This window comes from Bombina bombina, chromosome 3 (assembly GCF_027579735.1).
Source record: "Bombina bombina isolate aBomBom1 chromosome 3, aBomBom1.pri, whole genome shotgun sequence".
NCBI lineage: Eukaryota > Metazoa > Chordata > Amphibia > Anura > Bombinatoridae > Bombina > Bombina bombina.
Genome location: NC_069501.1, coordinates 1,594,246 through 1,666,334, shown reverse-complemented (window position 1 = coordinate 1,666,334; position 72,089 = coordinate 1,594,246). Strand labels below are relative to the sequence as shown.

The 72,089-nt window shown below is 41.0% G+C and overlaps 5 non-coding genes and 1 pseudogene across 5 annotated transcripts; all 6 read left to right on the top strand.

Moving 5' to 3' along the window:
• The first annotated feature begins 1,762 nt into the window (after nucleotides 1-1,762).
• Nucleotides 1,763-1,950, top strand: LOC128654987 (U2 spliceosomal RNA). The gene has a single exon (XR_008401606.1). It is a non-coding gene; the product is annotated as a U2 spliceosomal RNA (small nuclear RNA).
• A 24,005-nt stretch (nucleotides 1,951-25,955) lies between these two features.
• On the top strand, nucleotides 25,956-26,139 carry LOC128655041 (U2 spliceosomal RNA). Its single transcript, XR_008401631.1, has one exon. It is a non-coding gene; the product is annotated as a U2 spliceosomal RNA (small nuclear RNA).
• A 3,699-nt stretch (nucleotides 26,140-29,838) lies between these two features.
• On the top strand, nucleotides 29,839-30,026 carry LOC128654961 (U2 spliceosomal RNA). The gene has a single exon (XR_008401590.1). It is a non-coding gene; the product is annotated as a U2 spliceosomal RNA (small nuclear RNA).
• A 1,090-nt stretch (nucleotides 30,027-31,116) lies between these two features.
• On the top strand, nucleotides 31,117-31,307 carry LOC128654915 (U2 spliceosomal RNA). The gene has a single exon (XR_008401555.1). It is a non-coding gene; the product is annotated as a U2 spliceosomal RNA (small nuclear RNA).
• Nucleotides 31,308-46,301: 14,994 nt separating this feature from the next.
• LOC128655002 (uncharacterized) lies at nucleotides 46,302-46,525 on the top strand (annotated as a pseudogene).
• An 8,815-nt stretch (nucleotides 46,526-55,340) lies between these two features.
• On the top strand, nucleotides 55,341-55,525 carry LOC128654964 (U2 spliceosomal RNA). Its single transcript, XR_008401592.1, has one exon. It is a non-coding gene; the product is annotated as a U2 spliceosomal RNA (small nuclear RNA).
• The last annotated feature ends 16,564 nt before the right edge of the window (nucleotides 55,526-72,089 follow it).

Sequence of the window (72,089 nt, the reverse complement as noted above, 5' to 3'; positions counted from 1 at the left end):
GACACGCAGGCAACTGCAATTAGATTACACAAGCAGACTGATGTTTCACAGTCAAAAAAGTTTTTTTTTTTTAAATTTACACTACTGTTACACAGGATATGAGTGGTGGCACTGGGCAAGTGGGCCTGGCACACACGCTGGCAGGCAGGCAACTGCAATTAGATTACACTAGCAGACTGATGTTTCACAGTCAAAAATGTTTTGTTTTTTTTTAAATTTACACTACTGTTACACCAGATATGAGTGGTGGCACTGGGCAAGTGGGCCTGGCACACACGCTGGCAGGCAGGCAACTGCAATTAGATTACACTAGCAGACTGATGTTTCACAGTCAAAAAAGTTTTTTTTTAAAATTTTCACTATGAGAGGTGGCACTGGGCAAGTGGGCCTGGCAGGCAGGCAACTGCAATTAGATTACACAGTGAAACAGACTGATGTTCTAGCCCTAAAAAGGGCTTTTTGGGGTGCTGTCCTTACAGCAGAGATCAGATGAGTCCTTCAGGACTGTAGTGGACACTGAATACACTAGCCTAGCTATCAATTTCCCTATTAAATCAGCAGCAGCTACACTGTCCCTCCTCTCACTAAGAAAGCAGCTTCCGAATGAATCTAAAATGGCTGCTGTCCAGGAGCTGGTAGGGTCTGCTGCTGATTGGCTGGAATGTGTCTGCAGACTGTGAGATACAGGGTCAAAGTTTACTCAATGATGATGAATAGGGGGTGGATCGAACATCGCATATGTTCGCCCGCCGTTGCGAACGCGAATAAGCTATGTTCGCCGGGAACTATTCACCGGTAAACAATTTGAGACATCACTATTCAGGAATGGGAAAAAAATGCAACAGCATAGCCCTCTGACATAGAAAAAGGCAAGAGGCATGTAGGAATGGGGTTTTTAAATAATGAAATTATTTGGCGCCAAGTATGACGTACAATACAATTGAAAAAATGTTCCCGCTAACAACATCCGGAAATGACACACTCGCGTCATTGTAGACGCAACCTTGTGCAAGGATCTCGGTGTCATCTAAGACGCCGGAAATGACTAATTTGCCTCATTGGATGTACCTTCGCACCAAAAAATTCTCGCGCCAAAAATGACACAATAAACTTTGGCATTTTGCGCCCTCGTGAGCTTAATTTTGCCCGCGAAATTTTAATGAAAAAAAGCAGTCAATTTGAAAAAAAGACTAAACCCCAGGTAAGAAAAATATTTTCCTAAATATATTTTTTCCCAAATATGAAACTGATAATCTGCAAAAGGAAATATACATAAACCTGACTCATGGCAAATATAAGTACAATACATATATTTAGTACTTTACATTAATACATAAAGTGCCAAACCATAGCTGAGAGTGTTTTAAGTAATGAAAACATACTTACCGAAAGACACCCATCCACATATAGCAGATAGCCAAACCAGTACTGAAACTGTTATCAGTAGAGGTAATGGAATATGAGAGTATATTGATCGATCTGAAAAGGGAGGTAGGAGATGAATCTCTACGACCGATAACAGAAAACCTATGAAATAGATCCCTGTGAGGAAAACTATTGCATTCAACAGGTGATACTCCTTTCACATCCCTCTGACATTCACTGTACTCTGAGAGGAATCGGGCTTCAAAATGCTGAGAAGCGCATGTCAACGTAGAAATCTTAGCACAAACTTACTTCACCACCTCCATAGGAGACATTTTGAGGTTTGGGAAACTTTGTCCCTCCTGGTAGGATTGTTTATCACATAGGTCACTAGCTCATGGACTCTTGCCAATAACATGAAAGGAAAAGAAATCTGTTCTTATCAGTTTAATATCTGATACGCGCCCTATCTGGGTGCCATATATTAAATGGATTTTTGGAACAGGGAGATGGAAGAAGAGCTTGCTCTGTCCACTCCATGCATTGACCTGGTATTGCAGTACCTCCAGGACCGGTGCACCCCTCTCTTTTGCTGTGTGATAAAAACAGAATAAAAGTAGTAGCTGATCAATTTGGGAAAGCCTCAGCAAGCAGCCTCCTGCCTGCCTTTTTTCATGCCTTTTTTTTGTTTCTATTTTGGCGGTGCGAGCCACTTGCTTTCAGACCCTGTTAACCCCTTGTGTGCTGGATGAAATAATAGAAAACATCTGTTGGAGAGGAGACGTCTTCAGTATTATTTCATTCTTAATTTGATCATTTCTTTCATAATTGATTTATTTATGTATTTATTAATTTTGTGACATTATATATATCTATCTATCTAACCTTCTTATCAGGCAATAAAATTCCTTTGAGCTGCTGCTTGTGCCAATGTTGTCCATGTGCTTCTTTCTCCACCTGGTGTCTGGACAGGGACTAAGCAATGAGTTGAGCGTGCTAGCTAGCTAGGTAGGCAGCTAGGCCCTGATGATCCAGTTGGTATGTGTCAGCAGCCAGGTGCTTTTACGTCTCTCTCTCTCTCTCTGGCACTGAGTGCAGCGGTGTGTGTGGGGGGATAGAGGGGGGGGGCATTTTTTGGAGGAGCCATGCAAATTGGAGAGCAGCTATCTGTCCAATCAGGTGGCAGGTCCAAGCTGCAGCAGCAAGCAGGGGGTCTTCCCTGGCCAGTAAGGTGGGTTTAGCTGGCAGTTTACTTGTTTGGGGCCTAGCCTAGCAGGCAGGGGCCTCAATGAGCGCTGCTGCCTTGAAATGTAAAAAAGTTATTTTGCCGGCTGGCTGCATCTCCCCGAGGCAGAGGGAGTCCTTTTGACATGAGGTGTTCTAGACAGGAGCGTTGCAGTTATCACTTCTTGGCCCTTTGTCTAAGATCAAGTGTAATTTTGGTCTTGGACAGGGGTGTGCTGCCTGGAGACCAATCCTTTTTGCCTTGGGTTCCTTCTTATTGTGGGTTGGGCCCCTGCTGCTATTGGGGGGTTGATTTCTTCTTAGGCATAGGGCTTTTGGTGAGTAGGAGAGTTCCCTTGGTCTTGTGGCATCGCCCCTTGGTACTTAAGCCCCATGTTACTTTTGGGGGGTGCTCTGAAAGCCACCTAAAGAAGTGTTAGGGCGTAATGGCATTTCCTGCACTTGAGGTTCGCAATACAGTTCAGATGTTTATTACAGAGGCCAGGAGAGAGGTTGTGGGTCTGAGGCATCTTCAGACTGTTGTGCTGGAAAAGATTTTGAGGATGGAGATAGCCAGTCTTTTTTGCATTCAGCCTTTCCAGCAACAAGGCTTTTATGATGTGGCATTTACTAAGGCTGAGGATGCAGATGATTGCTATCTGCGTATTCTGGAGCATGTGGAGAGTCCTGAACTTGTGGGAATGAAGTTTGTTAAGTACTGTATTACCTAATAACATGTATACCTTAATACATATGCTAAAAGCAATAAATTAACTCCTTGCTATTCTTAATAAGTATAATAGTTTATTCACAAAAGAAAAGAACAATCTTAAATAATAATGTATAATAAGAACTTGTTTATATAAAAATAAAATAAATCACTACATCACCAGATAATGCATCATATATGTTCCACTTTGGCTGGGGATTCCCGTCAACTTCAACCTGAACGATATAGAAGATCTGGGAGTTTTAACTTAATATCCAAATGACACGTTTGCTCTTGAATTGAGAGGTCCAATGAAAGAAGGTCCCAGATCCTCTATATACACTCTAATAATAGTTCTTACATTAGTTTTTGCAAAATTGACTCTTATTCCTGTCCAGATGTATCCGGTCCAACAAATGTCCAATCTGGTCAAACAATAATCACACTCTATATGGCCTGCCATATCACATTTGTATCACAAGTACCAGCAGAAGGAAAGGCCTAGACAGGTTCCAGTTATTGTACAAATGTACTATCAGCCGTAAAGGGTCAGCCCAGGATTCAACCCAACTGCTAGCGTGAAAAAATAAAACACACGCTAGCACACTGAGAAATATCCAGGACGTGACCCACTCAGGAAAGATAAAAACAAATGTCCCTTTAAGTAGGTTAGAAAGCAAACAGATAAGTATTCCTTCTTGTAGGATAGGATTAAGCAAATGTCCCTTTAAGCAGGTTAACAAACAAACAGAGAAGTAATCCTTTCAGCAGGTTTGGAATAAGCAAATGTCCCTTTAAGCAGGTTAGCAAACAAACAGAGAGGTATTCCTTTTAGCAGGTCTGATAAAGCAAATGTCCCTTTAAGCAGGTTAGCAAACAAACAGAGAGATAATCCTTTTAGCAGATTTGATAAAGCAAATGTCCCTTTAAGCAGGTTAGAAAATAAACTGAAATATTCCTTTTAGCAGGTTTGATAAAGCAAATGTCCCTTTAAGCAGGTTAGCAAATAAATAGAGAGGTAATCCTTTTGTAGGTTTTATAAAGCAAATGTCCCTTTAAGCAGGTTTAGCAAACAAACAGAAATATTCCTTTAGGCAGGTTTGATAAAGTAAATGTCCCTTTAAGCAGGATATCAAACAAACAGAGATATTCCTTTAGGCAGCAAATGTCCCTTTAAGCAGGTTACCAAACAAACAGAAATATTCCTTTAGGCAGGTTTGATAAAGCAATAAATCCAGAAGGCAATTCGTGGGATAGGTAAAACATGACAGGCAGGCAAAAAGTAAAAATTAACAGAAGCCAGAGTACTCACAAGTTCAGATATTAGGGAAGACAAACGGGCCCCGCGAAGATCTCCCGCCGGTCTTTTGAAGGGAGAGAGAGAGAGACGTAGACGTCAGGAGGAGGTACAGAGAATCGCGTCACGTTGCTAGGCAACGTGACGTGACACAGAAGAGATCCGTGAGCCGCGGTGACACGGCGATGAGCGGATCGGATGTGACAGCACCCCCCCCTCAAGGACCCCTCTGGGGGACAGGACCAGGCCTAGCAGGATAAATTTTGTGGAAAACCTTAATCAAAGCAGGAGCATGTACCTGTTGGGCCGGTTCCCAAGTCCGCTCCGTGACTGAATAGCCCTTCCAATGGATGAGATAGTATAATTTCTTGGAATCCAGAATGTAATCAACCTCAAACTCAGGTTGTCCCTGTACCAAGAGAGGTTGAGGCTTGGGAAGAGACTTAGAATATCTATTAGATATCACAGGTTTCAGAAGAGAAACATGGAAGACAGGGTGAGCCTTGAGAGTTTTGGGAAGAGCATCTCGGTATGCAGTGGAACAAACTTGACCCAGTATTCGGAAAGGACCCACATATCGAGGACCCAATTTAGTAGAAGGTTGTTTGAGATGAAGATAACGCGTAGAAATCCAAACCTTGTCCCCAGGACGATATTTGGGAGCTTTCTTCCGTCGGCGATCCGCAAAGAGTTTATATCGATTAGAGGCTTTGGAAAGAAGACGACGAATCATCCGCCAATGGCGAGTTAATCTCTGAGCAGTTTGATCAGAAGCAGGATTTTCAGTGGAAGTAGTATGCAAAGGAAATGTTCTAGGTTGAAATCCATAAGCTGCATAAAAGGGAGAAGATTGAAGAGACGAATTCTATCGGGCATTATGAGCCAACTCTGCCAAAGGAAGATAGCGAGTCCAATTAGAGTGATGATGGTCCACATAATGTCTAAGATAAGTCTCCAGACACTGGTTAACTCTTTCCGTCTGGCCATTAGACTGCGGATGATGTGAAGTAGACAAAGAGACAGTAGTACCAAAATGTTTGCAGAGCCATTTCCAGAACCGAGAAACAAATTGTACTCCTCTATCGGAGACGATATCCAGAGGAAACCCATGTAATTTCACAATATGCAAAAGAAAAAGCTCAGAAAGTCTTTTGGCAGAGGGTAGGCCAGGCAAAGGAATGAAATGAGCTGTCTTAGTGAACCTGTCGACAACCACCCAAATAGTGTTGTTTCCAGCAGAAAGAGGAAGGTCAGTAATAAAGTCCATAGACAAATGGGTCCAAGGTTGGTGAGGAATGGGCAAAGGCTGAAGCAAACCAGAAGGAATTTGACGAGGAGTCTTATTGGTAGCACTTTGTGTGCAAACAGATACATAGTCTTTAACATCTTGAGTGAGAGTAGGCCACCAGACATACTGTTTGAGATTCCGAGCAGTGTTACTGATGCCAGGATGTTCGGAGAGAGGACTATCATGGGCCCAATGTAGGATCTTGGAGCGAAGGTTTTCTGGGACAAACAGCAAACCATCAGGAGGTTTGCAGGAAGAAGGAAGGTCCTTTTGAGCAGTCTGTAAATTCAGTAAGCAAGAAGTTGATAACTGTGCTATGACTTTATGTGGTTGAATGATGGTACCAGATTCAGGAGTAGATGTAGATTGAAATTGTCTGGAAAGAGCATCTGCTTTTATATTTTTAGAACCAGGTATATAAGAAAGATTGTAATGAAAACGTGAGAAAAATAGAGACCAACGAGCCTGTCTGGAATTCAATCGTTTGGCAGTTTGGAGATAAAGAAGATTTTTATGATCTGTGAGTATGGAAAATGGTAAAGTAGTACCCTCCAGCCAATGCCTCCATTTCGTACAGAGCCATCTTGATGGCAAGTAACTCTTTATTGCCTACGTCGTAGTTTAATTCGGAAGTGGTAAATTTCCTGGAAAAGAAACCTACAGGATGAATCTTTCCTGTGTCCGGTATTCGTTGAGAGAGAACAGCCCCAGCAGCCACAGAAGAAGCATCCACTTCTAATATGAATTGAAAATCCGGATTTGGGTGGCGGAGTATGGGCGCAGAAGAAAAAGCTTCTTTGAGAGACTCAAAAGCCTTAATAGCCTCTGGAGGCCAATCTTTAAAGTTTTGCCCCTTTTTAGTGAGAGAAGTAAGAGGAGTAGTTATAGTTGCAAATCCTTTGATAAATTTCCTGTAATAACTGGCGAAGCCGAGAAAACGTTGTAGAGATTTAAGAGAATCAGGTCTAGGCAAATCCAAAATGGAAGAAAGTTTAGTTGGATCCATTTCAAATCCAGATTCAGATATTACATAACCCAAGAAGGGTATGGATTTTTGATGAAAAGAACATTTCTCCTATTTGGCAAACAAATGATTATCTCTTAGCCGTTGCAAAACTTTCCTGACATGGTGCACATGATCTTGATAATTTTTAGAAAAAATTAGAATATCGTCAAGATATATGATGACAAAAGTGTTCAAAAAATCACAAAGTGTTGAAACACAGCAGGGGCATTACATAGCCCAAAAGGCATGACCAAATACTCATAATGGCCAAAAGGCCTTTTTCCATTCATCACCCTTGCGCATACGGACAAGATTGTACGCTCCACGAAGATCCAGTTTGGTAAATATTGTAGCTCCTTGAAGATAGGTGAACAATTCAGGAATAAGGGGTAAGGGGTAACTATTCTTGACTGTGATTTGATTCAAACCCTGGTAATCAATACAAGGTCGTAAACCTCCATCCTTTTTTCCCACAAAAAAGAAACCCGCCCCTAGAGGAGAAGAGGAAGGCCAAATAAAACCTCTAGCCAAACTATCTTGGATATATTCCTCCAAGGCTTTATTCTCAGGCCTTGAGAGCGGATACGTCTTACCACGAGGGTAGGTGGCACCAGGAAGAAGATCAATGGGACAATCAAAAAGACGGTGAGGAGGAAGACTTTCTGCTTCTTTCTTGGAAAAAACATCAACAAAATCTTGATAAGGTGCGGGTAACGACCCAGAAGTGTCAGTAGTGAGAGCAATAGTGAGAGGCACTTTAGTGGGTATTTGAAGATAACTATTTTGACATGCAGATCCCCAGGAAGTGAGTTCGCCTTGAGTCCAAGAGAAAACAGGATTATGTAACTGGAGCCAGGGAAGACCCAAAATTATGGGAAATTGAGGAGTCGAGATAACGTCAAAACATATTGTTTCCGAATGAAGGATTCCTACAGAAAAGAGAATGGGTCTAGTAGCAAACTGGATAAGTCCGGGACCCAAGGGATCTCCACTAACAGTGGAGACAGGAATAGGATACTCCTTTCTATTTAAGGGAATAGAGTGAGAAGTTACAAATGTGGAATCGATGAAGACTCCTCCAGCACCTGAGTCAATAAGGGCTTGAGCATGAATCTTGTCCTCTCCAATTTGAAGAGAAACCGGAACAAAAAGTTTATTATTGAGGGAATTAAATCCTATTTGGCTTAACTCAGCTCCCTGGACAGAAGTTAAGCCCTGGCTTTTAGTGGTCTGGTAGGACAATCCTTTAATAAATGTCCTTTAAGGCCACAGTACAAACACAGTCCAAGAGAGCGTCTCCTCAGACGTTCAGTTTCGGTTAATCTAATGGTGCCTATTTCCATTGGTTCAGCCTGGTCGTAAGGTGGAGAAGCGGGAGTTACAGGGTTAGAGAGGCGAGGAAACAGCCGAACAGGTCGATTAGAAGATTTCTGACTTCTTTCTCTTTCTTGTTGGCGTTCGCGGAATCTGGAATCGAGGCAAATACAAAGATTTATCAAAGCTTCTAGAGATTCTGGAAGTTCACGATAGACCAACTCATCTTTGAGACGTTCAGAGAGTCCTTTACGAAAAGCTGCTCTAAGAGCTCCCTGATTCCAAGTAGTCTCAGAAGCTAGGGTGCGAAATTCAATGGCATATTGAGATACAGATTGACCACCCTGTCGTAAATCTAGGAGGGAAGCTTCAGCAGCGGTGGACCTCCCTGGTTTATCGAAGACATTAGAAAAGACAGAGAGGAAAGTATCCACATCCTGGAGTATTGGATCATTCTTTTCTAGCAAAGGTGATACCCAGGCTAAGGCTCTACCTTTCATTAAGGATATAAGGAAAGTGATTCTAGAAGAGGGGGTTGCAAAAAGAAGAGGACTATTCCGAAAATGAAGGCGACACTGATTCAGAAAACCTCTACAATCCTCAGGATTCCCATCATATCTGTCCGGAAGGGGTATCCTCAGACTGAGTTGACCTTGTGATGGATTGGTAGGATTTGTAGGAGGAGAGGGCTCCAAAGGAATAGGATTTGGAGGAATAGGAGCAGCCATATTCTGAAGCAAAGTAGTTATCTGATCCAACATTGCGTCCAAGGATTGCAAGTGGGTAGCATGAGATCCCAATAACTGTACCTGGTGGGTCACGGCCATGGATAATTCAGTGGGGTCCATTTTTGGCCCCGTTTGTACTATCAGCCGTAAAGGGTCAGCCCAGGATTCAACCCAACTGCTAGCGTGAAAAAATAAAACACACGCTAGCACACTGAGAAATATCCAGGACGTGACCCACTCAGGAAAGATAAAAACAAATGTCCCTTTAAGTAGGTTAGAAAGCAAACAGATAAGTATTCCTTCTTGTAGGATAGGATTAAGCAAATGTCCCTTTAAGCAGGTTAACAAACAAACAGAGAAGTAATCCTTTCAGCAGGTTTGGAATAAGCAAATGTCCCTTTAAGCAGGTTAGCAAACAAACAGAGAGGTATTCCTTTTAGCAGGTCTGATAAAGCAAATGTCCCTTTAAGCAGGTTAGCAAACAAACAGAGAGATAATCCTTTTAGCAGATTTGATAAAGCAAATGTCCCTTTAAGCAGGTTAGAAAATAAACTGAAATATTCCTTTTAGCAGGTTTGATAAAGCAAATGTCCCTTTAAGCAGGTTAGCAAACAAATAGAGAGGTAATCCTTTTGTAGGTTTTATAAAGCAAATGTCCCTTTAAGCAGGTTTAGCAAACAAACAGAAATATTCCTTTAGGCAGGTTTGATAAAGTAAATGTCCCTTTAAGCAGGATATCAAACAAACAGAGATATTCCTTTAGGCAGCAAATGTCCCTTTAAGCAGGTTACCAAACAAACAGAAATATTCCTTTAGGCAGGTTTGATAAAGCAATAAATCCAGAAGGCAATTCGTGGGATAGGTAAAACATGACAGGCAGGCAAAAAGTAAAAATTAACAGAAGCCAGAGTACTCACAAGTTCAGATATTAGGGAAGACAAACGGGCCCCGCGAAGATCTCCCGCCGGTCTTTTGAAGGGAGAGAGAGAGAGACGTAGACATCAGGAGGAGGTACAGAGAATCGCGTCATGTTGCTAGGCAACGTGACGTGACACAGAAGAGATCCATGAGCCGCGGTGACACGGCGATGAGCGGATCGGATGTGACATGTACAACACGTTTTTCCTAGATGCGTAGATAATTATTTGGCTGGATAAGTTCTGTTCTTCTGTGTCACAAGCAGAATGTCTTTGAAATTCCTATAAGGTCTGGGAAAAGGAGATTCTGGGTGGAGGTTAAAATGATTGGTTATGAGATCTGCCATCCTCCCCAGACCTTTTCCATTGCTGGAAGTAAAGGTTTCCTGTTTTATCCCTTTATGCCTTTATTTTGTTGCAAATGTCAGCGTTTTGGGCATCGAAAGGAAGATTGACCTGATGAGCTGGTGTGCCGCAATTGTGGTAAAGTTGGTCACAGGTCAGCTGATTGTCGAATGGCCCGTTGTTGTGATCTTTGCGGGTCTGGTGATCATATACCAAGACAGTGTCCTAAACTTAAGAAGAAGGTTACATTTTCTGATGTGCTTGCTGGTCATGCTATTGGGGATTCTGGTGTCAGTGGTGTGGTGGAGGTGGTGGAGCAGCTGTATGTGGCTGGACAATCTGATTGTGTTCCTCCAGTTATGTCACCTATTGGAGATATTTTGCCTGGTGGTGTAGAGCACTCTCTTGGAAATGTTTTTCCTAGTAGTGAAGAGCACTCTCTCTCCTTTTCTGTCGAGGTGCCAGAGGTTGAAATTGAAGAATTAGAGGTTGGTGAAAAAACATCTTTACTTGATCCTGGGACTTTAGAAGGAGAATTTATTGATTTAGTTCCTGAAGCCCATAAGAGAAAGTTAGAGAGTGATAGCGAGTTATCCTCTCAGAGGATTGAGGAGCTCCAGAGTCCAGAGAGTCCTGAGGTAGATATTCAGTCTGACTCTACTTCATCTGTGGGCGATTCATCTTTTCTTTATTTGGATGCTGTTTCTAATCTAGCCGCAGTTGCTGGTATTGCTCATCCTGATGTCAGGAAGAAGAAACATGTGAAACCTTTGGTGAAATCAGTACCTGGTCCTTCAACTGGGACTAGAACTAAGGACATAATGGCGGGGTTAAAGATAAACCTAAGCCCCATTTAAAACGTCCTTGTAGAGGTCCTCATGGTCAATCATTTAAGTGACCTTGTTATATATGTTGATTTTTTTTGTGCATGTTTGTTTTCTTTTCTTTCATCTAGATGGCTTTTCGTCTTGCCTCCTTGAATGTCTGGAGTATTAAGAAAAATATAAGGAGAGAAAGTATTTTTAAAATGTTAAGTTCTGTACAGTGACATCTATTGTATACAAGAGTGCAATTTGTCAGAGCCTTTTAAAGAAGCCATTTGGAGTCATGGCCCATTATATTCAACAACTTGGTTGCTTTTCACGGATCATGCGTGTGTAAAATGTACCCCCTACCATATCCCCAAAGCAGTCCGAGAAGGAATGCGGAAGGAGATACAGGAAATGGCTCGGCTGGGAGTCATCGAGCACTCTGATAGCCCTTGGGCTTCGCCTGTAATCCTGGTACCTAAGAAAGATGGGACCACCTGGTTCTGTGTGGACTACAGGCGGCTCAACAAAAGGACTACCACTGACGCCTACCCGATGCCCCGGGTAGACAAATTACTAGACCATATTGCTAGGGGACGCTATCTGACCACCATAGACCTGTGTAAGGGCTATTGGCAGATTTCCCTGGCCGAGGATGCTATCCCCAAGTCAGCATTCATCACCCCATTTGGCCTGTACCAGTTTAAGGTCATGCCCTTTGGGATGAAGAATGCTCCGGCTACCTTCCAGCGCATGGTGGATAGACTCCTCAATGGCTTCTAGGAATTTGCTTGTGCATACCTGGACGACATTGCGGTCTACAGTGAGTCCTGGGAGGAACACCTAATCCATATAGGGGTGGTTCTGGACAAGATTCGGGCCGCTGGCCTGACCTTGAAACCAGACAAGTGCCATCTAGGTATGGCTGAAATACAGTACTTGGGTCACCGAGTGGGGTGTGGGAGCCAGAGACTTCCCAGCCAAGGTAAAGGCTGTGGCTAACTGGCCCACACCTATCACTAAGACCCAAGTGCTATCCTTCCTGGGGACGGCCGGTTATTACCGACGTTTTGTCCCGGACTACAGTACTATCGCCAAGCCCCTGACTGACCTGACTAAAAAGAACATTCCTAAACAGGTCCTGTGGTCTCCAGCTTGTGAAGCCGCATTTCAGGCACTGAAGCAGGCTCTTGTGAATGCCCCTGTCTTGGCTGCCCCAGTCCCTAACAAACATTTTCTCATTCATACAGATGCTTCCATGTATGGACTGGGGGCTGTGCTGAGCCAAGTCGGGGAGGATGGAGGAGAGCACCCTGTCGCATTCATAAGCAGAAAGTTGTTACCTCGAGAAGTAAGTTATGCAGCAGTAGAGAAGGAATGTTTAGCCCTGGTCTGGGCACTGAAGAAGTTGAAACATTATTTATACGGACAGAAATTCTCTCTTATAACGGACCACAATCCCTTAGTCTGGCTTAATCGGGTCTCAGGAGACAATGGTAGATTGCTGCGATGGAGTTTAGCCCTCCAACCCTATAACTTCACCATCAGCTACCGGCCTGGTAAGCAGAACGGGAATGCAGATGGATTGTCCCGGCAAACTGACATTCCTACCACCTCCTAGTCCGGTCATCCCCAAGTTGACCCGCCAAAGGGTCAAGCCGGGTCTGCCGGAGTGTCCCACAAGGAGGGGGCCATGTGACAGACCCCTCTGTCAACCTCCCTACGGATTATGGATTCAGGCATTATGTTAAGTCACCCTGTGCCCATTATAGGTACAGGGTGCAAATCCAACAGTACTGGAGGGGTTAACTTCAGTTTTGAGTAACTGTTAGTTTTGAGTAACTGTATTGTCTTAGACAGTTGTTGTTAGCAGTTGTTGTTGTTGCACCAGTTTTAAGCAGTGGCTAGAAGCAAAATAAATAGCTGATTTAGACTTAAACTTTGACTGAATTATTTAGACAACATTTTTAAGATGAGGATGTCTCTACCTAACTAAAAGATATTGCGGAGCCTACTGCCTCTCCGCTACAGAAGCCATTTGGAGTTATGGCCCATTATATTCAACAACTTGGTTGCCTTTCACCGATCATGTGTGTGTAAAATGTAGTGTGTATAAATACAGAAGTGGTGTTTGGAAGTTAAATATTAGTTTATTAAGTGATGTTGGTGTAAGGATGCAGTATGAGAGAAAGTATAGGTGGATGTGTAGTAAAAAGATGGAGTTTGAGTGTTTGTTGGATTGGTGTGAATGGGTGAAAATAGAGTCAAAAAGGTTTTTTATTAGGAGAGGTTGTGAGAAGGTGAAGAATGACAGAGAAGAGTATGATAGGTGGCAGAAGCGTTTGGAATATTTGAAGGAGCTTAAAAGGTTGGGATTGGATGTTGTATGATAAGGGTAGAAAGATTTTGATGCAGGCATGTATGGATGAAAGGGAGAAAGGTGAGAAATGTACTAGGTATTTCTTTAACCCCTTCATGACCAGACCACTTATCCATGTGTTGACTTTCTGGGACCAGGGCTATTTTTGCATTTCTGCTGTGTTTGTGTTTAGCTGTAATTTTCCTCTTACTCATCTACTGTACCCAGACATATTATATACCATTATTTTCATCATAGCTTATAATTTACTATAAAAAAAATATATAAAATATGATGAAAAAATGGAAAAAAACACCCTTTTTCTAACTTAGACCCCTAAAATTTGTTACACATCTACAACCACAAAAAAACACCCATTCCAAATAGTTTCAAAATTTTGTCCTGAGTTTAGAAATACCCAATGTTTACATGTTCTTTGCTTTTTTTGCAAGTTACAGGGCAATAAATACAAGTAGCACTTTGCTATTTCCAAAGCATTTTTTTTTCTCAAAATTAGCACTAGTTACATTGGAACACTGATATCTGTCAGGAATCCCTAAATAACCCTTCATATGTATATATTTTCGTTAAGTAGACAACCCAAAGTATTAATCTAGGCTCATTTTGGTATATTTCATGCCACCATTTCACTGCTAAATGCGATCAAATAAAAAAAAAAAGTTCACTTTTTCACAAACTTTAGGTTTCTCACTGAAATTATTTACAAACAGCTTGTGCAATTATGGCACAAATGGTTGTAAATACTTCTCTGGGATCCCCTTTGTTCAGAAATAGCAGACATATATGACTTTGGCATTGCTTTATGGTAATTAGAAGCAGGGCCGGCGTTTTGTAATAGGCAGCATAGGCTCCCGCCTTAGGGCGCATTAGCAGGGGGGCGCTCAGCTGAGCAGTCGGACTGCTTCTACCCTATTAATTTGATCCATTCATCCGAGTCCCACCCCCACCCCGACCCCCGCCGTGAGTTGCGACATAAATAATGACATTGGCAATGCATATACATATAATTGATCATAATAACAGACTGTCTGTGAGTAGCTCTCAGCTCAGTGGAGGGAGGACTGCTGGTACCGTGTGATGAGCCTAAGTTGCGCAGCACCTGCCACTGAGTGGCTGACTCTAGTCTGACTGACTGGCTGCCGGTCCAATCTGGTGATGACATGTCCCATCACGTCACTCTCTGACTGAGTGAGAGGGAACGTGACACAGGCAGCCAGCCACGTGAGGAGGTGTGACTGAGGAGCCCGCTGCCCGCCCGCGCTGCGCAGGTCATCACCAGAACAGAAGAACCTGATGACCAGGTCCAGCCCAGGCAGAAGACGAGTCGAGAGAGAGGAGTAGGCAGAAGTCTGTGGGCAGTCAGTGTCTGTGTCTGAGGATGCCAGTGAGTGACTGTGTCGTTCTATGGTTTGACTTAGATCGGTCACATGTGATGATCTCCATTTGAGGGTGGCCGCTGCAGCCAGGGCAGTGTCTGCTGACTGCTAAGCCTGAACTAAACCTGCTGATTTTGTGCAGAGTTTAGTCAGGGACAGGTCAGGAGATCTGTGTGCACGCTGTTAGCACAGAATAGCAGCTGAGCTACACTGCAAACAAAACAAAAAACAACTAAAACGCAGCCAGCTTTAAAACTCCTGTGTCCAGTCCAGCACGCAGTAACTGCTCTTAGTGTTTCAAGTTGAAACACAGAGAGCAGTTGCTGCATGCTGCTGGACACAGGAATTTTAAAGCTGCAGTTCAATGTCTGTGATCACTGAAGCAGGTCTGTTCAGTCCAGACACAGATCGTCAATCAGGGACCTGTCTGTTTAAACTACGGCATCGGAACATGATTGCTTGCAGCCTGGCAGCAGAAAGTAAATTGTACCATAACAATCTAAAGTAACATGGTCCTAGTGCCTAGGTGCCCTTATCTAAATGTGTTTATTAATGTGCATTTGTGTGTGTGTGTGTGTCTAAATGTGTGTGTAAATGTGTGTGTAAATATGTGTGTAAATGTCAAAATGTGTGTGTATGTGTGTAAATATGTGTTTGTGTAAATATATGTGCGTGTGTGTGTGTGTAAATATGTGTGTGTAAATGTGTGTGTTTGTGTAAATGTGTGTGTTTGTGTAAATGTGTAAATGTGTGTGTTTGTGTAAATGTGTAAATGTTTGTGTAAATGTGTAAATGTGTGTGTTTGTGTAAATGTGTAAATGTGTGTGTTTGTGTAAATGTGTAAATGTGTGTGTAAATATGTGTGGCTGAGAATTTTCACCCACAACAGTAATCCATAACTTTCCTTCTTTTGTGGGGACATTAATTTTTTCAATGTAAAATTTCTCTACTTCCCTAGTGCTACAAATCACACACACACACACACACACACACACACACACACATATATATATATATATATATATATATATATATATATATATATATATATATATATATATATATATATATACACACACACACACAGTGTGTGTGTGTGTGTGTGTGTGTGTATATATATATATATATATATATATATATACACAGTGTGTGTATATGTGTATATATATATATACACATATACACATAAACACACACACTGTGTGTATATATATATATATGTGTGTGTGTATGTGTGTATACACAGTGTGTGTGTGTGTGTGTGTATAAATATATATATATACACACACTGTATGTAATAAGCAAGTGCTACCCAGGTGCTGAAACAAAAATGGGCCAGCTCCTTAGCTTGCATTCCAGCTGTTTAAATACAGATACCAGGAGAATGAAGAAAAAATAATAACAGGATTTACTTTTAAAGTTCCTTAAAATGTCATGCTCTAAAAAACTTGGATTCAATATCCCTTTAACTAGCAATAGGATGGTATGTTATCGGGGAGGGGGGGGGCAACATGTATCCTCGCCTGTGTGGCCAAAAATCCTAGCACCGGCCCTGATTAGAAGGCCGCTAAATGTCGCTGTGCACCACACGTGTATTATGGCTAGCAGTAAAGGGGTTAATTAGGGAGCTTGTAAGGAGCATGTAGGATTAATTTTATGATAAAGTAATTTTTTTATTATTTTGTAGTAAAGGCATGGTAACAGAAAAAAAAGAAAATGGAACAATCCATAATTCCAAAAGTTATAAGGTAAGTAGAGTAGGAAAGATTACAAAGTACAAAATCAACAAATACCGCTAATTGTGAGTCCTCTTCAACATAGGAAGCCGGTATACATCAACCATTACAATAAAGGAATCAATGTAATAAAAAACAGGTCTGAGTGTAAATATTTAGTATTGCTAATCACTATAGATCACACTGTGACCCAGCAAAACAACATATTACCAAGAAGAGGAACACCATAGTAAAAGACTAGCAGGAAAAAAAAGACATAAAAGTAAAGTAAAGAGGGGAAAACGAAATACAGAAAAGGAGTTATCTCCAGACCGCATCACTCCGTCCATATTGTTTATTGTAATTGCATTTTACTATTTTTCTATTATTCTATTTTTCTCCTGTCACATTGGGGGGCCAAGAGCACATGAGGGAAGGGTACCCTGGGGAAAGGACTCTGAAAACATTGGCTGGTGTGCTAAGCCATATTATGTAAGACCCAATAATACCAAACCTTCTGGAAGGTTTCTTGGGTGTCTAGAATAAATGCTGCCTGTGCTGACATATTGTAGTAATATTTGATCTTGAGTACGATTTCCTCCCAGGAAGGGGCTCCCTCCCTCCAATGACAAGCTATACATACCCTTGTGGCTGTGCATGTTATCTTAATGAACAAGTTGATATGTTTATTAAATTCTATGAGTCTAATGTGAAGTAAGGCTTGTTCCATAGACAAATTAATTGGGCTATCTAAAAGAAAACTTAGAAATCTGGATAGTTGGTTCCAGACTCTGTGTGAGTGGGAACAGTCCCACCACATGTGTTTATAATTACCTTCCTCTCCGCAACCTCTATAGCAAAGTCTGGATCTATTTCTAGTAGAGAGGTTATCTGTGGTGTAAGATACCAACGAAAGTTGGTTTTAATGCAATTTTCCAGCATGTCTGCACTCAATAATCCTTTCCCCGCATTATATAGAATTATGTGCCATTCCTGAATCTCTATTTCCTTGTTAATGTCATTTTCCCATTTATATGCAAGGCGGTTTTAGAGTTTCCTATGGTGGATTGGATTGCGTGGTAAAGCCTTGAAATAGTGCTCTTGGGTATTGATGTGACACTACATATATTCCCTAATATGGAGGAGGGGTTCTTAGCAATTGTTGGCAAAAGGGGTTAAATGATAGAGGTGAGCTGTAGGTACAAGAACCATTCTAGTTTAATCAGCTGTAATCTATCTTGTAGCTGGGAGTAGCTCATCACTTTACCCCTTTCTAATAGGTCTGCTATTCTATAGAAAACTCTATTTTCCCATTTCTTTAGAATCAAGACAATTTCCGGTCTGACTATGCATGTGAGTGGGGTTTTAATGGAGGTTTGGGGAAGTAGAGCCAAAGAGGTGGTCAACTTGGACCATTGTTTAATCATAAACTCTATAACAGGGAATTTGTGGAATCTTCTATTAAAGCACTTCCTTGGGTCCCAAAGAATCAGTTTGCGTGGTACAAACCCAGCAATATCCGATTCAAGTTGCGTCCATATAATGTCCTCGTCAGGGTCGTTGAGAAGGGCAGTCTGTGCCAGTCTAGCTGCTTGGTAGTAATGTTTGAAGTTTGGTGCCCCCACCCCACCCAATCTTCTATTCCTATTGAGGATTGCTGAGGGAATTCTAGCTTTTTTGTTTCCCCTTATAAAACTATTTATACGTTTTTGGAGGTCGTCTAGGTCTGGGGTTGGTATTGCTATCAGTAAGGTGCGGAACAGGTATAAGATCCTTGGTAACACCATCATTTTGACTGCCGAAAGTCTACCTAACCAAGAGAATCTAAGTTTACTCCAATTATTTAAGTCTTGTTTTATAGATTTGTAAATGGGTGGGTAGTTGGCACGATATAATTCTGTTGAGTGTTTTGTGAGATTTATCCCTAAGTATCTAAGATGGTGTCTAGCCCATTTGAATTCAAAATGGATCTCTATCAACTTTTTAGTGTGATCTGGTAGCTCAATAGGTAACGCTTCACATTTCTCTAGATTAACTTTATATCCTGATATTAATGAAAATGAGTAAAGAGTGTGGTAAAGGTTCGGCAGTGTTATTAGCGGTTTTGACAGGGAAAGGAGGATATCATCCGCGAAAAGTTTAAGCTTGTATTCCCTCTGCTTTATTTTAATTCCTGCAATATCTGGGGATTTTCTAATATGTTGGGCCAGTGGTTCTATGCATATTGCAAACAGCAAAGGGGACAATGGGCATCCCTGATGGGTACCATTAAGAACGGCAAATCTTTCAGACTGGTAACCCATGGCTCTAACATTTGCTGAAGGGGTGGAATATATGTTTTGAATTGCGCCCATGAACTCCCCAGTAATACCTATCCTATTTAAAACTGTCTGCATGTACGTCCAGTCGACTCTGTCAAACGCATTCTCCGCGTCCAGAGAAAGGAGCAGAGAAGGCAATTTCGTCTCATGTAGATAATCCAGCAGGGTCACTATTCTCCTGATGTTGTCTAGAGCTTCTCTATTTTGAATGAAACCAACTTGATCCGGATGCATCAATTTGGGGAGTAAATGCTTAAGGCGGTTAGCTAGAATTTTTGCAAATATTTTTAGGTCCTGATTTATTAAAGATATTGGTCTATAATTTTGACATAACGTCCTATCTTTGCCTGGTTTGGGGAGGACTATAATTTTTGCGTCTAAAAGTTCAGGTGGAATATTTTGACCCCGCAGGATGGAATTGCAGAATTGGACTAGATGTGTAGTGAGAGTTGGTTTAAATAGTTTGTAGTAGTCACCCGGGAAGCCGTCAGGGCCCGCCACTTTACCTGGTTTTAAATCTCTGGGGACCCCTATTACCTCCCTTTCCGTAATGTCAGCATTTAGTGAGTCTAGCTCTTGTTGGCTAATCTTGGGTAAATCAGCCTCCTCTAGAAATGTATCCAAGGAGTTCTGCATTTGTATTGTTCTATTCACTTTCTGTCCGTCATATAAAGATCCATAATAAGTTGCAAATGTATTAACAATGTCTTTAGGGTTTGAGGGCAGATCCCCCTTTGTATTATAGAGGGTAGGGATAGACATGTCTCTAGTTCCGTTTCTAATTTTATGTGCCATAAATTTGTCCAGCTTGTTTGCGTATATGAAATATTTAGATTGAAGTCTTAGCCCTGCTCTGATCGATTGGTCATTGAGTAGATTGTCCAGAATTTGTCGCTTGTCCTGTAGTGTTCTATATAAACTAGTGGAACCAGTAATTTTATGGCGTTTTTCCAAGTTTGCTATTTCCAACTGAAGAGAGTTAAAAAGTAATTTTGCTTTGCATTTAGTATGTGATTTAGTTTGGATTAATAACCCTCTCATGACTGACTTGTGTGCCGCCCACACCTGTATAGGGTTGTCTACTGTATTTGTGTTGAGGTTCCAATATTCCACCATGTGTTTAAGTATCGTCTCCTTATTAGTTGGGTTTTTCAATATTGTAGGGTCAAACGTCCAACTCCTCGTATTATTAGGTGGGAGGAGCCCTTTCATCTTTATTAAGACCAAGGAGTGATCAGACCACAAACATGGATGAATAGAGGAAGACACAATGTTTGCTACCAAAATTTGGCTCAGAAAGATGTAATCTAGTCTAAAATATCTGCGATGTGCTGTAGAAAAAAATGTGTGGTCTGATGTTATGCCATATAAAGCCTTCCAGGAGTCCAATAAGTTGTGTCCCTCCATAATCTTTAGAATTGAGTTAACCTTTCTGTTATTTCTATGTTGTGCCTCAGTGAGGTGAATGTTCAGCAATTTGTTCTGTGGATATAGGGAGACATTAAAGTCCCCAGCCAGGAAAATCCTGGCTGTGTTCCAACTAGTGAGGAGGTATGATAAATTAGTAAAGAACTGCTCCTGGTGCTCATTTGGAGCGTATACATTACAGAAAACTAATTCTACTTCATTAATAGTGCCTTTGATGATAAGGTATCTACCCTCCTTATCAATGATAGAGTCGGTATGGTGGAAATTTAGGGAGGAATGTAAGAGGATAGATATCCCTCTTTTTTTCTGATTAACAGTCGAGTGATAGTGTAGAGGAAACTGTCTTTCCCAATACTTAGGCACCTGTGAGGACATCAGGTAAGTCTCTTGTAAAAATATCACGTTAGCCCCTAGGAGTTTGTATTGTGACATTGCCTTCCTTCTTTTCATATCAGAATTAAGGCCTCTCACATTATGTGAGATGAGAGTAATGTTAGAACAAGCCATCTAAGCATTTAGTGTGTACCCTGGATTCCCCATGTGTTAGCACAGCCCTGATTACCTGATACCTTGTATAGGGCCCATCTTGCCTTGTTGTCTCTAGGGCTCCTGTAAGAATTTCTGTCCAACTCCCATGTGACAGGTGCATTTGTGGTCTGTTCGGAGATGAGGGTAAGGAAGGAAGTAGAGAAGTAGGGGAGGAGATAGTCTTACAGAGAAGGAAGGGAAAGGAAAAAAAGTTAAAAAAAAAAATAATACAGGTTACCCATAACTTTAAACCTGAAATAAAGAACAAAAGATTATTTTCCTGACATGGCATATGTGAATCTAGAGGGACTTTCAGGGTCTGGGGAGACGCCACCTATCCTCAGTGCTCAGTGCTAAAAAAAAGTTATTGAAGGAGAGGGTCATCATTCTAACTGCCATATGTCCAAGCCTATCTGCTCAGGAATCATTGAAAGAACAAATAACAATTATATGAATCAACTATTAATTACTATATATTCTATTAAACTAACGGAGAGAATAACCATTTCCTAGAAAAATAACTGTTATAATTGACAGTAGATATACTCAGTCTTAGGTTTAAAGGCTCTAGGTGTTAATCCTCACACCTCGACGGCCATGCCCAGCTATGGGGGGGAAAGAAAAAGTCAACTTGAAGATTAAGGCTGAGCTGTTCAAGTATTCTTGGATTTCTTCTTAGGGATCTTAGCCCACTGTGATTTCTGTGATTTCAGAGGTACCCTTTGTGGTTTGGGTGTCTCCATTGGTGATGAGGGACCCGGTAGTGATGGTGTTTCCAGGTCTAAGGCTGTGCAAATGTCTGGAATCCCGTCTGCATCTCTAATTGTCAATAATTTATTGTCCTTAGTTATATGTAGAGCAAATGTGTACCCCACCTGTATTGAATTTGATTTTTCCTTAAAAGAGTAGTAAGGGGTCTCAGGGACCCCCTTCTTTGTAAAGTTCTGGTGCTTAGGTCTTGAAAAAAGTGAACCACATTCCCTCACAATTTAAAGGTTGGTTGTTTAGCTGCATCTTTAAGGATCTTATCTTTTTCAGGGAATCTCAGAAATGCTACAATAACATCCCTCGGCGGAAGGTCAGCTCTAGGTTTAGGTTTCAGAGCTCTGTGCGCCCTTTCAATTTAGATTTCTGTGGACGTGTCCACTCCTGTTATCGCACAAAATAGCTGGTGAAGATAGGATAGGAGATCTTCAGACTTTACTGACTCTGGAATGCCTTTGAGATGAATATTACATCTCCTACTCCTATTCTCCATGTCTTCTATCTTATCTAGCAGTTCATTAACTATTTGATGTTGCTGTGAGACCTGCTGGACCGCCATCTCTACATCTTCTACAATGTTGTCATTGTTATCTTGCAGGGTTTCTACTCTTGTGCCTAAATCAGATATATCTTTTTTGATGTAATTTAGGCTTTCATTCATAGAGGTATGCATGGCATCTATTTTAGCACATAACTTGTCAAAGCTATTGGTGATGTCCTGTTTGGAGACAAGCAGGTGTAAATCAGCTCTGGTTAAGGGAGTATTATCATCTACAGAGTTAGGCACTGTCGGTGTAGCTTCATCCATTGCCATTACTTCTGTAGTATGCTCTACAGGATTATCTCCCTGGGTTTGCTTGAAGTAAGATGTAACTGGAGTGTTTTTTCCCAATTTCTCTAGCTTATTTAGTCTCTTTGAGGCCATTCTACCACTTTTGTGGGCGTTTTCTGTAAGGGGTTACCCGTTAATAATAATAGGAGGGTTAATAATAATATCCAGTAATTTCTTTCACCTTCTATTCTGAACACTTAATATTTGCTTAATTCACCTGGTTGCAATAACACATATATCCACAAGATGGCAGACTTGTATTAGAAATGGAAAATTGCTGAATAAAAACAAATCTGGTAGAAGAGAGAAAAAAGGAAAAACAAAAAGGGAATAATGGTGGTTTAGGTTCCCCTTAAAGTTTCAATACTTCAGTGCTTCCTTGGGATCAAGAAGTGTGCTTTGGTTCATATATGGTGTAAAGTTCTCTCAAATAACCCCAATACAGTGCCCTGAGGGATCAGTAGGGAGTCATTTATATAAATTAGAGCTCCTATAGCAGTTGCCAGTCTTGCAGTCTGCAGTTTATTGTGGGAATTTATAAATGAAGCTTCTGTTACACACCACTGTAGTATCTCCATTCATGGCCTTAATAAATCTGGTGTTGTGATATATATAAGTGCCCTTAGATTGTGCACCCGCTAATGGCGCGCAACGTATGCGACACGTACCCAGTAATCCCAAGTGTATTGAGAATAAGGAGCAGAGTGCGACCACGAGTCACATACTCACGATATGTAGGCAGATGTCTCCTCCTGATCTTGTGACCGTTTAGGTGTACTGGCGATTTGTGGCTGGGTAAGGTTGCGCTGCGCTGCTGATTCTTCCCGGGTGCAATAGGAAGATGGCGGCCGTGATGGGTCTCCTGCACCCTCTAGATTAAGCCTTAGCCGTAAGTCTGGTGCTTAAAAAGGCGATCCTCCTCCGATCCGCATGTTCATAGTGCTGAACATCCACTTTACAGCCCTCTGGATATAAAATTAAAAGGGTGACAGCTCATCTCCCCGACCTGAATCACGGAGCCTCAGGGAAAAACCTCCATCATGGCTGTAGGCAAACTCCGCCCCCCGTAGGATTAATTTTAGCTTTAGTGTAGTGTAGTAGACAACCTAAAGTATTGATATAGGCCATTTTGGTATATTTCATGCCAACATTTTACCGCCAAATGCGATCAAATTAAAAAAATCATTCACTTTTTCACAAACTTTAGGTTTCTCACTGAAATTATTTACAAATAGCTTGTGCAATTATGGCACAAATGGTTGTAAATGCTTCTCTGGGATCCCCTTTGTTCAGATATAGCAGACATATACTGTATGGCTTTGGCATTGTCTTTTGATAATAAGAAGGCCACAAAATGCCGCTGCGCACCACACTTGTATTATGCCCAGTAGTGAAGGGGTTAATTAGGTAGCTTGTAGGGAGCTTGTAGGGTTAATTTTAGCTTTAGTGTAGAGATCAGCCTCCCACCTGACACATCCCACCCCTGATCCCACCCAAACAGCTATCTTCCCTCCCCCACCTCACAATTGTCCCCACCATCTTAAGTACTGGCAGAAAGTCTGTCAGTACTAAAATAAAAGGCTTTTTTTAATTTCTTAAATATCTATTCAGCAGTGATGGGCACTCCCCCCTTAGTCCCCAACCTCCCTGATCCCCCACAAACAGCTCTCTAACCCTCCCCCCGCTACCTATTTGCCACCATCTTGGGTACTGGCAGCTGTCTGCCAGTACCCAGTTTGCCCCCCCCAAAAGTTTTTTTAGTGTAGCTAAATACCTCTCTCCCCCTCCCAGATCCTTTGATCTTTATTTTTTCCCCCTCCCTCCTTCCCATTTAAATACATTGGTGGCAGTGATCACTGCGCGCGTGCCCCCACAGACGTCCTACACGCTCCCAGCACCTGTCATGCACATTGCACATATAGGAACCGGATGCCAGATAGCGATGGGCCAACCACGCACCTCCCTGCTAAGGCTCCCACTCACCAACGATCGCCACGATCGCTACCGGTGCAGAGAGGGGCACAGAGTGGCTCTCTCTGCATCAGTGTGTAAACAAATGGTATTGCAGGATGCCTCAATTTTGAGGAATTACTGCAATACCATAAAAGCGGCTGAAAGTGATCAGGATCGCTTCCACCTCTTGAAACCCGAGAGGACGTACCAGGAACGTCCTTGGTCACAAAGGGTATTTTTTTGTAGGGCGTTCCTGGCATGTCCTTGGTCGTGAAGGGGTTAAGAGAGTGTTTGCTGGTAAGGTGTATTGGATAAGGAAGGAATTGAGGTGAAAGGTAAAGATTGTGTTTTGGAGGTGGTGTGTAACTTTTATCGTGAGTTATATAAGTTGAAGCCTAGGAATGAAAGTGTAGAAAAGGATTTAATGGATTCTGTGGGTGTGAAAGTAGAGAATAGAGATTGTGTAGAATTGGAGAAAGATGTGAGTAATGGTGAGATTGAGGCTGTTGTGAAAGGGATGAAAAAAGGGAAAATGCCTGGGAGTGATGTTGTAGTGTTGTGGTATTGTAAGGATGTGGCGGTGGCAGCAATTGATTTTGAAAACGCGTATGATAGAGTGATGCATGAATTTATGTTTTGTGTTTTAGAACGTTTGGGTTTTCCATGTAAGATGTTGGGGTGGTTAAAGAGTCTTTATAAGGATATTGTGAGTAAGGTGGTTGCGAATGTTATTTTGTCGGAGGAATTTAGGGTTGTAGTGTTATAGTTATATATGCATTGTGTGAAGGAGTCTTGTGGGATGCTAGGAATGTATAGGTGTTTAAGAAGCATAACATGGAGGTGAGAGATTGTTTAGGTTTGATCCGTGGAAGGTTATTTATGTATTTTTTGTTTTGACAGGAGAAAACATGGCAAGATAGACTCTGAAGGTGTCTGGAAGACAAAGAAATGCAAAAAGTGGTGTATATAGTTTTTTACGTTTCTTATGATTAATTTTTATTTGGATGGGTTTTGATAGTGTAAGGGAGAGTGCTGAGGGACATTGTAAGGGGTGTGTTAGGTTTAGTCGGTTTGGTGTTAGGGTTTAGCATGAGGGACAGATCTAGGGAAAGTTTGGAGGGAAAGTTAAAGGCTCTGATGTGTTTTATTTTTGATTGTTTTGTTTTGTAAAGTTTTAAATTGATGATTAATTATGTAATTTTCTTTTTTGCAGATCTGTTTTGGATTGGAATGAATGAATAGCAGGAGGGACAGCACGAGGGACATGTTTAGGAGATTGTTGGGGTTTCATTTCGATAGGTGATGCTGATGGAGAGATATAGTTTTTTTGAGGGTTATTTTAGTGATGTGTGTTTTTTTTTTAAATAAAGATTTTTGTTTGTTTTAGTAATAAAGTATAATTTATTTTATTTATTATGATAAGATGATGAGTTATGAATTGCATGATGGGTATATTTTATGTTATTTTTGTAATGTAATGACGTCAATTACATGATGATTGTATAGTATTTATGTTAGTTACTGATGTTATGTAATGACATGATGATTGTTTATTTTCTGTTGCTTTATTTTTGATGTGTTAATTACATGATGATTGTTTATTTTGTTTTGCTTATAAAATATTTAGATTTTTATTTCTGTAAATATTTTATGATATATTTTTCTAATAAAAGATAAAAAAAAAATCTGTTCTTATCAGTTTAATATCTGATACGTCCCCTATCTGGGTGCCATATATTAAATGGATTTTTGGAACAGGGAGATGGAAGAAGAGCTTGCTCTGTCCACTCCACGCATTGACCTGGTATTGCAGTACCTCCAGGACCGGGAGCACCATCTGTAGGGAGTCAAGCCTGATCTATGGACCCCCAAGGTGATTTACAAAGGTATAAGGAGTAAGGACTTACTCAAGAACATTCCAGGACTGCCCTCTCAGACAGCCGAGACCGTCTGGAGGAATGTAGTTTCAAAAGGACTCACCAACAGGCACAGAGACACCTCCTGGATGGCAATTCAGGGGGGCTACCCCGCAGATCCTTCATGCACTTGAGAGGACTGGGCAGATGCAGCCATTGCCCTCGTGGTTGTGGCACAGAAGAAACAGCTCTGCATGTATTCTGGGAATGCCCTTTTGCCCAGGCCTTGTTGGATGAGCTAGAGACTGAGCTAAAAGACTCTGTACCGAGGCGGCATTTGTCTATGCACTCGGTTCTATATGGACTGTTCCCAGGCACACACACTATGGCCTAGATTTAGAGTTCGGCGGTAGCCGTCAAAACCAGCGTTAGAGGCTCCTAACGCTGGTTTTGGGCGCCCGCTGGTATTTGGAGTCAGTGATTAAAGGGTCTAACGCTCACTTTACAGCCGCGACTTTTCCATACCGCAGATCCCCCTACGCCATTTGCGTAGCCTATCTTTTCAATGGGATCTTCCTAACGCCGGTATTTAGAGTCGTTTCTGCAGTGAGCGTTAGAGCTCTAACGACAAGATTCCAGCCGCCTGAAAATAGCAGGAGTTAAGAGCTTTCTGGCTAACGCCGGTTTATAAAGCTCTTAACTACTGTACCCTAAAGTACACTAACACCCATAAACTACCTATGTACCCCTAAACCGAGGTCCCCCCACATCGCCGCCACTCGATTAAAATTTTTAACCCCTAATCTGCCGACCGCCACCTACGTTATACTTATGTACCCCTAATCTGCTGCCCCTAACACCGCCGACCCCTGTATTATATCTATTAACCCCTAACTTGCCCCCCACAACGTCGCCGCAAGCTACTTAAAATAATTAACCCCTAATCTTCCGACCGCAAATTATTAACTCCTAATCTGCCGCCCCCGCTATCGCTGACCCCTGCATTACACTTTTAACCCCTAATCTGCCGCTCCGTAAACCGCCGCCACCTACGTTATCCCTATGTACCCCTAATCTGCTACCCCTAACATCGCCGACCCCTATGTTATATTTATTAACCCCTAATCTGCCCCCCACAACGTCGATCAGCCAATAGAATGCGAGCTCAATCTGATTGGCTGATTGGATCAGCCAATCGGATTGAACTATATTCTGATTGGCTGATTCCATCAGCCAATCAGAAAATTCCTACCTTAATTCCGATTGGCTGATAGAATCCTATCAGCCAATCGGAATTCGAGGGACGCCATCTTGGATGACGTCCCTTAAAGGAACCGTCATTCGTCGTCTAGTCGTCGGAAGAAGAGGATGGATCCGCGCTGGAGGTCTTCAAGATGGAGCCGGTCGTCATCGGATGGAAGAAGATAGAAGATACCGCTTGGAGAAGATGTTTGCGGGTCCGGATGTCCTCTTCTTGCCGGATAGGAGGAAGACTTTGGACCCTCTTCTGGACTTCTTCAGTGGATGTCTAGCCCCCGCTTGGGTTGGATGAAGATCTTGGAGCCAGGACGGATCGGTGAACCTGGCATGGTGAAGACAAGGTAGGAAGATCATCAGGGGGGTAGTGTTAGGTTTATTTAAGGGGGGTTTGGGTTAGATTAGGGGTATGTGGGTGGTGGGTTGTAATGTTGGGGGGGGGGTATTGTATGTTTTTTTTTACAGGCAAAAGAGCTGAAATTCTTGGGGCATGCCCCGCAAAGGGCCCTGTTCAGGGCTGGTAAGGTAAAAGAGCTTGTAATATTTGTATTTTAGAATAGGGTAGGGAATTTTTTATTTTGGGGGGCTTTGTTATTTTATTAGGGGGCTTAGAGTAGGTGTAATTAGTTTAAAATTGTTGTAATATTTTTCTTATGTTTGTAAATATTTTATTATTTTCTGTAACTTATTTCTTTTTTATTTTTTGTACTTTAGATAGTTTATTTAATTTTATTTATTTGTAGCAATTGTGTTTAATTAATTTATTGATAGTGTAGTGTTAGGTTAATTGTAGGTAATTGTAGGTAGTTTATTTAATTATTTTATTGATAGGGTAGTGTTAGGTTTAATTATATCTTAGGTTAGGATTTATTTTACAGGTAAATTTGTTATTATTTTAACTAGGTAACTATTAAATAGTTCTTAACTATTTAATAGCTATTGTACCTGGTTAAAATAATTACAAAGTTGCCTGTAAAATAAATATTAATCCTAAAATAGCTATAATATAATTATAATTTATATTGTAGCTATATTAGGATTTATTTTACAGGTAAGTATTTAGCTTTAAATAGGAATCATTTATTTAATAAGAGTTAATTTATTTCGTTAGATAAAAATTATATTTAACTTAGGGGGGTGTTAGTGTTAGGGTTAGACTTAGCTTTAGGGGTTAATACATTTATTAGAATAGCGGTGAGCTCCGGTCGGCAGATTAGGGGTTAATAATTGAAGGTAGGTGTCGGCGATGTTAGGGAGGGCAGATTAGGGGTTAATACTATTTATGATAGGGTTAGTGAGGCGGATTAGGGGTTAATAACTTTATTATAGTAGCGCTCAGGTCCGCTCGGCAGATTAGGGGTTAATAAGTGTAGGCAGGTGTCGGCGACGTTGTGGGGGGCAGATTAGGGGTTAATAAATATAACATAGGGGTCGGCGATGTTAGGGCAGCAGATTAGGGGTACATAGGGATAACGTAGGTGGCGGCGGTTTACGGAGCGGCAGATTAGGGGTTAAAAGTGTAATGCAGGGGTCAGCGATAGCGGGGGCGGCAGATTAGGAGTTAATAAGTGTAAGGTTAGGGGTGTTTAGACTCGGGGTACATGTTAGGGTGTTAGGTGCAGACTTAGGAGGTGTTTCCCCATAGGAAACAATGGGGCTGCGTTAGGAGCTGAACGCTGCTTTTTTGCAGGTGTTAGGTTTTTTTTCAGCTCAAACAGCCCCATTGTTTCCTATGGGAGAATCGTGCACGAGCACGTTTTTGATGCCGGCCGCGTCCGTAAGCAACTCTGGTATCGAGAGTTGCATTTGCGGTAAAAATGCTCTACGCTCCTTTTTTGGAGCCTAACGCAGCATTTGTTTGAACTCTCGATACCAGAGTTAAATTTATGGTGCGGCCAGAAAAAAACCCGCGGAGCGTTAACAGCCCTTTTACCGCCGAACTCTAAATCTAGGCCTATGGACGCTATATACAATGCATGGCGCCTTATGTGCTGTGTCAAAGACTTTCTATGGTTTGCCAGAAATCATCTGATCCTGAAGAATGAGAGGAAAACAACTCAGGACTGCCGCAGGCTTATTCACAGCCTGCTCAGAGACTATGCCATCATCGCTGGCCCTGACGAGGACTAAACACCCTCCTGCCTTGTCATACTTCAGCCCTAACCCCATCACAGCCCTAATCTTATCCCCACTGACCTCTTCTTGGCCCATCCACCCCAGCCCACCACTGCCCCTCCATCACAGACGTTTTTCTAACATGCAAACATAATGATTTATATGTGAATAGTGATGTGTATGAAAAAAGTTGAAAGATTGGTAACGATGTAATGAAATGTATGTATAGAATCTGTACTGCGCCGCTGTCATTTAACTGTGCTGCGTCACAGTACATTGTTGTATCAACGCTGTCATGACTGTAATTTATATAATTTATGTTTAATAAAGAATACAAAAAAAAAATCTGTTCTTATCAGTTTAATATCTGATACACGCCCTATCTGGGTGCCATATATTAAATGGATTTTTGAAACAGGGAGATGGAAGAAGAGCTTGCTCTGTCCACTCCACGCATTGACCTGGTATTGCAGTACCTCCAGGACCGGTGCACCCCTCTCTTTTGCTTTGTGACAAAAACAGAATCAACCCAAACTAACCCAAAGCCGACAAGCCTAAATGAGCTGCCGCAGCAGAATTTTGGACGGAGGCCTCAGCCACAAGCATCTTTCCTGCCTGCCCGCTGTCTTTTTTGCCATCCTGTGTGTGCGCGCAGCTGTCTTTTGGACTCTTGCTAACCCCTTGTGTGCTGGCCCAAAAAAGCCTAGGAAACGGCTGTAACCTGGCGAGGCGACGTGTTTGCTATCCTTTTTTGTTCATTCTTCATTTGATGAGCATTTCTTCCCAAATCTCTGTATTGCTGTGTAAAATCATTTATTGATTTATTTATTTATTTGTTTATTTATGTGTTTCCTCATTTTGTATGTATTTCGATGTGTCCATTGCATGATTCATTGATGTGTTTAATAACTATTTTCTTTCTTTCTTTCTTTATTGCTTGCTTTCTTTCTTTCTATCTATCTATCTATCTATCTATCACTCCTTCTTGGCAGACAATAAAAGTCTTTTGAGCTGTCAATGTTGTCTGTGTGCTTCTTTCTCCCCCCTGGTGCCTGGACAGGGAATTTTAAAAAAAAGAGTTGAGCCTGCCAGCTAGCTATCGAGCTAGGCAGGCAGACAGACAGGCAGCTAGGCCCACAAGATCCAGTAGGAGCAGCAGCAGCAGCAGCAGCAGCTACTAAGTGCAATCAGCCTGATCAGCCAGCCCGGTGGCTTTCACGCCTTTCTGTCTGTCTCCGGAGTGCAGCTCCGATGATGGCGGGGGGAAGGAGGGGGGCCGTTTTCGGGGGAGGGTGGAGGAGGCGGAGCCATGCAAATTGGAGAGCAGCTCTCTGTCCAGTAGTCAGGAGGCAGAAGCAGGTTCCTGGTCGCCGCTGCTGCTTTTTCTCACAAAGCAGATTATTTTTTGTTATCCCTGGCCAGTAGTTGTGTTTTTTGCCTGGCCTAGCAGCCTGCCATGTATTGTTGTTGTTTCTGCTTTTGTATTTCCAATGGTGTGATTAGTGGTCAGCATTGGAGTGCTGCTCTGTCTCCCCGAGGCAGAGGGAGTGCGCTGAGCGTGCGGCGTCCCAGACAAGAGCGTTGCGTTATCGCTTCTCGGCCTTTTGGCTAAGATCAAGTGTAGTATCTGTTCTTATCAGTTTAATATCTGATACGCGCCCTATCTGGGTGCCATATATTAAATGGATTTTTGAAACAGGGAGATGGAAGAAGAGCTTGCTCTGTCCACTCCACGCATTGACCTGGTATTGCAGTACCTCCAGGACCAGTGCACCCCTCTCTTTTGCTGTGTGACAAAAACAGAATCATCATCCCAACAACCAAAAGTCGAAAAGAGCTGCAGCAGCAGATTTTTGGAAGAAAGCCTCAGCAACGAGCTGTTTCCTGCGTGCTTTCTTTTCGGAGTCTTGTTAACCCCTTGTGTGATGGGCCAAAAAAGCCTAGGAAACGGTATTTACCAGGCGAGGCGACGTGTTTGTTAGCCTTTGTTGTTCCTTTTCCATGTGACGAGGCTTTCTTCAGAAATCTATTTGCTGTGTGAATTCATTTATCTATTTATTTATTTATTTATGTGTTTCATCATGTAGTATGTATTTTGATGTGTCCATTTCTTGATTTATCTATGTGTTTACAAAGTCTTTCTTTCTTTCTTTCATCTATCTATCTATCTATCTATCTATCTCTCCTTCTTGGCAGACAATAAAAGTCTTTGGAGCTGTCAATGTTGTCCGTGTGCTTCTTTCTCCACCTGGTGCCTGCTCATGGAAGTTTTTCTAAAATCAGTGGAGCCTGCTAGCTAGCTAGCTAGCTAGGTAGGTAGGTAGGCGGGCAGCTAGGCCCACAAGATCCACTAGCAGCTAGGTAGGTGCAATCAGCCTGAGCAGCCGGGTGGCTTTGACGCCTTTCTGCCTGCCTGTCTCCAGAGTTCAGCTCCGACGATGGCGGGGGGGAAGGAGGGGGCTGTTTTCAGGGGAGGGTGGAGGAGGCGGAACCATGCAAATTGGAGAGCAGCTATCTGTCCAGTAGTCAGGTAGCAGGTTCCTGGTGGTCGCCACCACCGCTGCTGTTTTTTATCATGAAGCAGATTATTTTTTTTTTTGTATCCCAGGTCAGTAGTTGTGTTTTTTGCCTGGCCTAGCAGCCTGGCATGTGTTGTTGTGGGTTGCTGCTGCAGCTTGTGAATTTCCAATGGTGTGATTTGTCTCCCCGAGTCAGAGGGAGTGCTCCGAGCGTGCGGCGTTCCAGACAAGAGCGTTGCGTTATCGCTTCTCTGCCTTTTGGCTCAGATCAAGTGTCTGAGCCATTAGGAGTTGAAGAACCTGTCCCCTCAGCCTGGTGGAGTTTCCTTCGGGTGCACCACCTGCTGCTATTGGGGGGATAGCTATCTGAGACGTCCGGTTGCGATCCCCAGTTGCCATTATGGCAGCGTTCTTTGGAGGAGGTGGAGTTATTGCGGAGACTGGAGAGGATGGAGAGCGGAGAGTTTTGGAAGAGTCGGGAGTAGATCGTCGAGATGGAGATCGAGATGGAGGAGATGAAGATCCGGGAGGTGGTGGAAGCTCTGCTGGTGGCAGTGGTGGAGGTTTTCATCGTCGTTCTCCGGGTTTTCGGCCAATGGACACGCTGCGTGTCGAGATTGCTGAGGCCTATCAGCTGGAAAAAAATGGCGATTTTATCCAGAAAACACTAGTAAGTGAATTTTTTGGTTTGCCATTTACAGACTTTATGTGTTTTCAGGAATTCCAGCGGAGGGGTTTCTATGATTTATCCCTGAGGACTGAAGGTCTTGCCAATTATGTGTTGGACAAAGCCAGGGTTCACCATAATCATGTCCTTATGGCTGGGGTGACTATTTCCCCTTTATTTGGAAACCCTGAGAAGCTGGTGGTTGTGCATATGTACAACCCCCATGTTTCTGAAATGGAGGTCATTATGTTCCTGGAGGATTATTGCTCAAGTGTAACATCAAAAGGCAAAATCCTTAACAAATTTGGTGTTTGGACAGGGAAACGGAGGTTCCTTGTCACTTTTAAGCCTGATGTTGCTGATTTTGGGGGTTTTCGTAGACCCCCTCCTATGTTTTCTATAGGCAACAATAGAGGTTTTCTATTTTTTAATCAAATGCCGCTTTTTTTGCCGAAAGTGTCTCGTGTACGGTAATGACACCGTTTTTTGCAGGAAGGATCAAGCTTGCCGCTTTTGCAAAAAAACTGGGCATGAAAGTAAGAACTGTACCGAGAGAAGGTGTGACATTTGTAGAGAGACTGGCCATGTTTTCCGTTCTTGCCCTAAAAGAAGGGGATGGGAGACAAAGTCTGCTCCTGTAACATCTCCCAAGAAAGGGGTGGAGCAGAAGGCCATTACTGTGAGTCGGGATGCAGAACAAGTGACTAAGGCAAAATCCCTTGGCACTGGTCCTGAAACGTGTACGGACAAGTCGGGTTCGGAAGTTATTGAGCCTATGTCTTCTGAAGGTTTGTCTGAGGTTCCAGGTAAAGTTTGGAAGGTCACAGGGAAGCGGAAGCTCACTTCCCCTATGAAGAAGATTGGCACTCAGGGTAAGAAGAAATCCTTGAAGGCCATGGGGAAGAAGGCTGTGAATTATTCTGTGGCTATTGCTGAGATGGAGGAGAGAAAAAAACAGCTCTCTGAATTATCATCTGCTGTTCTGATTGACTTTGATGAAGAGGTGTCTGGTGGTGTTTTGTCCCCCATCATGTCCCCTTCAGTTTCAGACCTCGGCATGTTTAATAGTGACAATTTATTTTCTATATTGTCGAATGAGGAGTCTGATCTTCAAGATCCACCACTGCAGGCAGATGTATCGGAGGGTACTGCCTGTATACTTGAAGATGTGTCTCCTCCAGAAGTTGTGGACTCACCTATTGACATTTCTGATTTTTCTGGTGTAAGTCCTTGTCTCAGGATCGATGAAAGTGCGGTGCCTGTTACGGAAAGTGGTTTTAGCCCTGTATCCAGTGACGCTATGTCTGAGGATCAGGGTCCGGTGCGTCACGCATAGATAATATCTTTTCCACTTTCTAAGTTATGCTACGTGTAGCATCTTTAAATACACTGAGCTGTAGGAGCCCAGTTAAGCGGGCAGCTCTGTGTGATTTTTTGAATAATGAAAAGGATGATATAATTTTTTTACAAGAATGTAATATCGACACAAATTTTGATTATGCTATTTTAGAAAAAAGTTGGTGTAAAGGCCCATCTTTATGGTCGGGTGGGAACGAAAACAAGAATGTTGGAGTAGGTATTTTATTTGGGAATAGTGCTTTTAAGGTTAATAATTATGATGAAATAATTCCTGGGAGGCTTTTAGTTGCTTATATGAGTTATTATAATTTTACCTTTAAGTGTGTTTGTGTGTATGCCCCTACGTGTAAGAAAAAGAGAGTGGAGTTTTTTAAGGTTTTAAGTTTATTTTTAGCGGGTAATGAGCTTTGATTTTAGGGGGTGATTTTAACTGTGTGTGGCCTGGGGAGAAGCGTGAGAGTGTTGCTACAAGTGAGAGATTGGATGGGTCAGCGAGTCTGTTGAAGGGTATGATTGAGGATGTGCGTTTACAGGATGTGTGGAGAGTGAGTGGGAGTGTGGGTGATGGTTTTACCTGGGGGAGTGCATCAGTTAAGTCCCGTATTGATTTTATTTTTGTATCAAAGGTTTTTAAAGTGGCGTTGTGTGTTTTATGTGATAATGTTTTATCTGACCATAAGCTGCTAAAATGTGTTTTAGAATTGCCTGTTGATTTTAAATGTAAACCCACATACTGGAAATTAAACACTACTCTTTTAAACGAAGAACGTGTGTGTGTTGATTTTATTAATAAATATAAGGTTTGGCGTTTTAATAGGGGTAACGAGGATATTTTAACATGGTGGGATAAGATTAAAGTTAACATACGTAATTTTTTTATTTCTGTAGGGAAAAGAAAAGCCAGGGAAAAGAGGGAATTTTATTCAGATTTACAATTTAAGCTACAAGCACTTTACCAAGCAAGATCATATGGCTGTGATGTTGAAGACCAGATTATTGTTTTAAAGGAGGAGGTTAAAAAGGTTTTAGAGCAAAAAGGAAAACAAATTATTTTTAATTCTAAAGTTCAGGTTTTAGAGGAAGATGAGCAGTGCTCGCACTTTTTTTTTTAAAAAATAGCTGTGAGGGCCAGCAATCCTGATGGTCGCATCAAGTTAGAGCTCCGACAAACAACTGCTCTAATGGGCAATAAATAACATATAATCGCTCAGAACTGGGATATGCCCTACTATATATCACTTAAGAAAGCTGTTTGAACGCCAGACACTGGAGAAAAGAGATCCGTATGACCGAAAAAACGGAATTAGACGAAGTCTGAATGCGGCCTGTAACAGAAGGACGACGCAGCACAGTGTGAGCCACGCTATCAGCACACACGCCGCAGTGAGTCATTACATAGAGGCACTAGCTAACGAGCCCAAGACACAGCTTGCTGATAAACCTCCTGTGAGGATCATTGCTTCAAGACCCTGCAAACCGGCTAAATTATGGACCTAAGGTAAAACGTCATACAAATAAAAAGAGACTGCACCATACTCTTATTACCGGGCTATTAAGACTGAGCAGGCCCTATATAACAGCCCTATACTTTGCTTCTACATGTGATCACTCATACTTCAGGCCGACATATATACCTACCTGAACAGAAAAGGCCTTAGAGTATTTAAAAGTGCGCACTACAGGATTAAACAGCGTGAAAATCGCGCGGCCTATCAATCTCTAAATACATACTGTGGGGCAGAATACGATCCCTTATATCAAACTGCATATATCCTAGACTCAAGATGACCTCAAAGAGTAAAACCAAAGGAGATAAGCTTTTAAAGGGACATACAAACATGGGAGGCAAATTGAATGCCTATTTCAAGAGCCATGACACTTCTCTGACTACAGAGCCTGACCTACCTCTCTCCGATACTACAGAACACACCTCACAAGCTCCTACATCAATAGAGGATAAGACACCTATAACACGCTCAGATCTAAAAGCTCTATCCACTAAAGCGGACCTCTCTAATATAATGCAACAAGTGAGTAAAGCTATAAAAGATGGTCTTGCAGAAGTTAAGAGAGATATTAGGGAGCTAGGGGACAGGGTGTTGGAGTTAGAGGACCAAATGGAGGAGACGAATAAAGCCTCAGATAACACTACACAAGCTTTTCAATTTCAATCTGAAGCCATTGAACGTTTACAGATCCAAATGGAAGACCTAGATAACAGAGGCCGAAGGCAGAACCTTCGGATTCGAGGCATACCAGAAAAAATTCTTCCACAACAACTACCCTCCTACTTACAAAATTTGTTCAAATTTTTATTGGATCCTGAAAAAGAACCTATTGCCTTGGACAGAGCCCACAGAGCCCTAAGGCCAAAACCCCCAGACAGTATGCCACCACGAGATGTAATTCTGTGCTGTCACAAGTTTAAGGATAAAGAAAACCTTTTACAAGCATCCAGGAAGAAATCTCCACTTTATTTTGGTGAAGATGTCATTCAGATCTATCCTGACCTTAGCCCGATCACCTTAGCCAAACGTAAGGAGGCCAGATATTTAACTTTACACTTACAAGATCTTGGAATAGCATACCGATGGGGCTTCCCTTTTGCCATCAAAGTCCTGAAGGACGAAAAAACATTTGTATACCGAAACCCAGATGATTTGGAACAGTTCTGCAGGCAGCTGAATATTGCACCACCATCTCTACCCAAGCTGACAGAAACCTCAAGAAAAAGAGACCAAGAGAGATCTTCGTCACCTAAACCACAAAGAAGAAGCTGGTCAACTAGACCCACAAAGAGGAGAAACACAATGGCGTCAGACTCTCCGGCAAGATCATCGGACATAACATGACAAAAATGATAGTAACTCTTAACTCCTTTTCTCTTTTTGATAGCTTTGCTCTGCTAAAGGGCATTATATAGAGAATATCCAGCTTTCTACCAGCAAACCCAGTCGAATGAGTCTTATATCATTGTTTGACATGTTTAAAAAATAAATAATTTGTACCCAAAATAGAGTGGACAGGCACAAACATCAGCCTACTTTCCCCCACCTACTCACTGTTAAGTTAGAATTACAGACCTAGTTTAGCACTGTCTATAATCCTATGATGAGTAATTTTAGGAATGATAGTAAGGTATTCCTTTTGTTTGTTTGTTTTTGTTTGTCTTTTTTACTGATTGACTGTAATTTCATATTTAACACTGTTGGTTTTTTATTTCAGAATCCAGGTTGTCTTTTATTACTTGAAACAGCGATACCTTTTTTTAGCTCTATCAAATTACTAAGACCCCAGGGGATACCTCCGAACTCCATGTCTTCCCAACTCTCAGGTGAGACAAAATCGACTGACACTTACCGCCCCCCATGACCATGACAGTCCCACGAATTCAGATTATTTCACAAAATGTGAAGGGCCTCAATTCGCCAAATAAGCGGTCTGTTGCTCTTAAACACTTTGCTACCTACTCTCACTCTATTATCTTTTTACAAGAGACCCACTTTATCGCAGGTGCAGAGCCTTCTCTAATCTCAAAAGACTTCCCCACAAACTACCATAACGCATACCACGCCAAGAAGCAAGTTGTTACCATACTACTTCATAAACTCCTCCATTTCCAGCTACTTAACAGAATCACAGACACAGAGGGACGGATCCTTATTCTCACAGGTCTCCTGTTTAACAAACCAATCACTCTAGTTAACATCTATGCCCCACTTAGTCGTAGACGAAAATTTTTCCAAAAAGTTCTCTCCCTGGTCTTAGAACACAAGAAAGGTCTGGTTGTGATGGGAGGGGACCTTAACACTGTACTAGACCCAATCATGGACTCGTCTACAAAACATGGACAGGCGAAATCTAGAGCACCGAATACAACCCTATCATGTATAAAAGAACTGGGCCTTATAGACACCTGGCACATACAGCATCCAACACAACACAACTATACCTTTTATTCACATCCATGGGCAACATACACTCGAATTGATTATCTATTTATTGACAGACATCACTTATCCCTTCTAAGAGACTCAGATATTCGACCTACAGCATGGTCTGACCACTCAGCGGTATATCTAGAGTTAGACTGGCCTGAGATTCCAACAATCCCCTACACTTGGAGATTAGAGGACTCACTCCTTCATTACCCCCCAACACAAGAAATACTACAAAAAGCATTGACTGAATATTTCCAATTTAACTGTACTAGTGACTCACTTCCGGGAACTATCTGGGAGGCACACAAGGCGTTCATCAGAGGGGAATGTATAAAGCAAACAGCTAAAATAAAAAAGCAATATCGCTCCTCAGTGACTAATTTAACGACACAGTTATACACACTAGAGGCACAACACAAGAATAACCCATCAAATAAAACACTTCTGTCACAGATAACTAAAATTAGACAAGATATAAACACTATTCTTTCTAAAGAGGCACAGAGAAAGGCCCTAGCACTGAAAAAAATATATTTCTTCGAAGGTAATAGAGCAGGACCCAGATTAGCCAGATTACTTAACCAACAAACTACAAAATCCCACATCCACGAATTAGTGACACCAGCGGGCCAACATCTCATTGAAAGCAGAGATATAGCAGAACAATTCAAAATCTATTATTCAGAGTTATATAATCTACCATCAGATAAATCCCCAAAAAGGCTGACTGAGCTCCAGACATACATAAAAGAGGCCAACCTCCCGAAAATACAGACGACATTAAAAGAAAATTCGAAGCACCTATCTCACTACAGGAAATCCTCTCAGTGATTGCTAAGCTACCCTCTGGGAAGAGCCCAGGCCCAGATGGGTTCACTAACATTTACTATAAAACATTTAGAACCTCACTGGCCCCGCACCTTCTAAACCTATTTAAAACTATAGACGATGGGAAAGTGCTCCCTAGGGAAATGCAACAAGCCCATATTTCAGTTATCCTAAAACAAGGGAAAACACCATCAGACACTAAAAGCTACAGACCTATCTCACTTTTAAACGCGGACCTTAAAATTCTAGGAAAGATCTTAGCTAAAAGAATGAACAGGTTACTAGAAAATATTATCCATACAGACCAGGTTGGGTTCGTACCCCATAGGGAGGCCAGGGATAATACCATAAGAGCCCTGACCCTTATGTCCTACTCTAAACACTATAAGGTACCGACGGTCTTCTTGGCAACAGATGCCGAGAAGGCCTTCGACAGGCTAGATTGGCAGTTCCTCAAAGACACACTTATCGAGATAGGACTGGGGCCCCGAATGTGCAACAGAATATTCAGTCTTTATGCCCACCCCACAGCAAAAGTCAAGGCTAATGGTATATTGTCCCACCCTTTTACAATTAATAATGGCACACGGCAGGGATGCCCCCTATCCCCCCTCCTGTTCATACTTACCATGGAGGTTATGGCCGCTCACATACGTAACAACCACACCATCAAAGGTATAGAAATTGGCCCACATAGCTTTAAAATAGCACTTTACGTGGACAATGTCCTCTTTACAGTTACAGACCCAGCCCAATCCTTGAAAGAAATTATGCTTGAACTCAACCAATTTGGGAGGTTCTCCAATTTTACTGTAAACACGACTAAATCAGAACTACTAAACATATCCCTTAGGCGAGAAGAATTTTCTAAATTAGCAGAGATCTGTCCACTTACACTCAAAACAGACGCTATAAAATACCTGGGTATTTTTCTGTCCCCAAACTCTACCACTCTCTTTAAAAAGAACTTTGAAGCCCTCATGCTATCAACTCAGAAAGACCTAAATACCTGGGCGACAAAACCTTTGTCCTGGTGGGGCAAAATACAAAGTATAAAAATGACAACCCTCCCAAGAATCCTATATACGCTACAAGCCCTACCTATAACCTTGCCAGGTTGGTTCCCTCTGAGACTTCAGAACTATATAAATAGATTCATATGGGGTAATTGTAAACCACGAATAAATAAAGCTACACTATACAGGCCTACTTCAGCGGGAGGCTTAGGCCTGCCGAACATACAGCTATACTTAGACGCGATAGTACTCCAGAGAGTCTATGATTGGCATAACACATCAGGACACAAAGCTTGGATTTCCATTGACTCTCAAATACTGAAAGTCCCGTCTGTAGGAGCCCTTTGTTGGGTCCCTAAACCCTTAAGACCCTTGCAATGCACAACACTCCCGATACACCAACACTTTTTTGACTCATGGGAAAAAATCAAACACAAAAGAAGGGACATCTCTGGACCTAGATTGCCCCTTTTTCCTATCCCATTAAATGCAGAACTAACGGGTGGGTTGGACAGAAACTTTCAAAGAGAAACGGAATGGGGATATACCACTCCTTTAAAAGAGTTTGTCCGAGAGGGGAAACTCATACGTAGAGAAGAATTGCGGGAAGTAGCACAGGGGGCATACTATCCATGGCTAAAGTATAGTCAACTCACACACTTTGTCAACACAACACCATTTCAAAAAGACTATCTAAGGCAATTGACCCCTTTTGAGAACATCTGCTCGGCCAATACACCGTCACCACACTCACTATCCAAAATACGTAGTATATTACAGATTCATATGAAGACAGAACTACCTGCTTATACTAACAACTGGCATAAAGAACTTGGAGCCACTTTAAGCGAGGAGGAATGGGGGAGCATATTCCAAAACATGAAAAAGTCCTCAACCTCTCCGAAACTCCTTGAATTAAATTTTAAAGTGCTCACACGCTGGTATCTGACTCCAGCGAGATTACGCTCTATTTACCCATCCTCCAACGATCAATGTTGGAGAGGTTGCAAAAGGAGAGGCAGTTATCTACACATGTGGTGGGACTGCGAGTTATTAACACAATTATGGCAATTTATAGAAACTCATTTTAGGAAAGGGTTAATCAAAGACCTCCGCCTGACACCCCATATTACCCTTCTGAATAGACTTCCCCAAATACCATGTAGACTTAGAAGACAACTGCTACAAATTGGTATTAATGGAGCTAAAGCTCTAATAGCTTTACACTGGAAAATGCCCGTATCCCCGACAGGACAGATGTGGCTAGCAAAAGTAAACGAACTGTTAGACCTAGAGGAGTTTGGATACTTAAAAAGAATGAGACTAGAATTTTTCCAGAATGTGAGATTCCTCTGGGGAGACTCATTACCCCCAACTGAACACTAACTCACACTGGTCCTCATATAACTTCCCTTTGACTGACTTTTTGACATGGAGTCGGAGGATCCCCTCGGCAAAGTAAGATTTATGAGGAACATATCCTACATAGGTTCATTAGCAACATATCCCTGGATTTGGGTGACACTTTAGAGACTATTTCATGTTGAGCTATACAACCCGGATTTTAATAAATTTTGTTTAATAAATTTAGTATAAAGAAACACTAACTATTCCCAACGCAAAGATGATGATAATGATCAGTAATGTTTAGTTTTGTTTTTGTTATTTTATTTGTTATGTTGTGTGTTATTTACAGATATATATAAGCCTCCATCCTATATTGAGATTTATTTCTTTACATGAATGCACAGATTGTAATATGTAAACCTTTACGGTGAGTGCACCATTGTTTGTGACTTTTTCTTTATGTGCTTTTGATCAATAAATGATGGAAATTTAAAAAAAAAAAAAAATAGCTGTGAATAAAAGTTTTAGAGGGTGAATCTGAGATTTTAAAGATTAAGCAAGTTGTGCATGATTTTTATTCTAATTTATTTTCACCCAAAATTATAGACCGTTCTTTAGAGAAATATTTTTTAAACCTTTTAGATTCCTCTTTTGATTCTGATGATCAGCAGTTTTTAGCACAGGATTTTAATGATAGTGAGATTTTAGGGGTTATTAAAAGTTTTTTAAATGGGAAGACCCCAGGCAATGATGGGTTACCTATTGAGTTTTATAAAAAGTTTTGGGATGTTTTAAAAGACGATTTTATGATTTTAATTAAAAGATGTGCAGATTTTAATGTTTTACCTAAATCTTGGTTACAAGGGGTTGTGGTTTTATTATATAAAAAAGGAGATAAAGAATGTTTAAAGAATTGGTGCCCCATCACTCTTTTAAATTGCGATTATAACATTTTTACTAAGCTTTTATCATCCCGTCTTAAAACTGTCATTGCTAAAGTTATTGCGCCCTGTCAGGCCTGTGCGGTGCCTGGGAGGAGCATAACTGAGATTTTAACTGTTCTTAGAGAGTCCATTTTTTATTCTATACATAGGAACCAGAGTTTAGCTCTTTTTAGTATAGATTTTGAGAAGGCGTTTGACCGGGTTTCGCATGAGTTTTTATTTGATGTTTTAGAGCGAATGGGTGTTCCCGAGAGAATGCGTAAAATGATTAAGAGTGTGTATGAGGGATGTGTGAGTGTTGTGTCTGTGAATGGGTTTATGACTGAGGAGGTGAAGGTGTTGTCTGGTGTAAGACAAGGATGTCCGTTGTCCCCTATTCTGTTTATATGCTGTATGGAACCCCTGTTGTGTGCTTTGAGGAAAGAGAGAATGATTAAGGGTGTTCCTGTGCCTGGTGGTGGAGGTAGACAGATTAAGACTGTGGCGTATATGGATGATGTGACTATTTTGTGTGTGGATCCTGTGTCTATTAAGAGAGCTGTGAGAGTGGTTGAATGGTTTTGTACGGAGTCTGGTTGTAAGGTGAATATGGAAAAATCAGAATGTATGTTGTATGGTAAATGGGATAGTTTGTTGGGTGTTGAGTTGAATGTGGTTAGGGATAAAATAAAAATTTGAGGTGTTTATTTTACGCAGGATATGAAATATGATTTTAATTGGGAACTAGTTTTAGCCAAGGTCAAAAAGAAATTTCAACTCTGGGGTTTTAGGATTTTAACTATTGAAGGAAAGATTTTAATTATTAAACAGATAATTTTACCAATTCTTTTATATGTAGCAATGATTTTATTTCCCCCAGTTTTATGGATAAAAAGAATTATTAGAGAATGTTATGTTTTTATTTGGGGGGCAAAAATGGAGCGATATAAAAGAACGGAATTACAAAAAACTGCTATAAATGGTGGGAAAAATGCAATGGATCTTAATATTTTTAAGTTTTAAATTCCTCGCTTTTAATATAAAGACGGCTCTTCGTGGCGATGATTGCATGGCTGGCCTTTTTATAAAATACGCTGCTGGTTTTATTTTTAAGAGGTACAACTGGATTCCGCTTTTATTAACTAGACCGTATGCTTTTAATCTTCCTAAGCATTTTATTATTTTAGAGAGAATTATTAGAGTTTTTAAACTACAAACTTTTAGCGTTGAGATTTTGCAGGATCATAAAAAGGTTTTAAATGTTTTTAAATCTGGCGAGCAGGTCTCTACAGTTTTAAATTTTTCTAGTGAGGTTTCTCAACGAATTTGGACGAATGTTTCTCATAAAAGGCTAAGTAATTATCAGAAAAACTTAGCCTGGGGGATCGTTACTGGCTCCCTCCAAACCAGGGAGTTCCAGCACAGAAGGGGCTTGGTAGCCAGAGCCAAGTGCCCGAGACCGGAATGTACGGCTGATGAGACACCGTTACATGTGTTCTGGAACTGCCCATATGCGCAAGAGATTTGAAGGAAAGTGAGTCCCCTTTTAAAATGGGAAGGCGGTCTTTATTTTTTAAATCATGAGGCTATTTTATAAGTTTTTATATGTTTGGCTGTTTTTAAATGGTTTTAAACAATCCTTTTGGTTTGCAAGAAATTTATTTTTATTAAAGCATGAAGTTTTATCTGTTAAGAATTGCATCACCTATGCACTGACCCTAATCTATATTTATTATTTAACCCCTTAATGACCACAGCACTTTTCAATTTTCTGTCCGTTTGGGACCAAGGCTATTTTTACATTTTTGCGGTGTTTGTGTTTAGCTGTAATTTTCTTCTTACTCATTTACTGTACCCACACATATTATATACCGTTTTTCTCGCCACTAAATGGACTTTCTAAAGATACCATTATTTTCATCATATCTTATAATTTACTATAAAAAAAAATATAAAATATGAGGAAAAATTGAAAAAAACACACTTTTTCTAACTTTGACCCCCAAAATCTGTTACATATCTACAACCACCAAAAAACACCCATGCTAAATAGTTTCAAAATTTTGTCCTGAGTTTAGAAATACCCAATGTTTACATGTTCTTTGCTTTTTTTGCAAGTTATAGGGCCATAAATACAAGTAGCACTTTGCTATTTCCAAACCACTTTTTTCCAAAATTAGCGCTAGTTACATTAGAACACTAATATCTTTCAGGAATCCCTGAATATCCCTTGACATGTATATATTTTTTTTTAGTAGACATCCCAAAGTATTGATCTAGGACAATTTTGGTATATTTCATACCACCATTTCACCGCCAAATGCGATCAAATACAAAAAATCGTTCACTTTTTCACAAATTTTTTCACAAACTTTTGGTTTCTCACTGAAATTATTTACAAACAACTTGTGCAATTATGGCATAAATGGTTGTAAATTCTTCTCTGGGATCCCCTTTGTTCAGAAATAGCAGACATATATGGCTTTGGCATTGCTTTTTGGTAATTAGAAGGCCGCTAAATGCCACTGCGCACCACAAGTGTATTATGCCCAGCAGTTAAGGGGTTAATTAGGGAGCTTTTAGGGAGCTTGTAGGGTTAATTTTAGCTTTAGTGTAGTATAGTAGACAACCCCAAGTATTGATCTAGGCACATTTTGGTATATTTCATGCCACCATTTCACCGCCAAATGCGATCAAATTGAAAAAAAAGTTAAATTTTTCACAATTTTAGGTTTCTCACTGAAATAATTTACAAACAGCTTGTGCAATTATGGCACAAATGGTTGTAAATGCTTGTCTGGGATCCCCTTTGTTCAGAAATAGCAGACATATATGACTTTGGCGTTGCTTTCTGGTAATTAGAAGGCCGCTAAATCCTGCTGCGCCTCACACGTGTATTATGGCTAGCAGTGAAGGGGTTAATTAGGGAGTTTGTAGGGAGCTTGCAGGGTTAATTTTAGCTTTAGTGTAGAGATCAGCCTCTCACCTGACACATCCCACCCCCTGATCCCTCCCAAACAGCTCCCTTCCCTCCCCCACCCCACAATTGTCCCCGCCATCTTAAGTACTGGCAGAAAGTCTGCCAGTACTAAAATAAAAGTCCCCCCCAAAACCACTCTCTGACCATCCCCTCTGCCTCATTGGGGGCCATCTTGGGTACTGGCAGCTTTCTGCCAGTACCCAGTTTGCAAAAAAAAGTGGGTTTTTTTATATTTATTTGGATTTTTTCTGTAGTGTAGCTTCCCCCCCCCACACAGACAAACACCCACCACCTTGCTGATCTTTATTTTTTTTTTATAAAAGGGCATTTACAAACTTTTTTTTAAGATATTTTCTGTAGTGTAGCGGTTCCCACCCGCTCCCTCCCCGTGCACGCGCCCGCCCCCGCCCTCCCGTGCACGCGCGCGCGTCCGTGCGCGCCCCCGCTCATCCCCGCCCACGATCCCGCCCCCCCTGCAGATATCCAGGGCCATCGATGGCCGCCACCCGCCTCCCGGTCCGGCTCCCACCCACCAACGCAGGGAGCCACCGATCTCCGGTGCAGAGAGGGCCACAGAGTGGCTCTCTCTGCACCGGATGGCTTAAAAAAGTTATTGCAGGATGCCTCCATATCGAGGCATCACTGCAATAACCGGAAAGCAGCTGGAAGCGAGCAGGATCGCTTCCAGCTGCTTTCCAAACCGAGGACGTGCAGGGTACGTTCTCAGGCATTAACTGCCTTTTTTTTGAGGACGTACCCTGCACGTCCTCGGTCGTTAAGGGGTTAAGAGATCGTAGGCTTTTAGGTGAAAAATGTGCAAAGAAATTTTATAGCTTTTATTTCTGGAACAAAATTATTTATTAATACCTTTCCTTACCCCCTCTTCCCTTTTCCCTTTTTTAGGATTATTATTAGGGATTTTTGTGAGGGAGAGTGTGAGGGTGAGTTAGTTGGTGGGGTGAAGTGAGGGTTAGTTTTTTTAGGGTTTAGGGATATGTAGGGTTAGTCCCTGTCTTTCCCTTTTTTCCCTTTAAAATTAACTTAAAATTAATTTTCATCCTTTTTATTAAAATATTTTTTATATATAAATTTTAACAATTCGATTTATATTTTTTACCATTATTTTTTTACCATTATGATGTGATTGAGCGACTTTGTTTTTTGTGGAAGGCTCTTTGTTTTAAGAGGCCTAATTCATTTTTCAAAGTCTTTTATGTCTCATGACTGAATGGTAACTAAAAAAAAAAAAGAAAAAAAAAAAAAATCTGTTCTTATCAGTTTAATATCTGATATGCGCCCTATCTGGGAGCCATATATTAAATGGATTTTTGAAACAGGGAGATGGAAGAAGAGCTTGCTCTGTCCACTCCACGCATTGACCTGGTATTGCAGTACCTCCAGGACCGGTGCACCCCTCTCTTTTGCTGTGTGACAAAAACAGAATCATCATCCCAACAACCAAAAGCCGACAAGCGAAATTGGCTGCTGCAGCAGACTTTGAGACGAAATCCTCAGCAACAAGCTGCTTGCCTGCCTGCATTCTTTTTAGCCCTTCTGTGCGCGCAGCTTTCTTTTGGACTCTTGTTAACCCCTTGTGTGCTGGCCCACAAAAAAGCCTAGAAAATGGCTGTTACTTGGAGAGGAGGCGACGTCTTTGCTATGCTTTTTTTTTATCCATTCTTCATTTGATGAGCATTTCTTAACAAATCTATGTATTGCTGTGTAAATTCATTGATTAATTTATGTATTTCATCATTTTGTATGTATGGATGTGTCCATTGCTTGATTTCTTTATGAGTTTAATAATTTTGTGATATTCTTTTTTTTTTTTGGTCTCTTTCTTTTTTTGTCTCTTTCTTTCTTCTATCTTTCTATCTATCTATTTATCTATCTATCTATCTATCTCTCCTTCTTGGCAGACAATAAAAGTCTTTTGAGCTGTCAATGTTGTCTGTGTGCTTCTTTCTCCACCTGGTGCCTGGACAGGAAAGTTTAAAAAAATGAGTTGAGCCTGCTAGCTAGCTAGGTCGGTAGGTAGGTAGGTAGCTAGGTAGGTAGGTAGGCAGGCAGCTAGGCCCACAAGATCCAGTAGCAGCTAGGTGCAATCAGCCTGATCAGCCAGGTGGCTTTCACACCTTTCTGTCTGTCTCCAGAGTGCAGCTACGATGGCGGGGGGTGGGGGGAAGGAGGGGTGGGGCCGTTTTTGGGAGAGGATGGAGGAGGCGGAGCGATGCAAATTGGAGAGCAGCTATCTGTCCAGTAGTCAGGCAGCAGCAGGTTCGTTGCCGCTGCTGCTTTTTATCATCAAGCAGACTTGTTTTCCCTGGGCAGTAGTTGTCTTTTTTTTGGGCCTAGCAGCCATGGATTGTTGTCGGTTGCTGCTTTTGAATTTCCAATGGTGTGATTTGTCGGCAGCATCATTGGTGTTCCCCATCTCCCCGAGGCAGAGGGAGTGCTTTGAGCATGCGGCGTCTCAGGCAAGAGCGTTGCGGTTATCGCTTCTCTGCCTTTTGGCTCAGATCAAGTGTCTGAGCCATTAGGAGTTGAAGAACCTGTCCCCTCAGCCTGGTGGTGTTTCCTTCGGGTGAAACACCTGCTGCTATTGGGGGGACAGCTATCTGAGACGTCCGGTTGCAATCGAGTTGCCAGTATGGCGGCTATTGTTGGAGCTGTGTCCATGGAGAGTGTTATATGTGGAGTCGTTGGAGAAGGTGTCAGAGGTGTCGGAGGTGCCGGAGGTGTTGGAGGTCTCGTAGGTGTCGGAGGTGCTGGACGTGTCGGAGGTGTTGGAGGTGCTGGATGTGTCGGAGGTGTCGGAGGTGTCAGAGGTGCTGGACGTGTCGGAGGTGTCAGAGGTGCTGGACGTGTCGGAGATGTTGGAGGTGCTGGACGTGTTGGAGGTGTTGGAGGTGCTGGACGTGTTGGAGGTGTTGGAGGTGCTGGACGTGTCGGAGGTGTTGGAGGTGCTGGACATGTCAGAGGTGTCGGAGGTGTTGGAGGTGCTGGACATGTCGGAGGTGTTGGATGTGCTGGACGTGTCGGAGGTGCTGGACATGTTGGAGGTGACAGTGGTGTTGGACGTGTCGGAGGTGTCAGAGGTGTCAGAGGTGCTGGACGTGTCGGAGGTGTTGGATGTGCTGGACGTGTCGGAGGTGCTGGATGTGTCGGAGGTGTTGGATGTGTCAGAGGTGTCGGAGGTGCTGGACGTGTCTGAGGTGTTGGAGGTGCTGGACGTGACGGAGGTGTCGGAGGTGCTGGACGTGTCAGAGGTAATGAGGAAGTTGGAGATCTTAGTAAAGGGAAATCAGGTGGACCTAGGCAGGTGAGTTCTATTGGGACTTACCCGTATGATACATTGCATATCCAAGTGGCTCCTGAATATCAGGTTTTAAAAAAATTGTGTTTTTATTCAAAAAAAATCATGGTTGTGTCATGCTCAGCTGCTGGGAAGCTCTGCAGTCCTCTCTGTGTGCTTGATTGACATGTGTCTGAGCCACCCCTTCCTGATGATGTCACAACCAGGCTTTTTATTCTGGCTTCCTGTTTCTCCAGTGTTCGTTTGTTTGTTAACTTTGAGGCTACTGTTAGGATTTCGCTGAGGAATCTCTCTAACTGCTGCTTTTCTGTTGCCAATCTCTTCAAGGATTTACTATGCTGGATTAACCTTCAACCTCCTGAATACCTGTCTCCAAACAATGCAAGTACTGTTTGTTTTGTGAAACTTTCAAACTTCCTGTTTACCTGCTGCAAACCCTGCATATTCAGACTACTCTGTGTAGTGCAAACTATTCAAATTCTGTTATTTCTGTGAATCCTTCAATCTGCATGTTTACCTGTTTCCAAACTCTGCAAATACTATTATTCAGTGTAAACCTTCAAACTGCTGGATATCCTGTTGCCAATCTCCACAAGTACTGATTATCTGTGTTAACCTTCAAACTACCAGCTTACCTGTTGCTATCACTGCAAGTTCTGACAACACAGTGTTAACCTTCAAACTACCTGATTACATGTTATTAATTCTGCAAGTTCTGACTACACAGTGTTTACCCTCAAACTGCCTGATTACCTGTTGCATACTCTGCAAAGACTGTCTACACAGTGTTAACTCTCAAACTGCCTGATTACCTGTTGCATACTCTGCAAAGACTGTCTACACAGTGTTAACTCTCAAACTGCCTGATTACCTGTTGCATACTCTGCAAAGACTGTCTACTCAGTGTTAACCCTCAAACTGCCTGATTACCTGTTGCATATTCTGCAAAGACTGTCTACACAGTGTTAACCTTCAGACTGCCTGATAACAAATGACCTACTCCTGCATTATTAACTGTTTCCTGTTTTACCCTTCTTCTGTCTGAGTATAAGTGACTATCCCTGCTCTCCTGATTCTGTGGAAGGCATTTCCTGAAACCAGTTCCTTATTCAGAAGTCTATCTGGCTGATATCATGAATTACTTTGGCACAGGCTAACCCTGCTCCATATCGTGAGTACTTTGTTTTTTGGAGGTTGTCGTGGGGTCACGTCCTGGATTAAACTCAGAGTGCAAGGGTGTTGTTTAAGTTCGCCCTTGCATTTGGGTCTACTTCTGGATATTTCCTAACCTGACAGGTTGATTTATTTGGATTTGCATTTGAACAATTTATGTGCTTTCAAGACTTTTTTAGGAAAGGCTATTTTGATTTGACGATGCTTTCCAATCAACTGGTGAATGTTATTTTAGAAAAATGTAGGATTTATAAGGCACATGATGATTTGCAAGGGGTTAAATTTTCAACTATGTTCGGTGGTGGTGAAAAATTATTGATTGTACACATGTATAAACCCCATGTGAAGGAGGAATTACCCGGTATCTAATGAGGTTTTGTTCCAGAATTAATCCGGAAGGCCAAGTGTTTAATTCTTTTGGGGTTTGGATTGGGAAGTGGAAATTCTGTGTCTCTTTCCGCCCAAATGAAGAGGAATTTGAAGGATTTCTAAGACTCCCTCCCCTCTGTTCTCCTTCGGGAGCAACAAAGGATTTTTAGTTTTCAATCAGATGCCCCCGTACTGTCGTACGTGTTTAAGGTACGGGCATGAATTATCTGATTGTGCTGAGGACCAAGTGTGCTGTTTTTGTAAGAAGACTGGTCACTTGAGTAAAGACTGTAAGATTTGTGTGTGTGATCTCTGTGGAGAGTTGTATCACCTTAGTCGTGTTTGCCCTGAGAGGTGAAGGTGGGAGACAAGGAGGCAGCCCTTTGTGGTGCACTTGGGTACTCCTTCTGAGAAGGGGAAGTCTCAGGTGCTTTCTGTGGCGGAACAGCCTGGCACTTTGTCTCCTATGGAAGAAGGGGGTGAAGAGTTAAATTTCACTAGTTCTCAGGTTGTCCTAGAACCTGTGTCTCCTGTTGAAAAACAAGTTCTTATGGATACTAGTCAAGTGGGTCCCTCTGGTTCAATTCAGGGGTCTTTTGTCCCTCCTACCTCTTCTCAGCAAAAGAGGTCTGCAGTATCCCCAACGAAATTTGGTTTTAAGGCTGAGAAGTCTACTTCTGTGAGCCAAAGTCTTTCGAGTCCGGAGTGGATGTTGTGGCTGAGAGGGATGGGAATCCCTCAAAGAAGCTGAAGTTTCAACCTGAGAAGGTTTTTTCCTCTTCTATGGGCCACTTGGAGCAAAATAGATTCTTTGCTCTAGAACAGGACCCGGTGTCCCCTAATGAAGATTTACAGAACGTTGACTTTCGTCTTCTGACTGGGACTGATAAAATTTCGGAGGCTAGTAGTGATGAGGCTAGCGTCATAAAGATTGATGATACATCAATGCCTGATGGAGAGGTTGTAGCAATCCCTGCGCCCAATGACGTTTCTGAGGGCCAGGGTGGTTTCCTGCTTAGGAGGTCTTCTAAGTAGGATGCTGTGCTGCTCCTCTCCAGATGCTTACAATAGCATCTCTAAATACACGTGGCTTAAAAAGCCCTCCTCGGAGGGCGGCCCTGTGTGATTTTTTGGATAACACCAATAATGATATTTTTTATTTACAAGAATGCTGTATAGACAAAAAATGATAAAGTTGAAGTTTTAGAAAATTATTGGGATAGGGGCCCATCCGTAGGGTCTGGGAGTAACGAAAACAAATCTATAGGGGTGGGTATCCTTTTTAATAGCCATGATTTTATCATTAATAGTTTTATGGAAATTGTCCCGGGTAGGCTTTTAGTTGTCCATGTTAGTTATTTTAATTTTAGTTTTAGATGTATTAATGTTTATGCCCCCGTTATTAAAAAAGAGAGGTTAGAGTTTTTTAAGATTTTAGCTTTGTTTTTAGCAGGTTCAGAACCTTTGATTTTAGGTGGGGATTTTAACTGTGTTTTACCAGGTGAGAAGAGGGAGAGTGTGAGTGGGAGTGAGCGTTTGGATGGGTCTGCTAGTTTGTTGAAAGGTATGATTGAGGATTTTAGGTTAAATGATGTAAGGATGAGGTTGAATGGTGCGGATCCTGGTTTCACGTGGGGTAATAGGGCTGTTAAATCCCGTATTGATTTTATGTTTTTATCAAAGGTTTTTAGTTTGCGGTCGTGTGTTTTAAGTGAGAATGTGTTTTCTGACCACAAGCTTTTAGAGTGTGTGTGTGAGTTACCTGCTGAGCAGAATTTTAAATCTTCTTATTGGAAACTAAATACCTCTCTTTTAGATGATGATTTTATTAGACAGAGTTTTATTGATAATAATAAGAAGTGGAGTTTTAGTCAGGGGGATGAGGACATTATTTTAAGGTGGGATAAGGTTAAAGTTTTAATTCGGGACTTTTTTATTAAGATGGGTAAGAGAGTGGCTAGAGAGAAAAGGGAATTTTATGCTAAGCTTAATTTTAGACTTCAAGCACTTTATCAGGCATGTTCTTATGGTTTTAATGTAGATGATGATATTTTAAAATTAAAAGAAGAAATAAGGAGAAATTTAGAGGAAAAGGGGAAACAAATAATTTTTTATTCTAAAGTACAAGTTTTAGAGGAGGAAATCTGATATGTATAGTATGAAGCAAGAGGTTTTTAATTTTTATTCAGATTTATATTCTCCAAATTTTTAGATCCCTCCCTAAAAGAACATTTTTTATCACAATTGGATTCTTCTTTTAATTTTAATGATCAATCTTTTTTAGCTCAGTATTTTAGTTGTGCAGAATTTTTAGGGGTTATTAAAAGTTTTAGTAATGGTAAGACCCCAAGAAATGATGGGTTACCAATTGAATTTTATAGGGTTTTTTGGGATGTTTTAAAGGATAATTTTATGATTTTATTTAAAAAGTGTAGTGATTTTAATATGTTACCTTTATCTTGGACCCAGGGAGTTGTTGTTTTAATTTATAAAAAAGGTGATAAAGATTTTATTAAGAACTGGCGTCCCATTACACTTTTAAATACTGATTATAAAATTTTTACTAAACTTTTAGCATCCCGTTTGAAATCTGTCATTTCCAAAGTTGTAGCCCCCTGTCAGGCCTGTGCGGTGCCTGGGAGGAGTATAACGGAAATTTTAAGCACGATTAGAGATTCGATATTTTATTGTTTAGATAGGGACCAGAGCTTGGCTCTTTTTAGTGTAGATTTTGAGAAAGCCTTTGATCGCGTGTCACATGAGTTTTTATTTACGGTTTTAGAGAGGATGGGTGTGCCTGTACGGAAATCTGATATTAATGGTATGTAGCAAGAGGTTTTTAATTTTTATTCGGATTTATATTCTCCAAATTTTTAGATCCCTCCCTAAAAGAATTTTTCTTTATCACAATTGGATTCTTCTTTTAATTTTAATGATCATTCTTTTTTAGCTCAGGATTTTAGTTGTACAGAAATTTTAGAGGTTATTAAAAGTTTTAGTAATGGTAAAACCCCGGGGAATGATGGGTTACCAATTGAATTTTATAGGTTTTTTTGGGATGTTTAAAAGGATGATTTTATGATTTTATTTAAAAAGTTTGGTGATTTTAATATTTTACCTTTATCTTGGACGCAGGGAGTTGTGGTTTTAATTTATAAAAAAGGTGATAAAGATTTTATTAAGAACTGGCGTCCCATTACACTTTTAAATACTGATTATAAAATTTTTACTAAACTTTTAGCATCCCGTTTGAAGTCTGTCATTTCTAAAGTTGTAGCCCCCTGTCAGGCCTGTGCGGTGCCTGGGAGGAGTATAACGGAAATTTTAAGCACGATTAGAGATTCGATATTTTATTGTTTAGATAGGGACCAGAGCTTGGCTCTTTTTAATGTAGACTTTGAGAAAGCCTTCGATCGCGTGTCACATGAGTTTTTATTTACGGTTTTAGAGAGGATGGGTGTGCCTGTACGGATGCTAAATCAGATTAAGAGTGTGTATGATGGTTGTGTGAGTAGAGTGTCTGTTAATGGGCTTTTAACTGATGGTGTTTTTATTAAGTCTGGGGTTAAGCAGGGCTGCCCCTTATCACCTATTTTATTTATTTGTTGTGTTGAGCCACTATTATGTGCATTAAGAAAAGACAAGGTGATTCGTGGTGTGCCTGTTCCTGGAGGGGGAGGAACGGAAGCTAAAACCGTGGCATACATGGATGACATCACCATTCTGTGCACTGACATAGTCTCTTTAAATAGAGCGGTAAGGACTGTGGAGTGGTTCTGTTGTGCGTCTGGGTGTAAGATGAATGCGGATAAATCTGAGTGTATGTTGTATGGCCGGTGGGGCAGTTTGCTTGGTGTGACTGTGCCGCTTGTGAGAGATAAGATTAAGATTTTAGGCATCTATTTTACGGGTAACATGAAGTATGATTTTATGTGGGAAACCGTTTTAGCTAAAGTGAAGAAAAAAATTCAGTTGTGGGCTTTTAGGAAGTTAACTTTAGAGGGTAAGATTTTAGTAGTGAGACAAGTGATTTTACCCATTGTTTTATATGTATCCATGGTTTTATTTCCCCCGGTTTTATTTTTAAAGAGAATTATCCGTGAATGTTTTATTTTTTATTGGGGGGCTAAAATGGAGCGTTTTAAAAGAACTGAATTAATTGTCTTTTAATGGTGGGAAGAACGCTCTGGACATGGATAGGTTTTTAAGTTTTAAGTTTTTATCCTATAATATAAAGATGGCTCTTTGCAGTGAGGATTGCATTGCTAGTTTGTTTATAAAATACACCACTGGATTTATTTTTCACAAATACAAATGGGTTCAATTGGCTTTGAATAGACCTTATGCGTTTAACCTGCCCAAACATTATGTGGTTTTAGAGAGAATCATTCGAGTTTTTAAGTTGCAGAATTTTACTACAGAGACTTTAATTGACCATAAGAAAATTTTTGGGGTATTTTTCACTGGCGAAGTTATAAGTCCTGTTATAAATTTTTCTGCTATTGTCTCTCGACAAGTCTGGAAGAATGTGGCGCATAAATTTCTATCTAACTTCCAGAAGGATTTGGCCTGGGGGATTGTCACAGACTCTCTCCCTACCAGGGAATTCCAGCATAGACGGGGCCTGGTTGCCAGTGCCAAGTGCCCTCGAGCAGGGTGTGAGAGTTGTGAGACGCCACTTCACATCTTTTGGAACTGCAGATTTGCACAAGAGGTCTGGAGGCAAATTAGTCCCCTTCTAAAGTGGGTAGGCGGTCTGAGGATTCTCAACCATGAGGCTGTTTTATATGGCAAGATGCTTTGCATAGCGGAAGAAAAGTTTTTATATGTCTGGCTTATTATCAATTATTTTAAAGAAGCCATCTGGCTGGCCAGAAATATTTTACTTTTTAATCATGAACTTTTATCTGTAAAGAACTGTGTACAATATGCCCTGAGTTTAATCCATATTTATTATTTACGTGAAAGGAAAAGCATCGGAGATAAAGACGCTAATGCACATTTTGGCTTTCTGTTCTGGAGCCGGATCTCCTTTTAATTATATTTTATGCTTTTCTAGGGACAGTTGTAGGGACAGCTGTAGGGAAAGCTGTAGGGTCAGTTAGTTGGGTTGGTGAAGAGAGGGACAGAGCTGAGGGTGAGCTTATAGGGTTATTCTAAGGGACAGTTCTTTTATGCCAGTCGTTTTATGCCAGTTATTTTATTCCAGTTTTTTATGTCATTTTATGTCTGTTTGTTTATGTCAGTTTGTTTTATGTCTGTTTGTTTATGCCAGTTTTTACTGATTTTTCTGGCTTTTTCACAGATGATGTGATTGAGTCCCTCATTGGTTTTATGTGCGTATTCTCCTTCGGGGGAATTAAAACTGGAGGTTAACTCTTAACTGAAGTGAAGAAAAAAAAAAAATCTGTTCTTATCAGTTTAATATCTGATACGCGCCCTATCTGGGTGCCATATATTAAATGGATTTTTGAAACAGGGAGATGGAAGAAGAGCTTGCTCTGTCCACTCCACGCATTGACCTGGTATTGCAGTACCTCCAGGACCGGTGCACCCCTCTCTTTTGCTGTGTGACAAAACCAGAATCATCCCAACAACCAAAAGCCGACAAGCGAAATGAGCTGCTGCTGCCGATTTTTGGAAGAAAGCCTCAGCAACAAGCTGCTTTCCTGCCTGCTTTCTTTTTTGCCATTCTGTGCACATAGCTTTCTTTTGGACTCTTGTTAACCCCTTGTGTGCTGGCCCAAAAAAGCCTAGGAAACGGCTGTTACCTGGCGAGGCGACGTGTTTGCTATCCTTTTTTGTTTATTCTTCATTTGATGAGCATTTCTTCACAAATCTATGTATTGCTGTGTAAATTCATTTATTTATTTATGTGTTTCATCATTTTGTATGTATTGATGTGTCCATTGCTTGATTTATTTATGTGTTTAATAATTATGTTTTTCTTTCTTTCTTTCTTTCTTTCTATCTTTCTATCTATCTATCTATCTATCTATCTATCTATCAATCTCTCCTTCTTGGCAGACAATAAAAGTCTTTGGAGCTATCAATGTTGTCCGTGTGCTTCTTTCTCCACCTGGTGCCTGGACAGGGAAGGTTAAGAAAATGAGTTGAGCCTGCTAGCTAGCTATCTAGCTAGACAGGCAGCTAGGCCCACAAGATCCAGTAGCAGTAGCTAGGTGCAATCAGCCTGATCAGCCAGGTGGCTTTCACGCCATTCTGTCTGTCTGTCTCCGGAGTGCAGCTACAACAGCGGGGGGAAGGAGGGGGGCCGTTTTCGGGGGAGGGTGGAGGAGGCGGAGCGATGCAAATTGGAGAGCAGCTCTCTGTCCAGTAGTCAGGAGGCTGCAGGTTCGTCGCCGCTGCTGCTTTTTATCATCAATCAGAGTTGTTTTCCCTGGGCAGTAGTTGTCTTATTTTTGGGCCTAGCAGCCAGCCATGTATTGTTGTTGGTTGCTGCTGCTTTTGAATTTCCAATGGTGTGATTTGTGGTCAGCATTGGTGTGCCCTGTCTCCCCAAGGCAGAGGGAGTGCTTTGAGCGTGCGGCGTCCCAGGCAAGAACGTTGCGGTTATCGCTTCTCAGCCTTTTGGCTCAGATCAAGTGTCTGAGCCATTAGGAGTTGCGGAACCTGACCCCTCGGTCTGGTGGTGTTTTCTTCAGGTGCACCACCTGCTGCTATTGGGGGGGTCAGCTATCCAAGGCATCTGGGTTGCGATCGTGTTGTAATTATGGTGGCGACTGTTGGAGGAGGTGTTGTCGTGGAGAGTATCATCAGAGAAGTTGGTGTCGGAGGAGTCGGAGGAGTCGGAGGAGTCGGAGGTGTCGGAGGTGTCGGAGGTGTCGGAGGTGTCGGAGGTGTCGGAAGTGTCAGAGAGGAGGCTGGTGTTCGTGTTGGAGGAATTAGACATTCTTCTGGTAAGAGGGAAACAGGAGGATGTAGTCGGTTAGGTGCCATTGGTACTTACCCCCATGATACTTTAGGCATCCAGGTGCCTCCTGAGTATCAGGTACTTAAAGATGGGACTTTTTTTGCAAAAGTCTATTATGGTGGATCTCTTTGGCTTTTGTTTTGAGCAGTTTATGTGCTTTCAGGATTTTTACCGGAAGGGTTATTTTGATCTGACCTTAGACTCTAATGATTTGGCCAATGTGGTTCTGGAGAAATTCCGGTTCTTTAAAGCACATAAAGATTTGTCAGGGGTTAAATTTTCACCTATCTTTGGTGGGGGTGAGAAGCTTCTCATCGTACATATGTACAATCCCCATACGAAGGAGGAGGAGATTACTCGTTGTTTGATGCGATTCTGTGCTCGAATTAAACCTGAAGGCAAGATTTATAATTCCCTTGGTGTCTGGACCGGGAAATGGAAGTTTCGTGTAGGTTTCCGTCCAGTGGAGGAGGAATTTGGGGGTTTTCTTAGCCCCCCCCCCTCTGTTCTCCATCAGGAGCAACAGAGGCTTCCTTGTGTTTAATCAGATGCCCCCGTATTGTCGTACCTGTTTGCGATATGGGCATGAGTCATCTGATTGTTTGGAGGAGCAGGTTTACCGTTTTTGCAAAAAAACAGGTCACTTAAGCAAAGACTGTACAATTCGTTTATGTGACCTGTGTGGTGAATCTGACCATTTGAGCCGTTTCTGTCCTGAAAGACGACATTGGGAGATTAGAAAACAGCCTTTTGTGGTGCACCTTGGTGCTTCTTCCGAGAGGGGGGAGTATCAGGATCATCCGGTGGAGGAGCGACCTGTTCCTTCGTCTCCTATGGAGGAGGGGGGAGAGGAGTTGCTTCCTCCTGATTCTGTTGCTGTCACAGAAACTGTGTCCCTAGCTGGGGACAGTGCTCCAATGAACATTGGTGAGGCAGGGACCTCAGGTTCTACTTAGTGGTCTGTTGTTCCTCCCACTCTTTCTAAGCAGAAGAGGACTAAAGGGCCTAAGCATGTATCTGGATCTAGGGCTGAGATGTTCGCTTCTGTGACGCTGAATATTTCTGTGCCAATTTTGGATACTGTGGCTGAGGGGGATGACAATCCCTCTAAGAAGCTGAAAATTCTGCCCGGAGAGGAAATTTCTTCCTCCATGTCTCCTATCATGGGAATCGCTTTACTGTTCTAGAGCAAGACCCTGTTTTTCCCCCAGATGATTTGCAGGACATTGACTGTAATTTATTGACTGGGACCGAGAATATTTTGAATGCTAGCAGTGGGGATGATAGTATTCTCAGGATTGATGACTCATCAATGCCTGAAGGAGAGGTGATTGCAAGTCCTGTGTCCAGTGATATCTCTGAGGGCCAGGATGGTATCCTTCTTAGAAGATCTTCTAGGTAGGATGCCTTGCAATCCCTTTTCTGATGCTTAAATTAGCATCATTAAATGCACAGGGTTTTAAAAGCCCTCCTCGGAGGGCGGCCCTGTGTGATTTTCTGGTTAATACCAATAATGACATTATTTATTTACAAGAATGCTGTATTGATAAAAATGATAAAGTTGAAGTTTTAAAAAAATATTGGGATAGGGGCCCATCCGTATGGTCTGGGAGTAATGAAAACAAATCTGTAGGGGTGGGCATCCTTTTTAATAGCCATGATTTTATTATTAATAGTTTTATGGAAATTGTCCCGGGTAGGCTTTTAGTTGTCCACGTCAGTTATTTTAATTTTAGTTTTAGGTGTTTTAATGTCTATGCCCCCGTTATTAAAAAAGAGAGGTTAGAATTTTTAAAGATTTTAGCTTTGTTTTTAGCAGGTTCAGAACCTTTGATTTTAGGTGGGGATTTTAACTGTGTTTTACCAGGTGAGAAGAGTGAGAGTGTGAGTGTGAGTGAGCGTTTGGATGGGTCTGCCAGTGTGTTGAAAGGTATGATTGAGGATTTTAGGCTAAATGATGTATGGATGAGAACAAAAGATGAGTCAGTCTTCGACTGACACAAGTGTACATATGTTTAGCACTCACATTCCTAAGGGGCCTAGCTGGATAGATTAAGGTAGGAGAAGGTAAGGGAAGGGGGAGGTTTTTACAATTAAAAATAAATCTTTATTAGAAACTATTAAAATATGATGTTTCACATACACACGAAAAGAAAAACTTAAAAACACAAGGGAATAGCCTTGTTGATGTATCACGTAAATATATTAATAAATTCAATATCAGTAACAATGATGATCATAGGCTCCAACCTAGGATGTCGTTGTTAATCCATAGTTAGTACATATTGAAAAAATTGTTTCACCAGTGAAATTACTATATACAGATTTATTTGTAAGGAAGTCTCTAGTTAAATGTAGGTTATGCGAGAATTTATCTCTATATAAAATTACCAATAAGCTCTAGTCTCTTATCAGGGAATATAGCTCTAGTAACAGAGAGTTAATAGCACATAATTATTGCTGACTAAATATTCAGCGTATATAAATGTGAGAAGATATAATCATATTCAGCTTACGCTGTTATCGTGTGATTCATATCTAACGTGCTATCATTGGTTGTGATATTACAATGTATTCTTTCCTTTGTCTTAACTGAGTTTTATTATAGGATCAGATATATTCAGTTAGTCTCTTACTAAAGAGAGAGGAAAGACATCCAATCAGAACTTATTGAGGATTTTATGATTAAAATATTTATAGGACTTGATACACTTACAAAGTAGCTGTTATATGTATCTTTTAGGTACTTATGTGGTTCAGAGTGTTGATCATAATCAAATTATATGTATCCAACCCTTCTTAAAGTAATGTATGTAAGTATTGGACAAGCTGCAGTAAACTATTTATAGATAGATCACATGTGATGATTTGATGCAGAAAGTATCTGCGTTATTTCATTAGTTACAATGTATCTATCTGATTACCGATCCTAATTCTGAGTAATAGGTTACAATCAATGTGGTATAAGTTGGGGCAGCCAAAACTCATATACTAGTAAGTATGCAAATATTTTGTATAGGTATGAGTTGAACAGTATAGTTTTCCTGTCCTTCTGGCGGGATTTTGTTTTCAACAAGTCTTGTCTTATAGTGTTATTAGCTCTCTGTCTTGCCTTTTTGATAGATTTCTTACTATACCCTCTTTGGCTAAGTCGATCTGTTAGTTCTTTAGCTCTGATTTGGAATAGTTCATCTTCAGAGCAATTTCTTTTGGTCCGAAGAAATTCCCCTATGGGTAGGGATTTTATTGTACTGGGGGCATGTGCACTGGTACTGTGCAGAATGGTGTTGGTTGTCGTTTCCTTTCGAAATAGATCTGTTCCAATCATACCGTCTTCTTTTTTGAAGATTCTTAGATCTAAGAATGTTATCTCAGTTTGGCTAGATTGGTAGGTTAATTTAATATTTAGATCATTATTGTTTAACTTTAATAGAAAGGCATAAAGTTTATCTTTAGGTCCCTCCCATATTAACAGAATGTCATCTTGTACCTTAGCCAAAGGGGGATGTGTTTTGTATATTCTTCAAGTTCTTCTGAGAAGACAGTGTTATGCTCCCACCACCCGAGGAAAAGATTGGCATAAGTAGGTGCACATGCGGTGCCCATGGCAGTTCTTGTCTGTAGGAAAAATTGGTCATTGAATGTGAAGAAGTTCTTTTTTAGCACAAATTCTAATAGCTTTATAATGAACTCATTATGGTTTTCATCTTCTTCTGTACACATGTTCAAATAGTATTGTACTGCTTTCAATCCAAGTTCGTGCTTGATGCTGGTATATAGGGCCTCCACATCTGCCGTGACAAGCCACATGCCAGGTCCTAATTGGATATCTTGAAGTTGTTGGAGTGTTTCCATCGTATCCTTTATGTATGAAGGCATTTGTGTTAAAAATTCTCTATACAGCTTATATGCACACCTTGTATATGTAATAAATAAATAATGAATCATAGCGATTTTGTATGCTGAGCCTGATAAGCTGAAATATACAACAACCGAATACAACCACTCAAATGTGTTGATAATTAAGTACTTGCCACATATACCTGAGTTACATATTACTTAGATTTAATGCAAGCCAGCAAGGGATTAGTTGCAGATGTATGATCTGACGGTGCGATACAAATGAATCATAGAAACCAATTGTAACATACGAACATATACTGTTCAACTCATACCTATACAAAATATTTGCATACTTACTAGTATATGAGTTTTGGCTGCCCCAACTTATACCACATTGATTGTAACCTATTACTCAGAATTAGGATCGGTAATCAGATAGATACATTGTAACTAATGAAATAACGCAGATACTTTCTGCATCAAATCATCACATGTGATCTATCTATAAATAGTTTACTGCAGCTTGTCCAATACTTACATACATTACTTTAAGAAGGGTTGGATACATATAATTTGATTATGATCAACACTCTGAACCACATAAGTACCTATAAGATACATATAACCGCTACTTTGTAAGTGTATCAAGTCCTATAAATATTTTAATCATAAAATCCTCAATAAGTTCTCATTGGATGTCTTTCCTCTCTCTTTAGTAAGAGACTAACTGAATATATCTGATCCTATAATAAAACTCAGTTAAGACAAAGGAAAGAATACATTGTAATATCACACCCAATGATAGCACGTTAGATATGAATCACACGATAACAGCGTAAGCTGAATATGATTATATCTTCTCACATTTATATACGCTGAATATTTAGTCAGCAATAATTATGTGCTATTAACTCTCTGTTACTAGAGCTATATTCCATGATAAGAGACTAGAGCTTATTGGTAATTTTATATAGAGATAAATTCTCGCATAACCTACATTTAACTAGAGACTTCCTTACAAATAAATCTGTATATAGTAATTTCACTGGTGAAACAATTTTTCAATATGTACTAACTATGGATTAACAACGACATCCTAGGTTGGAGCCTATGATCATCATTGTTACTGATATTGAATTTATTAATATATTTACGTGATACATCAACAAGGCTATTCCCTTGTGTTTTTAAGTTTTTCTTTTCGTTTGTATGTGAAACATCATATTTTAAATAGTTTCTAATAAAGATTTATTTTTAATTGTAAAAACCTCCCCCTTCCCTTACCTTCTCCTACCTTAATCTATCCAGCTAGGCCCCTTAGGAATGTGAGTGCTAAACATATGTCCACTTGTGTCAGTCGAAGACTGAGTTATCTCTGTTCTGTATACCCTGTACATAGCACCCCTGCTCATCATTATATTACACCTTTGTATCTATTATAGTCTAGATCAATAACTTAAGAAATTATATGAGCATCCCTGCTTCCTTATCTTAGTAGTGCCATTAGTACCCCCTCTCCTCTTCGATGTATGGATGAGGTTGAATGGTGCGGATCCTGGTTTTACGTGGGGTAATAAATTGGTTAAATCCCGTATTGATTTTATGTTTTTATCAAAGTTTTTTAGTTTGCGATCTTGTGTTTTAAGTGAGAATGTGTTTTCTGACCACAAGCTTTTAGAGTGTGTATGTGATTTACCTGCTGAGCAGAATTTTATATCTTCTTATTGGAAATTAAATACCTCTCTTTTAGATGATGATTTTATTAGACAGAGTTTTATTGCTAGTTATAAGAAGTGGAGTTTTAGTCGGGGGGGATGAGGACATTATTTTATGGTGGGATAAGGTTAAAGTTTTAATTCGGGACTTTTTTTTATTAAAATGGGTAAGAGAGTGGCTAGGGAGAAGAGGGAATTTTATGCTAAACTTAATTTTAGACTTCAAGCATTTTATCCAGCACGATCTTATGGTTTTAATGTAGATGATGATATTTTAAAATTAAAAGAAGAAATTAGGAAAAATTTAGAGCAAAATGGGAAACAAATAATTTTTAATTCTAAAGTACAAGTTTTAGAGGAGGATGAGAAATGTTCTAGGTTCTTTTTAAAAAAATTAGTTAGTAAAAAGAGTTTTATGGGGAGTATATAGGGGAAATCTGACATTAATGGTATGAAGCAAGAGGTTTTTAATTTTTATTCGTACTTATATTCTCCAAATTTTTAGATCCCTCCCTAAAAGAATTTTTTTTTTATCACAATTGGATTCTTCTTTTAATTTTAATGATCAGTCTTTTCTAGCTCAGGATTTTAGTTGTGCAGAAATTTTAGGGGTTATTAAAAGTTTTAGTAATGGTAAAACCCCGGGGAATGATGGGTTACCAATTGAATTTTATAGGGTTTTTTGGGATGTTTTAAAGGATGATTTTATGATTTTATTTAAAAAGTGTAGTGATTTTAATATTTTACCTTTATCTTGGATGCAGGGAGTTGTTGTTTTAATTTAAAAAAAAGGTGATAAAGATATTACTAAGAACTGGCGTCCCATTACACTTTTAAATACTGATTATAAATTTTTTACTGAACTTTTAGCATCCCGTTTGAAGTCTGTCATTTCCAAATCTGTAGCCCCCTGTCAGGCCTGTGCGGTGCCTGGGAGGAGTATAACGGAAATTTTAAGCACGATTAGAGATTCAATATTTTATTGTTTAGATAGGGACCAGAGCTTGGCTCTTTTTAGTGTAGACTTTGAGAAAGCCTTCGATCGTGTGTCACATGAGTTTTTATTTACGGTTTTAGAAAGGATGGGTGTGCCTGTACGGATGCTGAATCAGATTAAGAGTGTGTATGATGGTTGTGTGAGTAGAGTGTCTGTTAATGGGTTTTTAACTGATGGTGTTTTTATTAATTCTGTGGTTAAGCAGGGCTGTCCCCTATCACCTATTTTATTTATTTGTTGTGTTGAGCCACTATTATGTGCATTAAGAAAAGACAAGGTGATTTGTGGTGTGCCTGTTCCTGGAGGGGGAGGAACGCAAGCTAAAACCGTGGCATACATGGATGACATCACCGTTCTGTGCACTGACATAGTCTCTTTAAATAGAGCAGTAAGGACTGTGGAGTGGTTTGCTTGGTGTGACTGTGCCGCTTGTGAGAGATAAGATTAAGATGAAGTATGATTTTATGTGGGAAACCGTTTTAGCTAAAGTAAATAAAAAAATTCAGTTGTGGGCTTTTAGAAAGTTGACTCTAGAGGGTAAGATTTTAATAGTGAGACAAGTGATTTTACCCATTGTTTTATATGTATCCATGGTTTTATTTCCCCCGGTTTTATTTTTAAAGAGAATTATTCGTGAATGTTTTATTTTTTATTGGGGGGCTAAAATGGAGCGTTTTAAAAGAACTGAATTACAGAAATTGTCTTTTAATGGTGGGAAGAACGCTCTGGACATGGATAGGTTTTTAAGTTTTAAGTTTTTATCCTATAATATAAAGATGGCTCTTTTCAGTGAGGATTGCATTGCTAGTTTGTTTATAAAATACACCACTGGATTTATTTTTCACAAATACAAATGGGTACAATTGGCTTTGAATAGACCTTATGCGTTTAACCTGCCCAAACATTATGTGGTTTTAGAGAGAATCATTCGAGTTTTTAAGTTGCAGAATTTTACTACAGAGACTTTGATTGACCATAAGAAAATTTTGGGGGTATTTTTCACTGTCGAAGTTATAAGTCCTGTTTTAAATTTTTCTGCAATTGTCTCTCGACAAGTCTGGAAGAATGTGGCGCATAAATTTCTATCTAACTTCCAGAAGGATTTGGCCTGGGGGATTGTCACAGGCTCTCTCCCTACCAGGGAATTCCAGCATAGACGGGGCCTGGTTGCCAGTGCCAAGTGCCCTCGAGCAGGGTGTGAAAGTTGTGAGACACCACTTCACATCTTTTGGAATTGCAGATTTGCACAAGAGGTCTGGAGTAGTGATGTTGCGAACCTTAAAATTTCGGTTCGCGAACGTCAAACTCGAACTTCTGCGACTGTTCGCGAACCACCATTGACTTCAATAGGCAGGCGAACTTTAAAACCCACAAGGACTCTTTCTGGCCACAATAGTGATGGAAAAGTTGTTTCAAGGGGACTAACACCTGGACTGTGGTATGCCGGAGGGGGATCCATGGCAAAACTCCCAAGGAAAATTACATAGTTAATACAGAGTCTGGTTTTAAGCCATAAAGTGCCTTAATCACCTAACATTCCTAAAAAATTTTTGAATAACGTGCTTTAAAACATCAGGTATGATGTAGTATCGATCAGGTAGTGTAAAGGTTACGCCTGCTTCACAGTGACAGACCAAACTCCCCGTGTAACGCACCGCAAACAACTGCAAACCACAACCACGAGTTAGATAGATTTGATAGTTAGATACATACATTACATAGATCAATAGATGCAATATACATATGATAGATACAAATTACATAGATCAATAGATGCAATATACATTTGATGATAGATACGAATTACATAGATCAATCGATGCAATATACATTTGCTAGATACGAATTACATAGATCAAAAGATGCAATATACATTTGATAGATACGAATTACATAGATCAATAGATGCAATTTATATTTGATAGATAAAATTGATAGTTAGATAGATTTGATAGATAAATAGATAGATTTGATAGATATATGATTTCCCTGACAGAGTATAACAATAAGACATGCGGTCTGAGACCTGTGGTGTGTTAAGTAGTATTATTCTTAGCAGTTTACTACCTGTTACTCCCCCTATCAGGGGAGGTCTATATGGCCTGCATTTTTGGAACAGGGAGATGGAAGAAGATGATTGGTCTGTCCTCCTACTTCAAATTTGGCCGAAACAAAGTGGCTGTCTCAAATCAGTCCGGCCATTATATTGATAGATTTAATAGATAGATATACATAGATTGATAGTTAGATAGAATCGATAGAAGATAAATAGATCGATTTGATAGATATATAATTACCCTGACAAAGTATAATAACAAGACACGCGGTCTGGGACCCATGGTAACTAGGTTGTTAAGTAGTACTATTCTTAGCACTTTCATCCCTGTAACTCCCCATATCGGGGGAGGTCTATATGGCCTGCATGATCACCCTGACAAATTATAACAACAAGACATGCAGTCTGGGACCCATGGTAACTAGGTTGTGTTAAGTAGCACTGTTCTTAGCACTTTAATACCTGTTAGTCCCGATATCGGGGGAGGTCTATATGGCTTGCATGATTACCCTGACAAAGTTTAATAATAAAACATGCGGTCTGGGACCCATGGTAACTAGGTTGTGTTAAGTAGTACTGTTCTTAGCACTTTAATACCTGTTAGTCCCGATATCGGGGGAGGTCTATATGGCCTGCATGATTACCCTGACAAAGTATAACAACAGAACACGTGGTCTGGGACCCATGGTAACTAGGTTGTGTTAAGTAGTACTGTTCTTAGCAGTTTAATACCTGTTACTCCTCATATCGGGGGAGGTCTATATGGCCTGCATGATCACCCTGACAAATTATAACAACAAGACATGCAGTCTGGGACCCATGGTAACTAGGTTGTGTTAAGTAGTACTGTTCTTAGCACTTTAATACCTGTTAGTCCCGATATCGGGGGAGGTCTATATGGCTTGCATGATTACCCTGACAAAGTTTAATAATAAAACATGCGGTCTGGGACCCATGGTAACTAGGTTGTGTTAAGTAGTACTGTTCTTAGCACTTTAATACCTGTTAGTCCCGATATCAGGGGAGGTCTATATGGCCTGCATGATTACCCTGACAAAGTATAACAACAAAACATGTGGTCTGGGACCCATGGTAACTAGGTTGTGTTAAGTAGTACTGTTCTTAGCAGTTTAATACCTGTTACTCCCCATATCGGGGGAGGTCTATATGGCCTGCATGATCACCCTGACAAATTATAACAACAAGACATGCAGTCTGGGACCCATGGTAACTAGGTTGTGTTAAGTAGTACTGTTCTTAGCACTTTAATACCTGTTAGTCCCGATATCGGGGGAGGTCTATATGGCCTGCATGATTACCCTGACAAAGTATAACAACAAAACACGTGGTCTGGGACCCATGGTAACTAGGTTGTGTTAAGTAGTACTGTTCTTAGCAGTTTAATACCTGTTACTCCTCATATCGGGGGAGGTCTATATGGCCTGCATGATCACCCTGACAAATTATAACAACAAGACATGCAGTCTGGGACCCATGGTAACTAGGTTGTGTTAAGTAGTACTGTTCTTAGCACTTTAATACCTGTTAGTCCCGATATCGGGGGAGGTCTATATGGCTTGCATGATTACCCTGACAAAGTTTAATAATAAAACATGCGGTCTGGGACCCATGGTAACTAGGTTGTGTTAAGTAGTACTGTTCTTAGCACTTTAATACCTGTTAGTCCCGATATCGGGGGAGGTCTATATGGCCTGCATGATTACCCTGACAAAGTATAACAACAAAACATGTGGTCTGGGACCCATGGTAACTAGGTTGTGTTAAGTAGTACTGTTCTTAGCAGTTTAATACCTGTTACTCCCCATATCGGGGGAGGTCTATATGGCCTGCATGATTACCCTGACAAAGTATAATAATAAAACATGCGGTCTGGGACCCATCATAATTAGGTTGTGTTTAGTAGTACTATTCTTAGCACTTTAATCCCTTTTACTCCCCCTATCGGGGGAGAACTATATGGCCTGCCTGATTACCCTGACAAAGCATAACAACAAGACATGCGGTCTGGGACCCATGGTAACTAGGTTGTGTTAAGTAGTACTGTTCTTAGCACTTTAATTCCTGTTAGTCCCGATATCGGGGGAGGTCTATATGGCCTGCATGATTACCCTGACAAAATATAACAATAAGACATGTGGTCTGGGACCCATGGTAACTAGGTTGTGTTAAGTAGTACTGTTCTTAGCACTTTAATACCTGTTACTCACCATATCGGGGGAGGTCTATATGGCCTGCATGATTACCCTGACAAAGTATAATAATAAAACATGCGGTCTGGGAGCCATGGTAACTAGGTTGTGTTAAGTAGTACTATTCTTAGCACTTTAATCCCTGTAACTCCCCCTATCGGGGGAGGTCTATACGGCCTGCATGATTACCCTGACAAAATATAACAACAAGACATGCGGTCTGGGAGCCATGGTAACTAGGTTGTGTTAAGTAGTACTATTCTTAGCACTTTAATCCCTTTTACTCCCCCTATCGGGGGAGGTCTATATGGCCTGCATGATTACCCTGACAAAGTATAATAATAAAACATGCGGCCTAGGACCCATGGTAACTAGGTTGTGTTAAGTAGTACTATTCTTAGCACTTTAATCCCTTTTACTCCCCCTATCGGGGGAGGTCTATATGGTCTGCCTGATTACCCTGACAGAATATAACAATAAGACATGCGGTCTGGGAGCCATTGTAACTAGGTTGTGTTAAGTTGTACTATTCTTAGCACTTTAATCCCTGTCTGATTACCCTGACAAAGCATAACAACAAGACATGCGGTCTGGGACCCATGGTAACTAGGTTGTGTTAAGTAGTACTGTTCTTAGCACTTTAATACCTGTTAGTCCCGATATCGGGGGAGGTCTATATGGCCTGCATGATTACCCTGACAAAATATAACAATAAGACATGTGGTCTGGGACCCATGATAACTAGGTTGTGTTAAGTAGTACTGTTCTTAGCACTTTAATACCTGTTACTCACCATATCGGGGGAGGTCTATAGGGCCTGCATGATTACCCTGACAAGGTATAATAATAAAACATGCGGTCTGGGAGCCATGTTAACTAGGTTGTGTTAAGTAGTACTATTCTTAGCACTTTAATCCCTGTAACTCCCCCTATCGGGGGAGGTCTATACGGCCTGCATGATTACCCTGACAAAATATAACAACAAGACATGCGGTCTGGGAGCCATGGTAACTAGGTTGTGTTAAGTAGTACTATTCTTAGCACTTTAATCCCTTTTACTCCCCCTATCGGGGGAGAACTATATGGCCTGCCTGATTACCCTGACAAAGCATAACAACAAGACATGCGGTCTGGGACCCATGGTAACTAGGTTGTGTTAAGTTGTACTATTCTTAGCACTTTAATCCCTTTTACTCCCCCTATCGGGGGAGGTCTATATGGCCTGCATGATTACCCTGACAAAGTATAATAATAAAACATGCGGCCTAGGACCCATGGTAACTAGGTTGTGTTAAGTAGTACTATTCTTAGCACTTTAATCCCTTTTACTCCCCCTATCGGGGGAGGTCTATATGGCCTGCATGATTACCCTGACAAAGTATAATAATAAAACATGCGGCCTAGGACCCATGGTAACTAGGTTGTGTTAAGTAGTACTATTCTTAGCACTTTAATCCCTTTTACTCCCCCTATCGGGGGAGGTCTATATGGTCTGCCTGATTACCCTGACAGAATATAACAATAAGACATGCGGTCTGGGAGCCATTGTAACTAGGTTGTGTTAAGTTGTACTATTCTTAGCACTTTAATCCCTGTCTGATTACCCTGACAAAGCATAACAACAAGACATGCGGTCTGGGACCCATGGTAACTAGGTTGTGTTAAGTAGTACTGTTCTTAGCACTTTAATACCTGTTAGTCCCGATATCGGGGGAGGTCTATATGGCCTGCATGATTACCCTGACAAAATATAACAATAAGACATGTGGTCTGGGACCCATGATAACTAGGTTGTGTTAAGTAGTACTGTTCTTAGCACTTTAATACCTGTTACTCACCATATCGGGGGAGGTCTATAGGGCCTGCATGATTACCCTGACAAAGTATAATAATAAAACATGCGGTCTGGGAGCCATGTTAACTAGGTTGTGTTAAGTAGTACTATTCTTAGCACTTTAATCCCTGTAACTCCCCCTATCGGGGGAGGTCTATACGGCCTGCATGATTACCCTGACAAAATATAACAACAAGACATGCGGTCTGGGAGCCATGGTAACTAGGTTGTGTTAAGTAGTACTATTCTTAGCACTTTAATCCCTTTTACTCCCCCTATCGGGGGAGAACTATATGGCCTGCCTGATTACCCTGACAAAGCATAACAACAAGACATGCGGTCTGGGACCCATGGTAACTAGGTTGTGTTAAGTTGTACTATTCTTAGCACTTTAATCCCTTTTACTCCCCCTATCGGGGGAGGTCTATATGGCCTGCATGATTACCCTGACAAAGTATAATAATAAAACATGCGGCCTAGGACCCATGGTAACTAGGTTGTGTTAAGTAGTACTATTCTTAGCACTTTAATCCCTTTTACTCCCCCTATCGGGGGAGGTCTATATGGCCTGCATGATTACCCTGACAAAGTATAATAATAAAACATGCGGCCTAGGACCCATGGTAACTAGGTTGTGTTAAGTAGTACTATTCTTAGCACTTTAATCCCTTTTACTCCCCCTATCGGGGGAGGTCTATATGGTCTGCCTGATTACCCTGACAGAATATAACAATAAGACATGCGGTCTGGGAGCCATTGTAACTAGGTTGTGTTAAGTTGTACTATTCTTAGCACTTTAATCCCTGTCTGATTACCCTGACAAAGCATAACAACAAGACATGCGGTCTGGGACCCATGGTAACTAGGTTGTGTTAAGTAGTACTGTTCTTAGCACTTTAATACCTGTTAGTCCCGATATCGGGGGAGGTCTATATGGCCTGCATGATTACCCTGACAAAATATAACAATAAGACATGTGGTCTGGGACCCATGATAACTAGGTTGTGTTAAGTAGTACTGTTCTTAGCACTTTAATACCTGTTACTCACCATATCGGGGGTTGTCTATAGGGCCTGCATGATTACCCTGACAAAGTATAATAATAAAACATGCGGTCTGGGAGCCATGTTAACTAGGTTGTGTTAAGTAGTACTATTCTTAGCACTTTAATCCCTGTAACTCCCCCTATCGGGGGAGGTCTATACGGCCTGCATGATTACCCTGACAAAATGTAACAACAAGACATGCGGTCTGGGAGCCATGGTAACTAGGTTGTGTTAAGTAGTACTATTCTTAGCACTTTAATCCCTTTTACTCCCCCTATCGGGGGAGGTCTATATGGCCTGCATGATTACCCTGACAAAGTATAATAATAAAACATGCGGCCTAGGACCCATGGTAACTAGGTTGTGTTAAGTAGTACTATTCTTAGCACTTTAATCCCTTTTACTCCCCCTATCGGGGGAGGTCTATATGGTCTGCCTGATTACCCTGACAGAATATAACAATAAGACATGCGGTCTGGGAGCCATGGTAACTAGGTTGTGTTAAGTTGTACTATTCTTAGCACTTTAATCCCTGTTACTCCCCCTATCGGGGGAGGTCTATACGGCCTGCCTGATTACCCTGACAAAATATAACAACAAGACATGCATTCTGGGACCTATGGTAACTAGGTTGTGTTAAGTAGTACTATTCTTAGCACTTTAATACGTGTTACTCCATCTATCCAGTGGAGTTCCATATGGCCTGCCTGAGTACCCTGACAAAATATAACAATAATATGATATAGATAAGAGGGCGCTAAAGCAAGAATAAGTACCACACTTAATCTCTAATAAATATAAATTTAATAAAAATAATTTTAAACATATATAAAAACAGGATAATGTATCGCTAGAAATAGAATTAAAGGGACATCTCCCTATGGCAAAAAAAATGTGCAAGTAGTAGGATCTGAGTAAATAGCTAAAATACCACCAATATAATTTGCAAAAATGCATTTGATCATCCATACAAAAAAGGATCATATATGTGCAACTGACAAGAGGCAATATAGTTAGTCCGCAAATGTTCAAAAGACCAACAGATGGTGGTGATCCAAAATAATTGACAATGTTGCAGAATTGATATTCGTAACTTTGTTACAGTTCAAGAGTAAATAAGTGCCTTTTGTTAAAAAACGATGTTCCACCTTGTATATACAAATTATGTTGATACTTGTGTGGTAATAAAAGAAAGTCTTTATGAATTGGCCATTAAATGTATTAGAAAAAACGCTCCAGGGCGTCTTACCGTTTTCTTCTGTCAGCTGGAATCAAGCCGCTCAGCTTGTTCTGGTGGCGGTTCACCCGCAGTGATCAAATGGAGTTCAGAGCTCCAAGGTAAACTCACACATGGATTTGTCCGCCTCACAGCAAGCTGCTCTGACCACACTGATGGCGGTTCCTCTCGGTGGGTAAGCACTGTTAAGAGCTTTAGTAGTCCGTGTCACTGGCTGGATCAGTAGATGCTGAGATTAACACCTCACCTTA